We start from the raw sequence: 72,089 nt of genomic DNA on the forward strand, positions 1-72,089 counted from the left end.
ATAGCATAAACAATGATTTAATTTCTCAGTTCATATCAATTGCACTTTTTGCTTTTAATTTTGTGTACTTCTTTTGAATAATAGTTTTTAATAATACCAGTTGCATTCACTATAAAAGTGAGGTATTTGTAAAACAGTAAGTTACTAAACTAATCCCCTGCTGTGCACCATCTTTATTGCATTGGTGTCACAGTAGAGGCCAATTTCTTGTGTATTTGTTTATTGGCTCAGGGCCATTTTAGGGTTGACACTTTTCAGTAGATTATCTTCTTGTCTCACTAATACATAAACAATATGCATATCAAATGAATTGATAGCTCTATAACATATATATTTAAATCCACTTTAAATGCATGGCCACTATCTTTATTATCAAAATTAATTGTGAAGCATCATGTTTAAATCATATTAATCGGCTTTTATAAAAAACATTAATCTTATTCTTAGGCAAAGTAATAATAATATAATTATTATTTGAAAAAAACAACAACACCAACTAAAAGAGAAGTTGTATTGTCCATTTCTTTACATAAAACCTTTAGAACTGCACCTGTAGCATGATAGTATTTAGCAGATTTGAATTGACTGTGGAGAAAGGTAAACCAATTAAATTGTCTTGAAAACATTTTTCTTATCACATATTTTGTTACGCAAATGCATTACAGTATGACATGACAGTGTATAATGTCTTCGGGCTTGTCTTTTTTGTCAGACTTAAGATAAGTTGTGATGACGTTTATATAGCATTGGGCTTGTTCAAAAATTTAATGCCAAGCTGTAGTAGTAAATTCGGGCTTGTTCATTATGATGAATCCAAAAGTCTAATTTTAATGATTGTAAGGGGATGAATAATGATATATGAAACAAATCTGTTAATAAATTTAAAAAGTTAATTACGTTATCATAGCAATTAATATAATATTATGTGAATACATTTTTCGTACTTGTGTCAACAATAAAGATTTTGCCAACTTAGACCTGCTAAGAAATTCCCCCTGTATACTACCAAAACCCCTGAGTTTTCAGCCATTCTAAACAAATCCCTTAGAATGGTCTCTAGAAATATGGCATACATGTATGTTTTCAGAGCACATAAATATCAAACTACTTTCAAATGGTACTCAGCACAATTTCAATTTTCTTAGCTCATGCATATCAGAATTACTTCCAACACTTTTTGTTACTCTTAACAAATCCTTGACACCAACATGATTTCAACCAACTCGGCTGATGAAGATCAGAATACTTTTCATTTACTCTAATGCACCAGTCAATTGTAACCACCCCAGGTCCAGGGGTACACCGGGGATAGCCGGGGAAAAGGGCCGTGTTTTTATTTTCCAGGTGCCCCCGCAAGGCCGGGTAACCGCGGTGGTTTTGTCATAGCCGCAAATTTAGCGGAGAGTGGACCTTATATAGGGTCTCTGGGGTAGCGGGAGCATTTGGCCAGGGTTGAACCATCAGTTCGTCCCCGGAGGGCGGGGATTTTTACCTGGGGCTTGCTGGACCGAAAGTCAAAGTTCTGGCTATTCCCCTGACCGGCGGGGGGGGCGTGGTTACAATTGACTGGTGCATAAACAAATCATTAATACCAGCATGATTTCCAACTTCTTAGCTCATGAAGATCAGAATGACTTACCTTCTCAAATGGTTAACCCCAACATGATTTACAAGATCTACTCTGCTCATGAATATCAGAATACTTTTAATCTACTCGAAACAAACCATTAACCCGTGCATGATTTCCCTCTTATTGGCCCATAAATATCATAATACTTTCCACTCCCCTAGACAAATAATAATGACTTTTATTGAACAAAACCACCGCATTCACCCGGCACTGTGGAGCCATCTAAAAACACAGCCCATTTCCCCGGTATAACCCCGGACCTGGGGGTCGTGGTTACAATTGACTGGTGAATAATAAAAACTGTTGTTACCTGTATATTCTGATATAAGTTGTATGCTGTCTTCGTCTTGGCCTCAATTAGCCGCAATAACTTCCGGTAGGACTCGTTCACCAGTAAATGTCAACAAATAAAGTCTCACAGGTACTAACCCACATCACATTGCAGTGTTATCAATTGGAAAAGTTTTAAACTGTTCTGTATTTATGACCAAGGCACTTAATTCTTCAGCGATTATTTGTCTATGCTCTTCCCATGGATCATCTTGTCCAGAAGTGAGGAGAAGGTGTTCTTTGACCTCTTGGTGCTGTATTCCAGTTATATTGTAGAGCCTAGAGGTTAGAGAACATGTTTCCTTTTCAGCAGAGAAGAGATTGCAGTCAATCAGGTAATGAGAAATGGTCTCAGGTTCTCCACATAAACACAAGGGTGATTCTTTGACTCCAAGTCTGTGAAGGTGATCATTAAATTTGCAGTACCCCCTCTGAAGCTCTTGTAGAAGAATGCGTTGGTTTTATTTTGTCCGCCATCTTAATCTCGTGATATTTGGACATGACGTCACAAAATTACGTCACTACAATAAATAATTATACATAATATATGCATGCATATTTATAAAAAAAAAAAGATAAGATTTATTTAAAGTCGGCAAGACAGATATACAGACAACATAAGCTCTGATGAGCTTTTAAAACCGACTATGAAATTATGTTGACAATAGTCAACTGTGTTTAAGATTGCTTTTCGGGAGTATTCCCGATTAGAAAAAAAGCATTCACGGTGTTGATTCGTGTATTAATGTATAACATAGTCATATTGACTCTAAGCAAAATATCCACATTTCAATTTAAAAGAAAACAAAGTTTAACTCGTTTACTTACTAGAACGGTTCCAGTGTTGCTTGCTTCGGCTATTCTGACCTATCCAACATTTAATTGGTATCTCAATAACAAGACGGAACTTATTTCAGTGTTCAGTTTTCAGTTTTTGTAATGCACTTAATTGCGCAACCAATCTTCTTTAAATTTCCCCATTTCCTAGTCTTATTCTCTTCAATAAATACTTAAATGTATGGTACTCCATTAAAACACGTATGAAGTCAGCAATCGAAGGTTCAAAATGGAAAAGTCCATTACATCACTATTTAGGGGAGGTTAGACAACTTCTTATGAAAGCCAGGCATTTTGCAAAACGTTTTTTCCACGTTTCAAATAATTCATATATAGTCTTAAAATGACTTGATCTTCACAATAATTTGTTTTGCTACATTTTTTCAACGAGAGCAGCGTTGTCCACAGCTTTACAAAGTGGACTCGCCCAAATGTCTGGCTGTTTCAGCTGTGATTTTCAGTATCGTGAAAATGGGTCGCCAATTAGTGGAGCGCGCCTGATAACAATCTGTGATGATTTTTTTTTAAAAATCGCTCGTATTGTAAAAAGACGACCAGATTGTGACCATACTTTGGAAGATCATAGTGTACGTGTCGTGTAGAAGCAACCTGCAACGATGATACTTCTTATGCTTGCAGCCTTTTAGGTAAATTCATTGCATGCTATACGTATATGTATGCATATATTTTAATATTTTCTCTTCTTTTTGTAATACGTTGAGACTGTCACTATGACATGAAGTTGTCCGAAAATGGGAAAGTGTCGCTAAATTGAGCTCGTTTTTTTAACGTTCCGATGAAAATATGCTCAATTTAGCGATCCTTTAACATTTTTGTTAATTTTGCTTTAAAATTTGAACTGCTTATTCATATAATGGTCCATCGGATGAATGGCATAACTGCATATTTACATTTTTAATGCAAACTCGAATGCTAAGACCAAGTGTAAGTAAAACTTTTTTAAGCAAAATTGGATCAAATGTAAGACTTCCAGTTTCTTTTTCAACAGAATTTCAGAAAGAAATGAATTATTAAATTGAATAAAAAAAGGCATGAACGAAGTACATATGTCTTGTTGGGTATCATTTTTTTGCTAAAAGAATGCTCACCCCTTATTTTCAGTGTTAAAGTAAATTTATTAAATTTACACAATAATAAGCAATAAAATAGTGTTTTTCTCACAAATTTATTTGATATAAACAAGCTCCACCTTCATAATTAGTAAAGCTCCACCCTCTATCAGATTCCCTCTTCTGATTGGCTAAAGGAATCAGATGTAGAAGATGATAATGCTTAATTGACATTAGGGCTCTTTGTTAATCTGATGTTGAAGTTTTGTGGGGATGAGAAGTTTTATGACTGTAGTAAATAAATAGCAGAATACCCAGATTAGTGCTTTTAATTTGAATATTATTCAATGTCTTTTCCCTTAAATTCTTGTTTTCTTTTAATACTGAATGATAATTTCAACAAATTTAAAACATAGTACACAGTAAAATGCATTATGCCACTCCCAAGTGCAAATATTTAAAATCTATTCAGTTATGTGCTGTATTATTCCAAACTTTAAAAGCTGCACTCTGACAGTTTTACCATTTTTACAACTTTTTTTATTTTTTTGTCTTGGAAAGAGCAATTTTTTTGCGTAAATATCTGCAGACCTATTCTAATAATAGTTCCTGATTGACCAGGCACTTTTGAGGATATGAAATGTTTTAAATATTTTATATAAATATTATTTTGAAATTGGGCATACAGATGCACAAAAGTTTTTTTACCCTGGATGGGTCGAAACAACACTATAACTGGAATTAAATGGTAATTTTTGAACTGATCTGTATTATAGTTAAATTTAACCTACAGCGGAAAGGCAGAAATATGTTGCCCGCTCAATAACTGTATAGGCAAAATATCTTGGACATGTTAGATTACTAAATTACTCTAGCCACTTGCGGGTTATTGCCCTATAGAAATTACCTCAAACTGGTCTTGCATGATCAATTACTATTGCTACACTCTCACAGATATACCATTTTTACAACTTTTTTATTTTGTCTTGAAAAGAGCAAACTTTTGCGAACTTATCTTGAAACCAATAATAAAGATTGCTGAAATCAATTCAGATTGTAGATTTACATATTTTTGGTCGGAAATCAATGTTTTATGCTAAAGTGTTATTAACAGTTTAAAAAAAATGCATAAAACATCAATTTTTTAAATTAAATAATTATACAAATCTGCGATCTGATTTTTGTCAGCAGTCTTTTAATCAATATATCAGTTTCCATGGATTTTTGCAAAAATTTGCTCGTTCCAAGACAAAAAATAAAAAAGCTGTCACAACGTTCAATTTTTGGGCTTTAATTATAAAAAAAATCTTAAAAATCGGCCTTGTCAGATCAATTACTTTTCCGATTATTGAAAAAGTAAAAACAGTCCCTAACTGGGCATATGCTCTTCTGTTCGTATACCAATTTTCAGACAGTAACTCGAAAAAAATTCATAGTCGCGTTCCACCGTAAACTGTGTGCATTGTAATGACTGACGGCCCAAGCTGCAAAATTCGTTTTACGTTGAAATATCATAGAGTACATTTTTGACAGCGGCTTTCATCTTTCTGAAACTCTTTCATACGGCATAAATATATCCGCAGAAGGTCTATAGTTACATGTCCAATTGAACATATTTGTCCATTGTTTATTTCTATATTCTCTGTTCCATGTGTTCGCTACATTTGTTTGTAATGAAAAAGCTATCCATATTTAAGGATTAAAATTCGACATGTTGCATTTTATTGGGGTATGGTATGCAATGGGGCTGTTCAAAATGGGTGGAGTCCGAAGGACTCCACCAACATTTTGCATTTTGAACTGCGCCATTGCATAACATACCCCAATAAAATGCAACATGTCGAATTTTAATACTTATATTTACATTCATTTAAATCTACATTTCTGCTAAAATAAATTGATTATTCAAGAGCATTTTCTCTTTTTTCTTTCTCTCGTTGTTATCAACGGTGGGTAAATTAGAACAGCTATCGTAACCTAATTTTATACGACAATAAATGCACAGATAAAATAGTTCCTTATTTATATGTTTATTTTCTATCTTTTCAAGGTCAAGAATATTATAAATACGTATTTTTGCATAAAATGTGTGTTTTCGGTCCGTTATCGTGTTGTAATAAAACGCAAAAACCCGGGCGTTATCGGTAGAAAACGTGCATTATTCAGTAAATTCACGTGGCGTTTATGCCCTGTTTTTGTTTTACATATGCGCTATCAGGGCCCGCATCATAACAATGAAGGCTGAGCGACCTAGTTTCTGACCGAAAGTTGGTCAACGATGCAAACTTTTGCACAAAAAACATATTTTAGTATATATATAATGTAGCTGCATACAAATACCAAAACATGAAATAAACCACGTATAACTTACATATGTTCTGCTGAGTTGTCTTTTCCTGGCAAGCTGATGTGTTTACTAAATAGTTTTTTCTGCAATTGTTTTTACTAAACACTAAATTATGTCTGCAACGACTAACTCCTCCGAACTTTAGTTTTTTCTGGCGATTTTATTTAGAACATACGACTTATATGGACATGATTCCATTACGTCATATGCAATGAACAAAGACATTTCAAATATTTTTTTTCTCTGATGCTGAAGATGCTGTACATTTTATCAAGAACATGTTTACAAAATTTTCAGGCTTAAATTAGTTATCAAAAAAAAATGGTTAAGTAGGAATGTATAGGTAATTAATTGATTACCCAATAGGTATTGTGTGTAAATAATCCCAGTAATTCAGTCAAATTTCGAAAAAACAACACTTTCAAAACAAATGAACACTGCAAAAAATGTCGTCGAAACAAAATGCAGCTGCCGAGTTATGTTGCGGCCCGAATTGAGCTTAATGTAAAACTTTTTCAATGACATCACTCATGACGTCATACAAGCACCCGTTATAGAGGTTATTTTGAACTAACTGTTTTTGCATTTTTGTGACATTTAAATGCCTTTTTAAAAAAAAACACAAACGTTTCTTCAACTGTTCCATCCATCATGAAATTATCTACATAAAAATCAATCAAATCATCGTTGCTTATTTTGTTTTAACTGCTTTACTGCAGATTACAGTTGTGCATGTTGCCAATATTTTTACTACGATTTCATTGAAAAAAATAGTTTCGTAGACAGTAAATATGCCCCGCCCCTTGGTATTATTGCGCCCAATGGCAGGACAGAAGTATCGAACAAACGCACGCGATATCGATGGGAAATGCCATTGCACTTTATACAGAAATAAAGTGCAATTTATAAACAACAACCATCGTTAAGGAATGAAGTGTGAATGTAAATATTTGATTTTGATTTCTCTTTATGTTTTCTACGGGTGGTTTTGAGCCAATGTTACCATTCGCTAACGAAAACACTACAACAGAACTTTTACTGAAAACGCTTCTGTCCGTTGTCAAACTGCAGTAACCACATTTTCTTGGAAATGATTCAATCCATTTTGGCTGATTCCACCACAGAATTATATGTGTATGGTTTGTATTGTTCAATACAACGTGTACCTCTCCTATTTCAATACTGACCTGATTGGTGTTTTTGAAAATCTAGTCCATGTATGCATAGTAGCTGATACAACTTGCACAGCAGAAAAAAACACAAACTTGAACTTCTCAACATAATAGTTGTATTATCAAAAGTATATTTTACTAAGATTTCAATATACAATGATATTCGATGCTACATTTAAAGAATAAAAGAAAAACTGAATTAAAAACTAGTAATGGAGGATAGTCTATAAAACAACAACATTTCTTTCAAAGGTATCCCTTTTTGTTTGCAAAATTTTACAAAATTAATTAGTATGTGTTTATTTCATCACGTATTTTTATATTAATTGAAACTTGTTTGAATGCAACCTGGTAGTGAAAATGTGTTGTGAGTTGATAACCAATCGGAACACTTCGGTCTAAAGGTTTGTTTCATTCTAAAAAAAAATAGTTTCATTTTTTTACTACAACAAAATATATGTTATATATGAGTAAAGGAACGATTTTTCATGTTAAGCGTACTATCCAAATGTTATAATATGCTTTCCTGTGGTTTATAGAGATCAATCAGTGACAGAAAATGATATTTCATTGTAAAAGTAATTTGACATTTTTCACTGTTTTGAATTTTGAGGCCGGTCTAACTTCCAAATCAAACTCGGCGCGGACAGGGCTGGGGCACAATTTTATCGACCTAATGTCGGAAATATCGTGACGTTTGCATACAATTTGGCGCTATTTTCGGAAGATAAAAATGTGACACTATTTAAACTAATATATAAACCACAGCTTCAGGTGTAGTATGTATTATGTCAAATTTTAAACCATATTACGATTGCTATTATTGTCTTTCAAAAAATCGTTATTTGGTCCGCAAAAAAAATCATGTCAATTGTCAAAAGAGGTATTCAACACCAATCTCAAATTTTTATCAATAAGATGCTTCCATCTTTAAATGATAATCCATTATTTAAAGTTGTGTGAAATATCTTTTAAAAACTGAAAGTGTTTTAACTAAATATACCATGTTGAAAAGTGTTTTCATTGTTTTTCGTTAAAAAAATATGTTTTTCACTGTCGGGAAATAGCTAAAGAAGCTAATGTTTGTTTTGTCATCTGTTAGCCGACTTTAGGTAAAAGTATTGTATCTTGCATATTGTTTCTAAGTGGACTGACAAGTATAAATTGACAAAAATATGTTGACTGAAATATATAAATCAATAAAATCGATCTACGTTAAAAGAATGAACTGAACAAAAATATTCGATGGTTATTTAACAAATTGTCAATATTGTGTGTATTATGTTGTAAAGTTACATAAGATAACATTAGTTTAATTTAACATTTAAGGTTAAGTTCAGCTTTAACGCCTTTACAGAAAAAACAAGCAACACTAACATTTAGCGTTCATGAAGTTCTTAACAAACATGCCTTACAATATCAATAAGTAAACTGCTTTTTTCAAAAACTAGTTCAGAAATAGCAAACAATTACAAATGATATCCAGTTATAACTTTACGACATTTCTAATTTGGTTAGAATTAGGGTTTCAAATTTCAAAATACGTGGAAACGTATTTCGTACAACAATGAACGTTATTCACGAAAGTTACAAAACAAATGTATACTACATAAATCTATGTGGAAGCGTTTCTGTTCCAAGCTGTTCGCTTCAATTTTGCACCAATTTGAAATTCCAGAACACGTCTATCCGAATTTTTTCTAATTACTAACACCTTCCTACATGTTTTGAATTTCACAATTTTATGTTATGAAAATGAACAGAAATAAGCCAGTAGAACAGTTTTCTGTGCTTCAACGAAACAAAACCTTGTACTCTTGGTTTAAACATGTATGTACAGTGTATTTTTTCAAGTAAAATTAAATAGTTGTTTTTGGCGAATATTAACGCTGAATAAAAAGCCTCACTAATAGTCTTATCTTGTTATTGTTCAGTAGCATATTTTCCAAAACTGCGTTCGTCTTTTCCTTATTTTATAATCGATCTGTTCAAACATATCAATAAATTATGATCATGAAGTTTATACAAGATTTCACAGTCGACCATTTCGATTGTAAAATGAAAAAGGTGCGAATGTTCGATAGGTCTGTAATAATAATCGATTATCAGCACAAACACTAAAACTGATAATCGCCCAGCCTTGCCATTCTCATTCATTAGAGGTTTGATAATGATAAATCTTACCTCTGATTCAATCGTTGCAAAATCGAGTGCAATACAATAAATATATATTTTTCCTGATATCATCAGTGATCAATAAAAACGCTCGTAACATTAAGCATACGTAACTAACTACTGAGCACTGACAATCGATACCCTATGTTTCCGCTTATTTATTTTTCAGTAACTTTGTAAAGTTACATTCAAGTATATTTCACAATTGTATGTTTGACAACGCAAATAGTTTTAAGGAGTTAAGTTTTTTGGAGCAATACTTGGGAAGGTGGTGTTGGGGACAATATTGTGCGAGTGTTCTTCCGGGATGGAGCTGTGGCGAGTGGTTTATTGATGCTGATAAAAATATTTGTTCAAACTCACTTAGGATTATCAAATTATCAAGTTACATTTCTTGAAATACATATTTGATATCAAAAAGTAAATTACGGGATGATCGCCAAAGTATAAATAATCTAGCATATTAAGTTATGAAAATCCCTGAAATTGGTCCAAACAATAAATGTGGTAATGATAACTCATAAACGATGGACCAATATTGCATTATTTGCCCCGCAGAGATGACACATCTGGAGTGGACATCAACCATTATCGCGCATTCCATTTCAATTTAATGATAAAACGGACTAAGACTGACATAACTTATTGAACGGAAAAATGCATTTGAAAATACGTATTAATACCTTTCAGTTTCCCTGGATCTTAATTAATCAGATAATTTGAAATTCGTGTATGTTTCATATCGAACGACATATATATGGTTGTCACTTCGTATAATAATGTATCGATGGTTTTCGATTATCCTTAACAGTATCAAAATGTATGAACATTAAAACGTATCAAATGAAGTAAGACATATTTTCTTATCAGTATCACAGAAACTGGGAAGATATATGAGCCTAATTAATGGACATATACTGGTCTGGCAAAATTTCGTCATCGCCGCCATATTGCAATTTTAACGGATTGAACAGTTAGAACAAAATATGCGGTAAACGCGTAATTTAATCATCATACAAGAAGTATAATAAGCTGGACTCTTGTCTAAAGTTGGTTGTTGACAGGATAACTTATTTTATTTGTGTTTGTAAGGCTCTTTTTCTTTGGCTATGGCCAAAAGCCACGGTTTGCCGACTCAAGTCGAATCTATAAATACAAAAACGGCGAAACACGTGATTGGCTAAATGATTCGCTGTTTGCACTAAGAATCGGGGCGATTGAACCAGATAGTGGTACACATAGCATCATTACCCTGGTGTACGAGAATGGGTCATGCAAATACTCGCGAAAACCCTGCACACACTTGTTAGTATATTTATTAATTGTATATACAAGCGGGAATAAAGTATTCAGGGACTAATACGATAAATATTTTATTTTATTTTATTTGCATCATAATACAGTTACAATAAGATAACTACATGTATCCAATACAAATCAGATTGACGATACTTTATTCGTTTGTCTTATACGGTCGTCATAACAGGAGTGAAATAACCGCGAAAGTTAGCACATGTAAAGCGATTGTTAGTAAAAAGCGACCTCTTTAAAGCTATAACTAATTTACTCAGATAAACTGGACGGACAACTTACATACGTAACACATATAACCTTTACGTACCGTTCACAGAATAACGATACTAAAGCTATGATTCGTTTTAATTGATGAAAGGAAAAGGTCGTTACACAGAATACCTTTGAGGACGATGTGAACAGAGTTGTGTAACATGCGAACCAATATATAAGACTGTCAGGAGATAGACAACTCAATTGGGAACTACTGTACTTGGTTGATTACCATGATAAAGATAATTGTGGTGATGAGTGTGAAACTGATAATCTAGAATACTCTTTTATTATGTACTACAGTTTCATATTAGATGTGTTTTAGGAATTGACCATACAGACCGTTATGATACATATGGGCATTAATTATCTAAATTACAGTGAGTATAACTGGTAAAGTAAAGATGTTATCTGTAAAAGTATATTGGTGAAGAATATAGTACAATTTGGTTAACCGGTTAGCGCAGTGGTTAGTGCACTCGTTTCTCACCAAGGCTATTCTGGTTCGATTCCCGGCCGGGTCGCATGTGAGTTTAGTTGGTGGTAACAAAGCCGAACGAGTGGTTTTTCTCCGGTGTCTACGGTATCACCAACAAAACAAGACTTTCCTCTCGCGCAACATCATGCCAACGACAGTGAAGTATAAGTTAATATAACTTTAATTTACAATCGTTGTAAAAATAAATAAAGTTTAAACTAAAGAAAAATTTCCTGACATATTTCGCCTTCTTTGCGATTTATATCCAAGCATGCAGTCCAAGTAATTTCGACATGAAGTATTGAGTTTCTTGTAATTTAATCGATTTGTTGTTTGATTTTAACTTACAACACTCGTGTTAAAATTTGGTCCTGATCTAGTTACCAAATATATTTAAATATGTTTTACTTCTTTGTAATAGGTTACGGATTTTTCTACCTACAGTATCAACCTTTGTTGTTTGAGTATACTTGTATCTGGTTTTACACACATCGATTAACCATATACCTTAATGCACTCATATTAAAGTCAAGTGTTGATAACAATACAAAAAATATACAGAATTGTGACATTTGTCGGCATGTTTAATATTTCTTTAACATTTATCAATGCAAATTGTAAACTTTTTTTCAAAGGTATCAAAATTAGTGCTTATACACTACATGTGCCAATCTCACCTAATTCAAACGAGTTAAGTATTACTGACCGTTCCAATGCGGTACCTAACAATCCTTGATAAACATACCTAGTTTTTTTATATATAGTATGTATGCACTGTGCTGCTTGTGGAGTTTTTTGCTGTTCTTCCATGTTTCTTGTTTGTGATTTTATGTTCTATGTCTTTGGAGTTTACACTGTGCCATTAAACCGGGGTTATGTTTAAACATTTTGCCACTGAGCTTGTTTCTGTAGCTTTTCGCATAAATATTGGTGTTGACTTTGACATGATAAAAATGCATTATTATAACATTTTCAAGCTCAGAATTAGAAGTGATCATTATTAGACACTTCCAATTATACCGTGTTTGAAATCTGCCCTTCGATCACGGCACGAAGGGAAAGACGATAACAGAGCGATATCCATGCCAGTTGATCAATTTAGTGTGGCATGCGTTATAAGGTACTTAACAAATTCGATGTATTTTAAAAAGGATTAATAAATCCATGTAGAAAACGTAACTCGTATTAATAAACCGAAATAGCAGCGCTTCAAATATAATGATCGGATTGTCATTTAATTTCGCGACTTCCTAGACTGTTTAGTTATGAACATTGATCAAACTCAGTCCCGAACATATGATGGCAGATAATATTTTAATGTTATAATATGACATTGGTCACGTATCTTAAGATGAGAACTGTTTTTTTTGTTCTCTTTTGTGTGCAGTAAAACAGAATGTGTTGTGTTCCTAAAAGCCATTCAAATGAATATGATGAAATATTTAGCGAATGGCTGACATTTGAGTTAAAAGGATCCAAAGTATTGCAGGTCAAACAATTGATTTGGAAAAGCAATTTATAAACTTGAGGATTTTCAAATCTTTGACAATTTTTTTCATGTTCACCTTTCGGTAGCATCAATCAGATATGTTCCAATTGCACTCCATTAAATAAACTTTATTCCAGAATCTCATTATATATTGACAAGGCAATTAAAATTAGTACACCGGAGACTTGAAATGTAATGACTTTAACCTCACATGTTTAAGCGGGTCATGTAGTACATTTTACATGTAATTTGTGTATTAAACTATCAAGATACATGGGCAACATATTATATTTATTTCAAGCAATGCCTTCCTCAGCTACATATGCATTTTTAGCAACCATTGACTTCCTTAGCATCCACTTACTTCATTAGCAACCATGGACTTCCTAAGTAACCGATGACTTCTATACGTGTTTAAACGTGCTACTGAGATTGTTTCTGTAGTTTTTCGCATAAATATGAATAACTAAATATAGATAACATATAAAATGTCTTAAATGTTAAGCTGCCTGTAAAAAATAAGAATATCCCCAAAACAGAACAACTCAATGATATAAGATTTAATGTTGAAGATTTAAGTGTACTATAGTCTACTAAGGAAACGCGTCAAATTGATAGACTTTGAAAAGATAAATCCTTGAAATCGAACTTGTGACCTATTGTTTTTAGAAGTAGTTAATCATCTCATTAAATATGGATAAAGGATTTAAACACGTTAATAAGTTCAATAACCAAAACAGTTCAAGTTTTTTTGAAAATACTGCACTCAAAGTTTTACACCAAAAAGAATACTCTATAATCATACATATGTTTGTTTAGGAAGTAATGGTATGTAAAAAGAGTAAATGAGTTAGTTTGCATTTATGTTGAACACTTGTAAAAGTATATCGCGGTTCTGACAGAACATATTGTCAAGAAATAATTTAAGACCATGTAAACAAAATCATGATAATAAATAGAGGAGTTTAAAACAAGAGGCCAATAAGGGCCTATGATCTACTGGCAAGGCTCTTGCGGTCATTTTCAATCCAGAGCATGTATGTATGGGTAAAAGGCAACAAGCATATAGTTCACGTTTTGTGTTTGGGTTACGTGAAAACGTTGCACGTTCAACATCTGAGGACAGAAAGTGTTGTAAGCAGATTAGTTGCATGAACTATTGTAATATGTGCCAAGTAAAGGTCATCTGACAAAAATAAATTGCTTTCAAAACTGTACTCATGGTCAAAATTTCATATATGTAGCTTTAAAAAAAAAGTTGGTCAAAAGGTCAAAGTCTATGTCATCCGAGGACAACATTGATGCTCGTCTGCAAAACTGTACACATGGTCAAAATTTCATTGCTGTAGCTTTAAAAATTAAAAAAGTAAGTCAAAACGGGTGGGGCCAGCTTTTGCCCAAGGACATAATTTCAAATGTTTTGCTACACGGTCATCATATGATGCTCCACAACAAATATCAAAGGTATGGGCCTTCTGGTTTGAAACAAGAAGATTTTGAAAATCTGAATATGCATAGCTGTTTCAGACAAAAACTTTTTAACATTTTCCAATATAAGTATACCAAATCTGTGAACCCGTGGGCGTGGCCAGTAATGACCCCAGGGGCATAATTTGAACAAACATTCACAAGCAATTGTGACTTTATATCTACTATCAAGGCCCATAATCTAGGCATGCATGGGCGGATCTGGCTGGTTTTCGAAGGAACCGAGCTCTACTGGATATTTAGATCGAGATACAATCAAAACTGAAGACTGAATCGTGTTCACAACCAATTGTTTACAGACGCACTGATTTTTTATATTTTCAAGGCCCCTAATCTAGGCGTGCATGCGCGGATCTGGCTGGTTTTTGAAAGGAACAGAGCTCTAATTTATATCTAAATTCTGAACAAGTTTCATTGAGATACAATCAAAGACTGTATCGTGTTCACAAGCAATTGTTTACAGACGCACGGACGTACGGGCGCGCAGACGCACATACGACGTACACATTACCATCGCATAAGCTCTTCTGGCCTTTGGAAAAACCTTGTAAACACTCTAGAGTTATTTTGTTGATTTCTAGCTCAAGTTCGAATATGAATCATCTGGGGTCAAAAACTTGGTCGCAGTGCCCAAATATTGAAAAAAACCTTGTTAACACTCTAGAAGTAACATTTTCAGCCCAAATATCCTAGAAATTAGTCAAAAAAGTTGTTTTGTTGATTTCTAGCTCAAGTTCGAATATGGGTCATCTGGGGTCAAAACCTAGGTCACAAAGCCCAAATATGAAAAAAAAAGTCTTTTTAACACTCTACACGTAACATTTGAAGCCCAAATATCCTGAAAATTTGTCAGAAAAGTTGTATTGATGATTTCAAGCTCACCTTCGAATCTGGGGTCCAAAACTAGGTCACAGAGCCCAAATATGAAAAAAAAACCTTGTTAACACTCTAGAGGAAAGATTTTCAGCCCAAATATCCTAAAAATTTGTCAGAAAGGTTGTATTGATGATTTCTAGCTCAACTTCGAATATGAGTAATCTGGGTTCCAAAACTAGGTCACAGAGCCCAAATATGAAAAAAAACCTTGTTAACACTCTAGAGGAAAGATTTTCAGCCCAAATATCCTAAAAATTTGTCAGAAAGGTTGTATTGATGATTTCTAGCTCAACTTCGAATATGAGTAATCTGGGGTCAAAAACTAGATCATAGAGCCCAAATATGGAAAAACCTTGTTAACACTCTAGAGGTAACATTTGAAGCCGAAACATCCTGGAAATTTGTTAGAACGGTTGGTTCGATGATTTCTAGCGCAAGTTAGAATATGGGTCATCTGGGGTTAAAATCTAGGTCAAAGAGCCCAAATATAAAAAAACATTGTTAACACTCTATAGGTATCATTTTCAACCCAAATATCCTGGAAATTTGTTAGAAAGGTTGTTTCGATGATTTCTAGCTCAATTTCGAATATGGGTCATCTGGGGTCAAAAACTAGGTCACAGAGCCCAATTATGGAAAAACCTGATAAACACTCTAGAGGTAACATTTTCAGATCAAATATCCTGGAAATTTGTCAGAAAGGTTGTTCTGATATATTTTAAGTTCGAATATTAATCATCGGTTTTTTTATTGTTATTTTATCGTTTTAAAATCATTAAAGTTACCAATTCCAAACTTTTGAACTTATTCACTGTAAAGTGTGTGTTTTTTTGTGACGAGTTATATAAATCCAACCTAAATATTAATATAATATAAAGAGTTATTGCTCTTTGCATCTTTTTAAACAAATACATATTTGCCATGTTTTTACACGCCTGTTTAAAAACAATGAACATAAAATAGTTACATCTTTGATGTATGGAAGGGCAGACAGGCACCTTCCAGTATGTAATCCGATCAATTACTTTTTATCCCTTAGTCCAATCATGACCAAATTTGGTTAAAATGAACGTGTTTGAAAATTAGCAAAATTGCTGTAGTTACCTGAGAGATATTGCGCTTTAATTTTAGAAAAGACCTAAAATTCCTCTTGCCCTATCAATAACTATTTAGGCATTTGTGCAATCATCACATAATTTGGTGGGAATGTGAATGGACATAATACATCAGAGAAGCCAAATCCCTTTTATTGCCCTTTAATTATCAACAAGTCTGTAGCACAAAGTTTTACTGAGGTGAGCGATTAAGGTCCATCTTGGACCTCATGTTTATGCAGAGATTTGATATCCATGATCAGCTTCGAGATTATTGAAACAGACTTTGGGGGGTTAGTAAAACTCTATTTTCTTATCTATTAGTTACAATATGTTAATCATCCACGGCATTATGGCATTAAGTTCGACCACTTCCCTTTTACACCAGCTTTTACCGTATTTGGATAAAGTGTCTGTCAATTCTAATTTATATGTCTGGAAATTAATTTAAGATGCTATCCGATATTTAGGACATTTATTTAGCACCTCTCTAAGGAGATTGATTTTAATAAAATTAAAATCTCCTGTAACAATATGTCCAACAGGGTCGTAGTGGTAAATTGAGTCAATACAGTCTCAAGAAGAAGGTGTATTTGCAGAAATGTCATCGTCTGCTACTACTTTATTATAATTAAATATGAAATTTCTAATAGGCTTTCTAATAGTTTTGTGGGATACATTTTTCTACATTTTTATTCTTGAATAAACTATTTAAATTGAAAAGATATATACCCTTGTTGCTAAAAGAAAGTTTGATACGAAATCGTTTGCGTGTATCAACATCATCAATAGTGGTATGAAGATTGTGTTTCGTATAATCATTAACGATACAAGCGCATTCAACACTCGATAATCTTAAAGCATACTGTGGTAGGTGGGGGCTAAAACTGAACGTTGAAAATTGTAAGGTTATTGTATTTAGACGTCGTGGACTCGTTCGTTCTAATGAGAGCTGGAAATATTGCGATTGTTTATTAGAGATTGTTGATAATTGCAATTATCTGGGAACGATGTTTAATTGTCATGGATCTTTTTCTTCCAACATACAATTGCTACGTGAAAAGGCATTAAAAGTAATGAATGTGCTTTTTAATAAATTAAAAGAGCTTACGTTTAGTCCTATAACAAAATGTCAATTGTTTGATGCTATTGTTACGTCAATCCTAAATACCTCATCTGAAGTTTGGGTTTTTACTAAATCGAAGGACATTGAACGTTTACACTTAATTTTATGCAAACGGATTCTTGGTGTTCAACCATCAGCAAGCAATGTGGCAATATATGGGGAGTTAGGAAAATACCAGCTATTCATTAACCGTTACACACTTATCATCACGTATTGGGAAAAAAACTATTATGTACCAAAGATTGTATTGTAAAAAGTATATTTGTGAAGTCTTTGCGTGACATAGAATCAAATAAGAAAAAATGGTTATTTGATGTTAAGAACTCATTAACTCATGTTAAGGACGGCTCTGGAGACGTTTGGGAGAATGCCTCACATATAAATACGCAACTATTTATAAACGAGTTCCAGCAAAGAATTAAAAATATAAAACTATCCGTAAACGCTATTTACCGGCGCATGTTATTCAAAGACCAAATATGGTCAAATTTCTTGAACTTGTTGTATGCAAGAACTCTGAAGTATTATAAACAATGATTACTTATATACGTTGTGCTATTAAAATTAGAGATAATGTATTACACGGTTAAGATTGTCATTGTTTTAACATTTCTATGTTTTGTAATTGTTTCCCTCTCGAAGGCATATTTATTTAAATGCTCTTTCCTTGTTATATTTAGCTCTATTCGGTATACATGCTTTCTTTTGGTCTAAATATAAATAAACATACTTATACCTTTAAGTAAACATGATATTTGTTTTGAAAAATATTAATTTACTCCAGCAAAGTCTTATTTATTTAATTTTGTTTTTAACGAATTATGATGAGTTACATCATTAATCTTCATTGTTGCAATTTGTTGTTATTAAATTTGCTCATTGATTTTGAAGTGAATAACAATATTGAAAAATAACTATATGCAGTATACTGCTGTAATTTATACCATTATAGGTTTACATAATACGTTTGTTGTATTGTGTTTTGTATGTATTTGCTATTGACTTGTACATATAATTGCTACATGTTTTATGCATGATAAACTACATGTTTAAATCCAAATAAAATACATTCTGATTCTGATTCGTATTTTAGGGAAACATTTACTTCGTTAGGTGGAGGTAACCCAAATGGATCATAATAAAGTGAAAAAAATATGCACCACCAGTGTGTTTATTTCCAGTATTGTCATTTAAGATCAGACATTAGTTTTAATTTGAAATAGTTTTTAAATTATGTTTACTGCATACACCCTTAACTTTATTGATTCCTAACTGCGTTACCCATAAAATCTTGTCAAAGTTAGAGATGGGAATAGTTTTTAATATGATGAATTTTAACTGAAGGTAATTCAGTTTTTACTTATCCGGGAAATTATTAAACGGAATTTGCGAAACAATGGTAAATTTCGACCAATATGCACTTGCAATTGTCGAATACGATCCACTTGAATCCTTTACCGAATATATTGGTGCTGCTAAAGGTGCCGCTAATTTCCCAAAAGGAGAGAAAAAGACATTCCCTTTCCTGTTGAATTTGTGTTCATCTAAGTTGAATGTTACCGTTTGATTAAGTAAGAGAGCTAAGTTGTCCCTTTGTGAAATAACGAGCAGCATTTGTAAACATTGTACGGGAGTATAGCCAGAAGTTCGTTGAATTGCTTAATAAAATCAACACATTTTAACATTTTTCAACGAATGTCAGTCGCTAGAAAATATATTTCAGCTGTAAATTACATGTAAAATTTCAAACTGATACATACAAAATAAAGGAAACTACAGCTTTTTCATAAACATGAGGTCAGTATAGCCCCCGCAGTTCAATCGTCAGAATCTGACGTCAACGTCATAACTTCTCAAAGTAAGAGCCGTTCTGCGCAATACAACGTCGATGTCTCGCTACCCACTGCCGGTAAATGTCATTGAACCACTCTGACTTGTAAGAATACAGGCGTGTCTGAGCTTCACTCTGTAGTTCCTGAAATTCATTGAAGCGTTTACCTTTCAGTTCACATTTAAGTTTCGGAAATAGGGCAAAATCGCATGGTGCTAGGTCCGGCGAATAAGGGGGGTGGGAAAGGATCTCCGCTTCAAGCTGGATTGTCACGGTAGTTTGGGCCTCCTCCGATCTATGCGCTGGTGCATTACCCTGGTGAAGAATCCACCTATCATGCAACGCCTGTGGTCTCTTTAATGCTATCGCCCTGTACAAGTCACGCCTCAAAACCTTAAATGGAGAACATAACTGAGGCTTATAACATAATGCATATATATATAAAATATCATAATTAAAACTAACACTTATTCAATCCCATATTTTTAATCATAAACTTTTTTAAACATTGTTTTATACAGATTTAATCAAGAACTAAATATTGATAAAAATGAATTTTGTAATATATCACTTTACCTTAGAATAGTGAGAACCCGTCACAGATTGGACCTGCTGAACTGCATGGAGTAGAATAACACCGTACACATCAAAGAAGACAATGAACATATGCTTTCCTATCGAGCGGGATGATCGTGCCTTCTTCAGAGGCGGGGAATCGGTAGTCTTCCGTTGACTGCTTTGCTGTTTTGTCTCAGGGTCGTAATAAAACAGCCAGGTTTCATCGCAAGTGACTATCTCCTGAAGAAAACGGTTTCTTTCCTTTTCGTACCGAGCTAAGAATCGGCGTGATTCCTTTGCTCATCTCGTCTTCTGTCAGCAGCCGTGGAACCCAAAGCGCAATCACTCGACTCATTTTCAAACTGTCTTTCATTATCCTCCGTACCGACCCATAACTCATGTCCAACATCTTGCATATTTCATGAAGAGTGACTCGACGATCAGCGTCAACGATGTTTTTCACGGCTTCGACGTCACTCTCCGTAGTTTTTGAAACCGGTCGCCCAGACCTCACGTCGTCACAAATGCTGTCCCGCCCCTCACTAAACCGCTTGTGCCACTTGTACACGAGCATTCGCTTCACTGGAGTTTCACTCGATGCTTCATTCATCAGTTTAAATGTTTGCGATGGAGTTTTTCTTAGGTTCACACAGAACCCTATCACTGCCCGTGTTTTCAATCCATCTTCTAGCGTCATTTTAAACAAAACTTAACTATACCGTTCTGTCTAAAATGCTTCCTTTGAAATAAACAAACAAACGCACTGACTTAAAACTTCACGTCATCACACATTATTGACGTCACGTCAAATGTGCAAACTTTCGCGCCGTTTTATTGGTTTCAATGTGAGTGGTCAACAAAACAAGATATTGTTATGGGTTATTTTAGCAACTGCGCGAACACCTGTTTCCATAGTGGTCACTACGTTGTTGATATAACATGCTTTATAATGAAACTCGCATTCCTAATTTCAAATTACCTGATTATTATTGTATGAAAGCTTTAAAGATATGCTGCATATTGTTTTCATTTGATCAAGCTTTTCCACGAACTTTTGGCTATGCCCTCATATGCTTATTTTTTGTTTTTCTCAAAAGTAACATTGTCTTCCATACCTAAACTAAATATTTTACCACTCGTTGCTAGTGGAGCTTATATTTTTGGAGCAAACTTTGCTACCATTGGAAGTACCGATTTTGCTAGAAGTCCTGCTAAAGCTCCGAGAAATCCAACATTCTTCGATTGTGCACTAATTTGTGCATTTTATTAAATTTCAATATTCATATGAAAATCTACAGAAACAAGCTAAGTAGTCAAAAAGTTAAACATAAATCCCGTTTAATGGCACAGGGCAAACGCAAATGTAGCCGGGGTATATAAGTATAACGGGTGTCAGTCCGTTTATATACTTTATTTCGAATCACAAGAGAAAAAGACTGGAAAACATAATACAAAGTTTAAAGATATATTCCAGCCTTAATATTTAAAATACACAAATGAATAATGATCACCAAGTAATATAAATACACAGTACCTGGTAAATACAAATGAAATTAAATACAGCAAGGTAAATAAACGAAACATACCAGCGGTGTAATAAAAAGTATTGTTTTACAACAATGCAAAATGGTAAATATGAAAACGTTTCCAAGATGCGACTCCAATGAGTGTCAAGTCAGCAATGCCCGAGTGATAGAATGGCGGGAATGTTACGGGTGATTTTGTGTATAAATGAATTCTAATATTAACCAATTGAAAGTTGTTTGACCACTTTAATACGTACACACTGACCACTCTCACACACACTTTATAATATTGTACGCGCAATCTAATCGCAAGCAGGCAATGATAAATGGACATGAACGGATAAATATACTACCCTGTTACACAAAAGACATTGAACACAAAAAAATCACAAACAAGAAACACGGAAAATCAGCAAAAAACTCAACAAACAACACTATACATATATAATACATTATATATAAAAACTAGGTGTGTTTATCAAGGACTGTTAGTTACCGCCTTGAAACGGTCAGTAAAATTATTTATTTGGGGTTTAAACCAGTGTGAGTGCACAGTCTCACTCAAATCTCCTGAATTAACTTAAAGCGCGGAAGGTAAATCTCATCGAAGTATGGATAAACTTTAGAAAACTTAATAATAAAACAAACAATAATAAACTAATAGGTAAACCCCAAGTACTTGATTATGGATTCAAACTCTATATGCAGACGAAGGAATACAATTTAGAGTACCTAATGCAAACTTTTGAAAGATAGAACACAACAGATCATTTATTTACAAGAGGTTCATAAACCCATATGGCCGAATATCAAACAAAAATGGCGACAAGTACAAAACATGTGTAAATATGTATACATAAATATGCACTTTCTTGCACTACAGACAACATATAACATACCAAAACTTACAAATAATCAAACTTTCAACAAAACAAGAATGGTAAATAGGTGATTATATTTTTTATATGCTTATACATATACATAAACATAAACACATACATATACACATATAAACACACACACTTAGGTTGGATATAATGCAATATTTCTAAGTTCGAAAGCCTTGTCTATAAATATACTCAGATTTTTAAATCTGAATTAATTATTATACCGATTATTTAGATCTTTAAGTTTATAACGTTGTAACCGTTATCATTGTTAACTCAAATCTTTACTGTTCTCTATATTTCTCTGTATATTTCATGGATACAAATGCACTCTGCAGTATTTCTAACACGATTTGAGAGAACTGTTTCAGCTCTACCTGTTTCATTTTAGTATGAGAGCAACTCATGAAACAGTTTTAGATACAAACAAAGATGTCGTTAACAAAGTTCGAAACAATCTTCACACAAAATAGTATACGGCCACAAAAACGAGGAAAACAAGATAGACCGAGCACCACACATTAAATGTCTTCGTAGTATTTTGTTTAAAGTCCCAACTGGGGTATAAAAGGGAGGTAATGGAGGGTGGCTGTTTTCCCCTGTTTTTTGAAAGCATTTCAAATCAGAGAAGCATTTTTCAAAATTTTAACCTTCAAATTAATCAAATTGTTACAACCCATAAAAATTTAGGCATGTAGTTTGAAAGTGTGTCCATCAATATGTATACATATCATAGTTTTATGGTCTTGATATCATAAGAAATGAATATTGTAGGAGGGGCTAACAAACTGGCTTGATCATGTGATCTTCTGTTTGTAAACATGAGCACATGTTAGACAGGTCTATCTAAAATCAGATTTTCAATAATGTAAATGGCATGCATATAAACTTACTGAGTTCAGCTGCATTTTTTCTCGCAACAGGGACAATAAAAATCCAGTGAATATAACACAGTGATATCATTATGGTAATACCAGTTGTTTTGGGGTATTTTGATCAAACAAATTCAAGTACACATCTTGGCATTATTTATTTTTGTATTCTGAATACTGTCACATCAACATTGTCCCTTGCAGTAGTCTAGCTTTCTGTTTTAAGTACTTTTGATTGTTTCATGCACTGTGATCTAACATTGACCAGAACTTTTTATGTCACACTCTGCAAACTGTTCTATTTTGTTCATATGTTGACTCTACATCGAGCCTTGCCTGTTCATGTGTTGTCACACATGGTGAACATAAACACTCTGTACATGTTCCATCTTAAACATCATTTTGATTAGTTTCTCATTTTCCTGTATATTATAATATTATTTTCCAAATTGCTCCATCTGTGTCGAAGGCAATCTAAGCTGATGTTCATATTCTAAATTATTATGTAACACATCATGTTGTTTTGACTGTTCATTCACATCCATTTATTTATAAATTTTAACAAAATCCCAAATATTGTGATTGAATAATGCTTTAATGGTTAAATTTTGCTCCTCGTTTAATAAAATTGATATATAAAACTGCTTATTTTCATCCATATTCAATGTGATGATTTCCAAAAGAATGACTGTGAGAGCAATAAAATGGAGCTAAAATCATCCCGCCAGAAAAACTTTCCTATTGAAATAAAATAGGGTAGGTCGCTTATACACAAATTATTTTTTAGAGTAATTATGAAAAGTTGTGTCAATATAATTTAACCAATCTTTGAAAATGTTCAAGAACATAGATTGCAGATTTGAGTTTTACGTTTTAAAGCAATAAAAACACTTAATATTAAAATGCAATTTTCCTTCAAAAGAAATACCACCCGTTCATTATACGAACTGTTCCTATTGGCATGGGTCAGTTGGTCAGGGCTAAAGACTTCACATTTCGGAAATTTCTAGACCAAATTTATAAACACTTTCTTATGTTAATTGAGCCTTACAACATCTGAAAGCATTCCAACAAAGTAGCTACTCACTCAGATATGGGTTATGTTTGTTTACATTCTTGGGCTATAAATACTTCACAGGTACTGACCCTAACTGATAAGTCACTCCTCTTCTATAGCTCATTTACATCCGATAGTCTGATCGGATGTTGGGTCTTTAATGATTAATTGTAGCATATGGTGTTTATTTTATTCTGAGCGTAGGTTAGCCGGTCATGTGTAGTATTGACAGTTTCCCGGAACAGCCAGGACGTACTATTGGTTATGTTTCTATTTTAGATTTAGGGAAAACTACATATTTGGAGACGAACTTCTTCTCAGGGAGAAGGGACTACCAAATTGTACAATTACAGATATCACGAAAGCAACAAAGCACCTAAAGCTGGCATAGCAAAATCTTTGCTGTCGACCACAACAAGTAGGATCGAGGCAACAGGAAGTACAGTGACAGGTTGTTTCCACCACAAAGAGAACTTGGCTTCAGGTAAAATAATTGTTGTAAATGACAACATTCCGCCAACAAAGTGTTACTTTCACCTTTTGTTAACATGGACACAAATAAAATTGCTAGTTTGTTAGTGTATTGATATACAGAACTTTATACTACACAAAACAAAAATTAATCCAAACACAGTTTTAAGTTCGTTTGACTTCTGCTTTTTAGGTATTGATCTTTGCAATGGTATGGATATGTCACACTATGGCCATAGTAAGAATGGTGTCGTCGTTCGAACAAACGATTATGTACCAGCAGCAATAATAATAATAATAATAATAATAATAATAATAATAATAATAATAATAATAATAATAGGTATTCATTTTTGATAATCTGTTCCAACATATTCCGACGGTACTGTCCATAAAAGACGAACATACTGAGTACTGACATGGAGCCAACCGATCCTTTAATCATGTCGTGTATCCTATTGCAAGCTACGAGATATTATCAAAGAGCCATATGTGTAAAAGAGTGTGGCTCAATATCCCGAACACCTTTGTTTCTTTCTTGTTTGCTTGAAAATGTCATTTTTTCCATCCTTATGATATGATCCCTGACATTGCCCTTGAAATTGAGCTTCCGGTCCAAGTTTTTGGATATTTCTTAAGCGTAATGAGTGTTAGTAACATATTTTAATAAACCAACTGTCCGACGTAATCTTGATTTTACTAAATAAATGTCAGTCTTTGTTGTTTATCATAAAGATATTTTCCTTTATAAGTCCAAAAACTAAGAATGTAAATATTACACACATAAAACCAAACCAGACATAATACTGAGCATTATAAATGCAAGTAGTAGTTGAAAATCACCAGAAAGTTGAGTTAAAAGACCCAAAGCAAAACTTTCAAAATTTCAAGTTTATTATTTGTTTTACATTTAGTTTCATCCGGGCATAGTATAGAAAATTTTGATAGAAAAATATCAAAAAAGTATATAGGGGATATAATGATTGGATTTTTTCTGGTGATCTGTATCACGTCGAGTTCGGTGTGTAAACACGTATCCGTCAAAATGTTTATTTTTTATTTTTATGCATTATATTTACTTTTTTTGTGGTGCATTTGAAATTTCCAAAACAGTCGGCAGATGCAGATGAATTGGAAAATGATGCCTGGTAGCGTCTCGTCTGTTTGTTTTTCGTAAATCAAATATTTTTATGTGTTATTGTCTCTCAAATGTTATTACAATTAGATAACTTAGGATATGTAAATTGGGTAAGCTGTGTGCGGCAGCTTTTGCAAAATAATGGTTTTAACTTTATATGGATAAACCAAGATGTTGTAAATGAAAAGTTGTTCCTGCATCAGTTCACCGAACGATTAAAAGACACCCATCTTCAGAGATGGTTCAGTAATCTAGAAATGTCACCAAAGCTTATATTGTATAAAAACATCAAATGCAATTATGAAAGAGAGTCATATTGTGATATACTTTTGCTAAGAAAATACAGACATGCTTATGCTCAATTTCGTAGTGGTGTCCATATGTTAGAAATCGAAAGAGGACGTTACTCCGGCACCCCTCGAAACCAGAGACTATGTAAATTATGTAATAAACAGGAGGTAGAAGATGAGTACCACTTTATCTTCTTGTGTCCGGTGTATGATGATTTGCGAGTGTCACTTATACCGAGTAAATACAGAACTAACACAAATATCCATAAGATGCATATCTTACTAGCATCTAGAAATGAGAGTATTATTCAAAATATTGCTCTTCATTTATATCTGGCATTTAAGAGACGACAGTATATACTTGATGTCCTGTCTTAGTGAAAAACCTAAAAGGTGTGTCATGCATGTTCATGTACATTCATGTGTATATATGTGTTTGTGTAAATGTTCACTTAAAACACTGTACTGTGTTTATATTTGTAATATTGTGCATGACTGTGTCAGGGGCTGGAGGCCTTAATCACAAATAAATGTCTTGTCTTGTCTTGTCTGTCTGTCTCTTCAATCATAATATGGTAAGAAATTGAAAAATATCTCTAAGAGTGCATACTTTAAATAATTCATTTCACATAACGCCTAGTTTTGATTAATAATGTAACGTTTGTAGGTTCCGATTTCTCCTGCACATAAATTTATCATGTTAAGAAAAGTGTTTGATGCTTGTCAACGTTCCTCTTATCGCATTTGAGTTCAAATGCATGTTTTGAATATTATATGTTATATTTATTTCTAATTGAGAAAGGTACAATGACCGAAGGTCGTCTGTGTCCTTAAGTCGTCAATTTGTTTCTGTCTCGTTTTCTCTCGCGTAATTTCTTTGTTGATTCAAATTGTTTAACCCGCCATTTCTTTTAGAATTTGTCCACGTCATCATAATAATGTTATTAAAAATGCACAGAAGGAGACACTTGTAAATTACGATGGTGGTTTCTGTTTTTAAAATTTGCCTAGGCGACATGTAAGGCCTGTTTACTTTGTGTAAGGGCAAACGCCATGTGCATGCATGTTGCCATGTTAAAGCCTTTACAAGTAAATCTTATTGACAATGTAACATTTGTCTTACACATTGGCCTCCCTGAACACTACATCTAAGGTCATGCATTGAGGTTGATATCAGTTCAATCAATCTGGCTTTGCAATCACAGGAAAGCGGTGAAGAGGAAGTTAGTTACACATCTGATGATCGGTATGAAGTCGCAGAAGTGTCATACGCTTCATGTCTCCATGATCATGACGTTTCAGTGAACGTTTTTTCTGTTGGTACTCACACGTGAATCAACAGATGTGGCTACCAGCAATTCCCCATATATTGAAACGAACCTTGCAAACACTACGTGTCCACCCGATTTCGCGATAGCAGCTACTGAGTGCACATTTACCCCTCGGAAAAATCAATGAATGTTACACGTTCAACGTTGAATTGAAGGATAATACTAACAGGTTGGCGCCAACTTTATTCACCAAATTTTTGAATCCATGATAACATCCGTCGTCCCTTGTCAAACAATTTCAGCGTCCCTCGTCAGTCTGTCACTGACGGCTGCTGAACACCCGCCACCAATGTCAGTCCTCTGCCAACACCATTTCCAGCGTCGACCGCCGTGATTAAGTATACTTCAGTTTCATTTTCTGTATTGATCAACGCAAATTAATTTATACATACTAGGATGTTGTGTATAATACCTAGATATATATCTCATTCTTTGTTCATTAAACAATGTTCTCTCTAGAAGAAAATTGTATCCTTCTTATAATAAAGACCAATTAGGTCATTTACGATCATTAAGGAGGGTCAATTGCGGTCTATTCCATCTGCCCGTTGCAATGCTTAATCTATGTGAAGATAGCCGCAATTTGGACACCGACATTCTAAATTTAGAAATATTTATTATGTTGAGATATGGTTGAAATCTAAATCCTGACACAGTTTTGTAAAATCTGGACATATCTAATATACTTTGCCAATTTTGATTAAAACTATAGTTTCACCTTCGTTTAACAAGACATAAAAATATCTTAACACTTCTTGATAAAACCAGGCATCATATAAGCCTAAACTACAAGTTAGGTATTTTGTGAATGAACACCAATTCGGTTTGTTAGGATGCTGTTCCATATCTGTTTCAGCATGTTATAAACCTTTTTATAATATTTGATTTCATAACTATGCAACATTTTCACACAGTATTTAATTATACTCATGTATCTTATTGTCTTAAAACTAAGCCTCCCTAACTATCCATAAATATAGTCATTTTGTGTCGCCTTTTTTACACCGACAAGATTACAGAATTGTAAATGAACTCGTTCAACTTGATTCCCTTGAGCAAATCCCCAGACATCCCAAGCATAATTTAAAATAAGCGCAACAACTTTGTCAAATAAATCAAGTCTATGTTTAACTAATATGCTAGTAAGTTCATAAAGATATGTATTCATTTAAAATATAGCTTTTAGTGCTTGACCAGCTAATAACGTTTGAGCATCATACAACGATCCGCCATTGCTAAACATAATGCCGAGGTACGGAAACTTGTTTGTAATTTCTATTTCAACATTGTTGTAATAAAACTCCATATCCCTCCTTAAGTGTCCACCCTTATGAAATATCATTATTTTAGTTTTTTTAGTATTTACTACGAGTTTCATATATTACAATATTTAAACAAAGCATCTAAGCTTCATTGTAGTTCATTTTCAGAATCTGCAAATATTACTATATCATCAAAATATTTTACACATATCAACATCTATATCATATAGGCCTTTGTGTATAAAAACATCTTCTAAATCATTTTACCACATGAACATAGGAAGGGCGACAAACTTTCGCCTTGCCGTACACCTAACATACAGTCAAAGCCTTCTCCTAGTAAATTGTTATGTTTAACTTTCGATTTGACAGTATCATACATTGATTCAACTATATTTAATATCTTACCCTTTAATTCCATGTTTAATCTGTTTGTACCAATGATTATCTCTAACAATACAATCAAAAACTTTTTTGTAGTCTATAAAAGCACAATATAAACGTTTACCTTGGTTTAACATAGGATTAATACTATCATGTAAGATAAAAATGTTGTCAACAGTTCCAATACTTGACCTGAAACCGGCCTTTGCTTCAATATACACATTGTATAGTTCTGCCAAATCAGTTAACTTATTGTTTTATATTCGCGTAAATGATTTACCAATGGTACTCAACAATGTTACACACCTACAATTACTTTCATTATTAAAATTTCCCTTTTTGTGTAATGGTATAATAAAATCACCAATTCATATCTTTAGGAAAAACCCAATCTCAAACAATTTTTGATAAAGTGTAAGAAGATGAGATAAAAACACAGACATTCCATGGATGAAAAATTCATTTATATGTAGACCTGATACACCATTTTTATTTGTGTTTAATTGTGAAATAGCCTTTATCAAACAGTTAGAGGTAATCGGTGTATTTAATCCATTGAACATAACATCGAATTCATTCTTCTCATATCTATCTATGAAATCAACAACATCCTCGTCGATCGAGAAAAAAGGGACATTCGGGTTATTTACCGTTTTAAAATACCGTTCAAACGTATCTAATGATTGATGGCTTTAAAATTAGCACAGCCTTTGCGGAGTTTTCAAGTCTAAAAGTATTTAACGTGCTATAAAATAGTCTCCTATTCTCATAGCAATCTTCATCGAACCAAGGCCGGTCAATGGTAGAGCTATTTTCAAAAAGATTTGTGCCCGACTGAATAAAACAATTAAGCTTAAATGCTTGTGCCGAATAATGTATAATAGCAGAAAACTTGGAAATACAAGAGTCAAAATCTTGGGCAGTTGTAGGATTTTTTATTCTTTTATTACAAGATTGTAAATCATCAAGTGTATCTTGGCATGATAAAGTTTGAATTAAAACATCATTTATTCTACCATCCCAAACGTATTTACCTTTAACGCTACAACGACTACTCTCATTACATGTTGCATCTGCAGTATATTTACTAAAAGACAATGCAAAATAAACAGCACAATGGTCTGACAAGATGGTAGTTGAATCAACAACTTAACTAGAAACATGCTCAAATATATTATGTGTAGTTAAAACATAATCTACAACACTTGACCCTCGACTGCCAACATGTGTATAATTGCCCATTTTATCTCTATCAAAACGACCATTTAAGATACGTAATCCGGTTTGTTACCATAAATATAATAGCATTAATCCGTAAGTATTAATCCTGCTTTTATCCTTCGAACATCGCGCAATACATCATGTGTATAATTATTGAGTAAAAATAATGTCTGTCTGGTTTCATCCACAAAAATGACATAAGCCCAGTCAGCTCTAGTCAACCGTAGATTCCGTATCGCCCATGCTAGCCGTGCTGCTCTGTGTCTCGCAGTAAGGACAGGAACCTTCCGTGGTCGACGGCCCGGAGCCGGCTGCGGACGGTCTGTGGGCAAATTGCACAGTTGTGCGTGCCAACGGTCCGCCGTGCCGTTGACGTAGCCGGAGTGAAACGGTTGCGTAGGTGAGAAAGAACCATCTATCTATCTTTGTGTTGAGTTATTACTCTGCGTTTGGGCCTCCGGTGTATGTCAGAAACACTTCCGGTTCTTCTAATTTCTCCCACAGCTGACGGATACTCGAGTGTCGCCTATAAAACAGCCGCGCAACCTAATTTTCATTGATTATTATGCGTCATTGGTTTAAACAGAACATTTTTTATATTAGTTCCCACATTATATCAGAATTTATTTATTATTTTACAAAATTGATTATACCTGCCGAATCGGGGTACCTCTGCATCAATCATGCCGACGGCCCTTGCACGCTCTTCAATAGTCATTCTAGCCATTTTTTCTGTTTTTCGAGTTGAAAATTCAACATGTGGTACGTTGACATGAAAATTATTGATAACTTCATAATCCTCGTAATTCTCAAAGAAATCGCAGCTATCGTCTCGCATGGCTAACCTCGACCGTAAGGTGTGATTTTCTTTATTAAAATCAATAGAGTCGATACATGAGTAGTTTTTAATTTAATGAATTTCATGAAGTGGACGTTTAGAAATTTTGTTCAGTGTATATGCGTATAATAATCTGGGTAATCCGACGTGTGTGCATTTAAGTCTCCACAAAACACATATTAAGTTTAAATTATTTGATTCAAGATCAGTTATATGTGAATTAACCTATCAAAAGTATGTCTTTCAGTTAAATGTGTGTCTACTACTATTAGTATACTCCGGTAGAACATACGATTACCAGAAATACAAATCATTATCAAAACCAAATGTCGAACCATTAATTTCAATGTATAAAATATCGTCATTACTTATGAAAATCAAATTGTCGTTGGTTACATGGGTATCCCTCAAATAGGCAATTATAACACCAAAAAACCGTTTACTATTTGGCTTGTTTTCTTCCCTATTTAAAACAAAGCATTCAAAATTATCAATATGTAAATAAGAAAAATTCGTTGGTCCAATATTTATGCGAAAAACTAACCCTAACCGTAACCCAAGTATTTGTTAAAAGAATAATATCATTTGTCTGAAAAGTACTAAACAATTTTGAAGATTGTAATTTATTACTTTAGTCCTTGAACATTTAACACCGTACATCTCCGCGTGATCTGCTCATCAGTGTTCTATGCTGTAACGGGCTGACTCCGTTCCGCCTGATGTCCGCCGCTGTCAATATGACCTGTATCACTGTTACTATTTTGGGGAAAACCGGGCCATTTTCAGTCCGAGAAAGACTTTGTTTCCTGTACGGCTTTGTGGATTGTGGCCTTTTCTCAGATCTGGCCACTGAACGAGGTCTACCACGAGAAGTTACGTTTGAACGAAATTTTAACAGTGTCTCATCAGTGTCTGACGTCTGTAAATCCGGACACGTGACGGTGGCACCTGTTCTCTGTAAAAGTGTTTGCATCGGCGAAGTTAACACCACTGTTACCATATATAGCACCCGGCATGCTATTCGTGCTGTCAGTATTAAGCAACTGCGCTGACCGATTCATGTTTGTATTGCTAATGTGCCCTAGAACGTTGAGTGACGTAATCTGATTCGCCCCTACGAAACGATTCCATTCGGGAAGCTCATCAACTACCACCCTTCCGTCATGGATAAGTTTTGCCGGGTAGAGAGAGTGATGTCCCCTGTGTGGCAATGTTAACTTTTTTTGAACTCGAGAAATTGTGAAATAAAATGTATTTAAATGCATAAAAATGCATACAAATATCAATTGAAAAGTGGAATAAGGATATAAACTGTAAGTAAAAGAGAAAATATCATTATAAATCATGAGTTTATAAACTTTTTCTAATGGCAAATGTAGTGTATTAACATAGTAAGGGGGACTACTTATGTTATCCTATATTTAGTTAGACAAGCAATATGAGTTACGTCCCTTGCATGGGATGAGGAATTCTGGGAATTAAAATGGTAACCTTGAATGGTGCATGTTATGATTTACTCCTGCAAATTATCAATTAACATCGGCCTAGAGCCGGACGAACATTACATAATTTGGCGACGAGGATAAACTTTAGACATTTATCTGAGTTTTGATCAAGATGACAACCCCGATTTTCCAAGACATCGGAGGTATTTCGCCATTTGAAATCGGCGAACGAACAACGCTAGGAATCAGGTGGACAAGATGGCTTCGCAGCTTCGAGCTATTTTCTGATGGAAAAGGGGTAAAAGACGACAAACAGAAAAAGCACTGCTTTTGCACAGTGCTGGTATCGATGTGCAAGACATTTTCTACACGTTAACGATTCCGGATCCAGGTGAGGGAGAAACTGAGTACGGGATCGCAAAAGGTTTGTTGGACATTTATTTCAAACCGAAAGCAAATGTTGCATTTGAAAGATCGCAATTTAGAAGTATTGCACAACAATCCAATGAATCCATGGATCAGTATATCACTCGTTTGAGACAAAAAGCCGTGTACTGTAATTTTACAAATGTAGAAGAGAATATTAGGGACCAGGTCATCGAGAAATGTTATTCGCAAAGACTGAGAAGAAAATTGTTGGAAAAAAGTGATGTTTCTTTAGATGATTTACGAGGGATAGCAAGGTCACTTGAAGCATCGGAATTGCAGGCTTCCACAATGGAATCAAAAGAAAGTGTAAACAAAATACGACACAAATTTATGCCAAAACCACAGGCATCTGGTGCATACAGACCACAGGCACATGGTGCATACAAAAACAGAAATGGGACAGAATCTGGGAAATGTCAGAAATGCTATGCATGTGGAAAGACAGATCCTAAGTGTCCAGCTAGAGGAAAGAAGTGCAGAAAATGTAAAAAAGAAAATCATTTTGAGAAATGTTGCAAATCTAAGCCTTTTGGTAAACCAAATCAGAGCCGTAGAGAAAAGATCAGAGCAGTTGATGTCGATGAAAATGATTCATCTGATAATTACGTATTCACTGTATCAAGCCAGTACATGAAAGGAGACATACATGTTGACATAGGGGGAATAACCATTCCCGTGATTATAGATTCTGGTGCAACCGTGGATATCATTGACAGAAACATGTGGGAATACATGAAAGAAATAAAAGTGAAATGTAACAGTAAACTGACAAATAAAAAAGTGTATGCATATGGTAATGATAAACCTTTAACTGTAGCTGGGAGTTTCACTGCTGATGTAACAGTGTCAAATAAAACTGTAAATGCTGAATTCATTGTGGTAGAAGAAAATGGACAGGCATTGTTAGGTAAAACGACTGCTGTAGAGCTAGGCATTTTACACATTGGTATGCCGAGTATGGTGAACAACGTTATGACTGATGCTGAAAGGAAACAAGACCTGTGCAAGAAATTTCCCAAGTGTTTTGATGGTATTGGCAAGTTAAAAGATTATCAGCTTCACATTCCAGTTGATAATGACATTGAACCAGTTGTACAGCCATTGAGAAGAGTACCGTATGAGTTACGAGAGAAGCTTGAGAAGAAAATAGACGAGTTAGAAGAGTTGGACATTATTGAAAAAGTAAACTCAACAAGTAAGTGGGTAAATCCAATTGTTGTCGTGCCAAAGAAAGATGATATAAGACTTTGTATTGATATGAGAAGAGCCAACGAAGCAGTTAAAAGGGAGAGATACCCTATTCCAACAACATAAGAAGTTTTGCAAGATATGAACAACTCGACTGTATTTTCAAAGCTAGACATCAAAATGGCCTACCATCAAATTGAATTGGACCAAGAATCTCGAGAAATTACTACATTCATGACTCATAAAGGAATGTATCGGTACAAACGACTGAGATGTACAATAAAGTGATTGCAAACATTGAGTGGTCTAGACGGTGTGACATTATTGTACATGGACGAAGTGATGATGAGCATAATGCAAGACTTGAAGCATTGTTAGAACGTCTTGAACAGAAAGGACTTACGTTGAATCTGGAGAAATGCCAATTCCAAATGACCCATGCAGATTTTATGGGCATGGTTTTGTCAGACCATGGAGTAGGTCTTCACGAAAGTAAGGTGAAAGCTGTTCTTGAATTTAGGCAACCAAAAACTGTATCAGAAGTAAAGAGTTTCCTAGGTCTCGTCAATTTTAGTGGACGGTTTATTCCAAATCTCGCAACTATTGCTGAACCTTTGCGAAAGGTTACCAGAAATAGATTTCCATTCACATGGGATGCTGAACAAGAGGAAAGTTTCAAAGAACTAAAAAAACAGTTGTCAAATGCGAAGAACCTTGGGTATTTCGACAAGAAAGATAAGACTCAAGTAATTTGTGATGCAGGGCCAGTCTGAATAGGTTGTGTTCTGGTGCAAGAAAATGGGCAAGGTGAATCCAGAGTGATTCTATATGTGAGCAGAACTTTGACGAGTATAGAACGGAAGAATTCGCAAACGGAGAAAGAAGCACTATCCATTGTTTGGGCGTGTGAGAGACTACATATGTATTTGATCGGAATCGAATTTAAACTGCTGACAGATCACAAGCCGTTGCAGTTCATATTTTATCCAAATTCCAAACCATGTGCTAGAGTAGGAAGGTGGATGTTGCGATTACAACCATACACATATAAAGTCAGACATATTCCAGGGCATACAAACATTGCAGATGCACTATCGCATCTAGTGCCTGACACAAGCGTTCCAAAAGGAAAATGTGATTTTCTTAACACGGAGGAGTACATTAAATTTGTAGCAACCGAGGCGACACCAATTGCCATGTCAACAAAGACAATTGAACAAGAATCAAAGGATGATAAAGAACTGAAAGAGATTCAAAATTTGTTAAGAACAGGTCGATGGCATGAACTGTCAAACAAGAGCTATTTGCCGATAAACATTAGAGCCGGACGAACATTACAGCAAACCATTGGATCGTAAATGTATGCATTAGTGCTAAAACCATGTAAACTTTATATGAGCGGTTATGTAGATAACTTTGTTTCGGCTCGAACGCTATACCCCATTCCCACGCTGACTGATTTTTAGAATACACTGCGCAAAAAAAATAAGGCATGGAAAATGTTGATACACGTAAACGGGAAAAGGAGAGTAAAAGAAGTGTTATTAGCTTTGGGGAATTTGATGCGACTGTTGAAGTGGCAAAATGTAGCACTAGTAAAAAAAGAAAAAAAGGGCATAAGATATAACCAGGCCATAAACAATTTTTTTTCGTTACAGTGGAAGAAGAAACCACCCTCCAACCGGAATCGGAAGACGATATCGCTTTTTTAGAATCTTCGCACAGCAATGATTAAAATCCAAAAAGCACTAAAAGAAATAAACACGAAATTAAATCAAGCAGAACATTAAAAAGAAGAATACCACAAAACAATTGTTCCTGAAATTGTCAAATTAGTAAAAGAGGGAATGACAAAAGCGTTTGACATCAAAATTGTCAAGCTAGAATCTAGAACTTTTGTGATAGAAAAAAATAAACGATGTACGAAAAGATTCCCGAAATGACGAAAATAATCCGTGCTAAATAAAACTATTAAGGATCAAGAAGAAATGACGAAATGGGAAGCAGACAAAACGAAGCAGGTGTCTGTTGATCTGGAAGGAATAGTTGTCTCACAAGCAGGTTATATTAAAGAATTAGATCAATATGGGAGAAGAAGCAATTTAATAAGATCTGGGATAAAGGAAGGGTTAGGATCAAATGCTGAAACACCATAGGAAACAGCACAAACCGTAAATGAAACATTGAACGACAATATCAAGGGCCTAGATATGGCAATGAAGGATATAGACATGTGCCTCGGTCGCCCTCGTGATAGACCAATTATCGTTTATTATTTATTTATTTCCAGGATGGACAGAAGTACCTAAATTAAAGCGGAGGAAGGAACTCAAAGGAACAAATATTTATGTAAATGAGGACGTATCAAAGCTGACTGGTGTTAAGTAACGAGAAGGTAACTTTCCGAAAATGAAAGCGTGTGGGCAAAAGAAGGGAAATTATACTACAAAAACAATGCAGACAAAATTTGCAACATCCGCTTCTGAGAATATAGAGACTGGACCGGAATCCCATGGCCCCGACTTCTGCACACATCGGCGAGAAACTTGTACCGCTACCTTTAGACAGCACTATACCATACAGCAAGTTCTACTTCGTGAACCGTGATGTTTCATAACAATTAGTAGCCCAATAATAATCTGCTCTCTTTAGTATCAATAGCAAACACTCATTATGTCAACATTGAACCTGAACAAAGATGTTTGATTTTATTTGTTTATATCATGAAAAATCGCAACAGGCTGTCAATATGTGACTAAATTACTCCTTTTTAAAAAGTGCAAATGTAATGCATATCTGAAATTGTACGCTCGTGTGTACTACAGCCTGTCATGATTGTTCGTGAAGACACTTTACATAGTATAATATTTAAAATGACGTCTGTACATATATAGAGTGGAATAGCTGTTAAGCTTGTAATGTGCCTTTTATTATCTCCCTTTGATATTGTTGAAATGTTTTTTTTCTTTGCGATTTTTGTCTATGTTTTTTTGCTTTGATTTATCGTCTGAAATTATATTTTTGCGATTTGTAATTCGATTTAAGATATTTTAAAAATAGTTATACTCAACATTGCAAACACCGAATGGTATAATATATCGTACGACAACATATTGACACAAATCTATCAAAATACATGGCGAGGAGTATAGACTGTGAACCACGTGTTTCAGCATGGCAGCTGTTGTAGGGCCTTTCCCACCTCTCGTGGGAAAGGCAGTTGTTGACACAATCTCAGAAAGATCGGTTAAGATTGAATGTGCGACAGAATATTTGTGTTTAACGGATATAATGAATCTTCTGCAGAAGTATAACATTGGGGCCGAGGATGTAGAGACTGTTGCGAAGGGACCGCCGACATCAAAGTATTTTTAAGTTTCGTTTGTTTCGAGAGATGTTGTTGAAAAGCTGCTATCTACGCCCGAACTTACATATAGATGGAAGTTTTTTTCAGTTATAAATTATCACTCTCAGATTGTTGAGTGTAAGTTGCACTGGCTTCCTGTCCATATAGGGGACTTTGTAGTGAAAAGCATTTTTCAACCTTATGGTAAGGTTTTCAGCATTGAGGACATGGTAGTGAAATATGGAGAGGCCAAGATCAAGAATGGTGTTAGGATTGTGAAACTAGAGGTGACAGAAAAGTAAAGGGGGTTATTCCCCATTTGCTTTACTTTTCCTGTGGAAGTCAGGCGTTAGTGATAATGCGGGGGCGTGCGCCTTTGTGCCTGAGGTGTTAACGTGTTGGACACGTGAGGAGCTCCTGTCCGGGCATGGCAACTAAGGCTAGAACAGAGTTCGCAGGTGCGGCTTTAGACATTATGCTTGAGGCCGACGAGACCAGACAGGAAGATGCTGTGGAGGCGGGTGAAGACCAGGAGGGCAGAGAGGTTACACGAGAAGGACAGAAGGGCACTGGATGTCAGAAGACGCAGGACCGTGACGAGGAGAGTGGACAGAGTGAGGAGGAGAACGAGGTGATGGAAATTGAGAAGCGAGGGGCGAAACGGTCCGCCTCTGATGAGCCGGAGTCCGGGCCCCGGCACCCCGTCAGAGACGGAAGTCCCGGGGCTTAAGATTGGCCGGGTCTGGTGGCCCAACGGTGGTAAGTCAGATTCTTATTGAAAATCCGCTGACCCCCACGGAGTCCAGGATTCGGTCATGGAAGAGCCCCTGGCTTTACAGAGCCCGACTATGTAATTTTGATTTATTTACCCTTTAAACTCATACTGATTTAGATTTTGGATTGTATAATGTTAATACGAAAAATGATTTGGATCGTAAAATGGACTTTGATATTGAACTATGATTTAATAATACGGTTTTGCCGGGTTTATTTATGCTTTATTAGAAATAATCATTATTTATTTTCAATAACACTGTTTCATTATCCTATAGAAAATACAATCTCACATAACCTATGCCCTTTTCTTAAAATGTTAATATACATGTAATTTTCCTATAGTCAAGTGATGTTTTATCATAACAATCGTGTACACTTTATTTTTTCCAACACACTGTGTTTTTTGCACTCTCTTAAACTTCATACACATTTAACGCACACGTTAAACACTGTAGCTTAGATTGATTGTCAGTGAATTTTTTTTTATCGTGTGCTCTTCTACATCGTTATAGATTTAAACTCTGTTTATCTTGCGCTAGATTTAATAGGAAATATAGGGAAAATGCATCGACTATCACGACGTTTCTTTTCTTTAAAATATTTTACATATGTGAAATTTACTCGCCGGTCAGTTTCAACTATAAATAAATGTCTGTAAACATATATAGTTTAAATATAAACGAACTTCGGTCAAAATTAAAGCAAGCCTTTTTGAAGAGTTACATTCATGATAATGATACTGATAGACTTTGTATTCAGGAAACACACATTGATAGGGTTTTTTTGGGTAATAAATATTGAACAAATGATATCCAATAAATATAGGTTTATATAGAGTTACGGACACGGTAAGTCCTGTGGTGTATGTGTCATTATTAATGATAAAATTAATCTCGACAATTTTCAGACTGATTTCGATGGACGGTTCATTTACCTAGATTTAAGTGTTTTTGATTTTAAGGCTAGATTGTGTAATGTGTACGCGCCTAATGTTCCAAGAGACCGAAATGAATATTTTTCTAACATTAAACGATTTTTTGTAACATTTCGGAATTTAATCTTATCTGGAGATTTAATTTCATTTTAAACACCAAACTAGATAAAATGGGTGGTAACCCAGATAAAGGTTGTTTTGGGTCTAAGTGTTTTTCTTCAATTATCAAAACATATGGTATGACTGATTTTTATAGATATAAATACCAAACAAAGAATGCTATTGCCTTTAGTAGAAAAAATATTGGTTGTAGATCAGACAGATTTTATATACCTTTAAATTTGGAAGAAGATGTGTTTGATACTGGAATTTTACCATGTTCTATGTCTGATCATGATTTTATTTATGTTAAATTTAAAATAAATAATAATATTAGTATTGGGAAATCTTATTGGAAATTGAATAATTCAATATTATTGGATGAAGATTTTGAAGTTTTATTGGAAAATTATTAGTAGAATTGACAAAATTACCCTTGAGTGGTGGGATAACATGAAACTATTAATTAAAGAGTTTTGCATAGATTATAGTAAATGCAAAAGTACTGAGTATCATAAAGAACTTAGGAGCTTAATAAAACAATATCAAGACACACCTTCTGTTGCCGAGAAGATTTGTATTAGAACTAAAATAAATGAGCTTTATAAAGAGAAGGAAAAGGGTGCCTTTATTCGTAGTAAAGCTAATCTAATTAACCAGAATGAAAAAAAAATCAAGTTTTTTTCATGATGTTGAGTTTTCTAAAGGTAAAGATAGAATTGTATATGAAATAGATGATAATAATAAAGTGAAGAAATCATCTTTAGAAATATTGGACTCCTTTAGGAGTTTTTATAAAACTTTGTACACAGCTGAAAATGTTAATAGCTCTTTAAGCGATATGTTTTTAAATGATCTTCCTAAGATTTCTACGGATGATAATGATGATTTGACAAAGCCAATCACAATTGATGAAATTGAATACGCTCTCAAACAAATGGATCATAAAAAATACCGATGGTTTAACGTCTTTATGTTAAACCAAATTTATTGATATATTTGGTCCAATTTTCGAGAAACTTTTTACCGTAAGTTACGAACTTGGTTCTATGTCAGAATCTCAAAAGTTGTCGTATATAACATTATTATGTAAGGATAAAAGTAAGGCATCAGAAATGTTAAATTATATACCTATTTCTTTATTGAATATAGACAGGAAACTATTGTCCAAAATTATTACAAACAGATATTAATGTCTAGCCAAATGTAATTGGAATAAACCAGACATGTTCGATAAAAGGTCGCTCTATTTTCGATAATGTGCATTTAATGAAAAAAAAATGGTTGATTATATCGAACAAAAAGACATTTCTGCTTGTTGTATTAATTTAGATCAAGAAACGGCTTTTTTTATATGGCCATATATGTTTTCAGTTTTAGACTCCTTCGGATTTGATAAAAAATTCATCAAGTGGGCGAAAGTTTTATATAACGATGTCACATCTTCAATTTTTGTAAATGGACATATTTCAGAGTCTTTTTATTTAGAGCGTTCAGTTCGTCAAGGATGTTCACTTTCTCCGTTACTTTATATTCTATGTTTAGAACCTTTGTCTAAGAAAGTAGAAAATGATAATGATATACATGGCATTGTAGCCCCAGGCGGTAAATTTCATGTTAAAATGTCATTGTATGCTGATGATAACCAAAGATAGATCTGTTACCTTATTTTTTGAGCATGTTCATAACTTTTAAAGACTATCGGGATCCAAAATTAATTACAATAAATCTCCAGGAATGTTTTTAGGGAAATGGAAAAATAGAAGTGATAATCCCTTTGGAATTTTATGGGTAGAGAATTGTAAAATACTCGGGTATAAATTTGGATCAATTTGACTTATGATGACACCTGGAGTAAACTATTAAATAATTTTAGAACTTGTGGTCTTCTCGTCGTATGTCTTTTAAAAGAAAAAAATACCATTCTAAACAGTTATGTAGTTTCTAAAATACTTTACTATATTTTTGCTCAAGATATGCCTCCATATTATCGAAATATGTTTCAAAGATAGTGTTTTAAATATATATGGAACAACACTTTTGAACCCATTTCAAGGAAAACCCTATATTTACGCTTAAGTCAGGGTGGTTTAAACGTTCCTTGTATTTCGTCAAAAATTAAAGCATTTTATTTGTCCTATATTTGCAGATATTTAAATTATGACGATTTTCCTTGGAAGTATTTTACAACGTTTGGATTGGTATACCGATGCGTAACTATAAACTTTCACTTGCTTCAAATTTAATTCCACATAGTGAGTTTGTCCCGTCCTTTTATAAGGATTGTCTTACATATTTAAAAGTTAAAATAATTATTACCTTTTTCTGCCTAATATCTTAACGGCAAAACAGTTATACAGTTCCTTTATTACTAGACAAATTGAACCAAAATGACTTAAGGATAGTCCATATATAAACTTTAAAAACTCATTCCATAACATTTTTTCTAAAACAATTGGTCCGACATGCAGAAATACTTGTTTTAAACTCATTTACAACGTCATATATGTTAATTCATTCTTATCAAGGTTCAACCGTTCCCATCCAACTAAGTTTACTTTCTGTAATAAACCTGAAACCTTTGATCATCTTTTTATAGAATGTTGTTTTGTTCTACCAATGAATAAAACATGCTTGTATTTATTTAATTTAGTTAGAAATGAAAATTATTCCTTTACTAAAAAATGGTTTCACTATTTTGACATTAAATATGATGAACACGTGAAATATGTTCTTCTAATTAATTTATCTGAATCAAGATATATCATTTGGTGTTTCAGAAATGATGTTAAAAAATAAAATAAAAGTGTTGTTTCAAATAATCTTATTCATAGGTTATTAAATAGAATAAAACATAGAATAATGATATATTTTAAAAGGTTACATATTTATAAATTTAAATCATATTGGTCGACTTTCTGTTTAATAGAAAGCGATAAAGTTCAATATTTTTCCATTTTAGATGCAAAACAGTATATTCGATAGAATATAATGTAATCATTTTATACCGTGGTTGTTCGTGTGCTTTGTGTGTGTTTTTGTTCTGCGTTCAGGTTGATGGTTGTATGAGAACGGCCAGACAGCTTGGACCGTCGGCCATCTTCCTGCGAGCTGATGATATTCATCGTTTTTTGTACATACTTGTAAATAACTGTTTGTTTTGTTACTTTCTTCATTGCAATTTGTGACCAAGATTCATATTTTTCAAACAAACCGACATTCCACTCATCCTTCATATGAAATAGTTAAGCATATGAACATTTTTCAATTACTTAAGTGACTCATCGTGAACTCTCCAGTGACCTATCGTGACATTGTTTTAAATATGACTTTCATCTTCCATATTTTCTAAGACATATTTTGTACCTGTATATATATGTTACAGTTAGTTTTGTTAATGTGTTTTCTTGATGCATGTTTGTTTTATATGAATAAATTTTATGAAAAAATAACGATAGAAAAAAAGACAGGGATCTACAATACGAAAAAGTTAAAACATATGAACATTTTTCAATTACTATAAAAACCCAAAGGCGACTCATTGTGAATGAATTTTCCAGTGACTTATCGTGACATCATTTTAAATATGTGACTTTCATCTTTCATTTTTTCTCAGACATATTTTGTACCTATATATATATATGTTACAGTTATTTTTGTTAATGTGTTTTCTTGATGCATGTTTGGTGGAGCGCTCTACACCCCACCCTCATGTTTGTTTTATATGAATAAACTTTATGAAAAAAATAAAATCTGTCAAGATACGATAAGGGGTTGTTAGTGTGAACTAACATCATTTATTAATATATGTCATATTTTTCGCAAAGAAATAACAACATTATATCGTTGAATTATTAAAAACTTTTTTAACAGCTAAAACGTCGCTAGGGTTAGGGTTAGGGTTAGGGTTAACCTAAATGTTTCTATACGTAGCTTTTCGCATAAATATTGTAATAAATACATGTCTTAAGTTAAGTAGCAAATATTTAACACAACCGTATATAACATCCCTTTGCAATTGTTTCGGATGATATCTGCGTTAAGACTGAACACTTTGAATAATTAAGTTGTTTTCTTATCCAACAATAAATATCATTATTCCTGAAAAAAAACACAAAAAAAACAGTACAGTAAATTTATTAACGCGACAACAGATTAACAAGAAAAAGCAACTAATTGACTGTTTGATTTATCACAATGTATCAAAATTATGCATTATCTGCCTGCATGATAAAGGTCTATCGGTCATCGAATACGCTCACGACTAGTATTGTCAATAAAACAAGCATATTAATTATCTCACAGCCTTATACAGATTCTTCATACCATGACTCAAGGGTTTGAAAATCTTTATTTGGAAATTACTAGAAAGGATCGGCACTGACAGGGCCTCGATAGCTCAAATAAGTATTACATCTTTATACATTGACAATCTAAAATAGAGTCTATCTTCTATTATAGACATCGACAATACCACATCCATCAGTTATATAATATTACTTACTGAATACGTGGTAATTAATTAAAACAGTCCAATTGACGTTGTCATGTAGTTTTGATGAGTTATCATCAGTATTATATCACAACCTTGTTGTTGATGCCAAAAATCATACTTAAATGTCAAGACAATATTACCACTGTCACTTTATAAAATGCATACAAATTGACGTTACCTTGAAATATTGATGTTTTATTAGTTGATAGTCGACAATGCTTTTTTTTTGCTTTATAAACATATTGTTACTACCCTATGGGTTTCTTACTTACAATAATTATAATGTCTGTAACTATTTATTGGATTGGATTAAAGCATACGATGACTTTCCGTTCTCGCACACCGCCGAACCTAAACGCAGGATGGAAACCCGGAACGGCGAGAGACGGTCAGTAAAGCTAGCTAACGATATATATGCGCTGGTGTCCGTGCTGGAAGGTGAGGATTTCTCACAGATCAAGGACATGATAAGCACTGCCAAACGCACGATATCACAGACCCCGGCTCGTAAGACACAAGATGATAGAAGTCAACATCACCCGGCAGAAGTGCAACTACTCAAGGACACTACTGCAGCCCTCCAGGCTGACGTTTTAAACATAAAGCAGACGATCTTTGCGAACGAAAAGTTACGAGGTGAACAAAGTAAACACTTGTTAAAAACTGTAAATGATGTAAAGGTGGACCTATTTAACTGTGGCAAAACTATTAAAGATTGTGCTTTAAAGATGTCAGTGTACATGAATGATGTGGGGTGCATTATTAAACCAATTGAAAATGCGCTTGGATCTCTGGATTCTCGTATTGGGCACCTTGAACGTTTTATCGATGGGGCTCAGATGTTCGCAGTCTCTAGCCTCAGGCACATGTTTTATTCAAATAATGCGTGCGCATCAGAACAACTTGAAGTTAGATCGCCAGCATCTAGATGTGAAACAGATGTAGAACGTGACGTCACTACGGATACGAATGACGTCACCACAGATACTAATGACGTCACCACGGAAAACAGTGACGTCACCACGGAGAATAGTGACGTCACTGCGCCACCGACCGTCAATGAAAGGGCATCCAGAAATGACATAGATGATGATGAGTGGCCCACGTTACGCGCCTCCACTGAAGTAACGCGTAAAAAGATACCAGTGATTGTAACTCATAACGGTGAGGAACAATTTACTAACTTGTCACGACGATCTACTAGGCGTTTTTATGTTGGTGTTTATCATAAATCGGCGACTGTTCAGAACATATACTCATATGTGAATGCACGGGGCCCAACTGTAACGAACGTGCGGATTTTCCCAGAACGTAGGTCACCGAGCAGGGTTGTTATTCGCGTCAATGTCGAGGCTAATGACGCAAGTGACTTACTTCTATGTGATGGGTTTTGGCCGGACTTTGTCAAGTGTGCGCCGTGGTTAACGCGCAATGAGCTACTGGAACAATACCAGAAAGGTGGGAGTCGGCCCCTTCCTGATCGCCGCGGCCATATGGAGAAAACCCGTGGTCGCAGCAGGGACGGTCATCGGAACGACTACGAGGGTAGGCGTTACCATTCCGGACGTACGGGGGAGCGTGGGGATGTAGGGGGCCGCCGCTACCCTCCTCGTGCAGGCGGGGCTGCATCCTTTCGAGGGAGGAGAGGACATCAACGTCGGTTCACTGCGCCAAGGTTCGAGGCGCGTGATGGTCAACCCGGAAATGGATACTCACGATACGACAGCGACATAAACTGTGAGAATAGGTTTGAGTGTCTCGGACAGATTGATACATCATAAAGCTATAATGTTGACTAATTCCATGTTTATGCGCATATTAATCATAATCTTTGTTCTGTGTTTAATGAATTTAAATATCATTGCATGGAATGTGACTGGTATTTTCTCGAGTGCAACATACCTTACTGACACCCTTGTGAAACATAGCGTTGATATATGTGGAATTGCTGAACACTGGTTAAGTCCACAGAACATACACTTGTTTGATAATTTGTCTTCAGATTACTGTTACCATGCTGTTTGCGATAGTGATTTATATGACATATCGAACACCAGAAAGGTAGGAAAAGGTGGTGTTGCTATCTTATGGCAAAAAGTACAATGATAAAATTGTACCTCTTAACATTGATAGTGACCGTTTAGTTGGTATTCAGCTACAGTTATCACCGAATGAGTATATGTTCTTTTTTCAGTTATATCTACCATGTAGTAATCACTCTATTTCATTGTATAGAGATCATATTGATAAACTGTATGATGTATGGTACCAATACTCAAATAGTGGAGTTTGTGTGTTTCTGGGTGATTTTAATGCCAAGTACATACCAAATTTTAGTATTAGTAACCGTGACAAATTGTTAAGTCGATTTCTCGATGATTGTAATACTGTACCTGTTAACTGTTTAGACATGTGTACGGGTTCACCATATTCTTTTGTGTCATATGATGAGAAATATCGAACACTGATCGACTTCATATGCATTCCAAGGGAGCTCATTGACTGTATATCAAAATGTTTCGTTTTTGATGATAGTTGTCTTAATGTGTCAAGGCATGTGCCTGTCTTTTTACAATTGCATGTTCCGAATATTGTTTTCACTGATAACGAAGCCCATGTACCAAATGTATGTCCTAACTGGCGTAAAGCAAACAATTGTGACATTGATATGTACAATAATTGCATTGAAAGAGACAGAGATATTTTGCATATAGGAGCTTGTGATCTTGATATTGACGGTATTGATAATGCATGTAATATGTTAGCTGTTAAACTGTCATATTATGCTGATACTTGTATCCCAAAGAAACGATTCATGAAATTCCTTAAACCGTACTGGAACACTAATTTGAAAAATGCTCATAAACATATGCGTGCGCTGAAGATCGTTTGGTGTGCTGACGGACGCCCACGCGGTGGCACCAACAAAAGTTATACTGACTATAAAACGGCAAAGACCGACTTTCGTCGTCTGTGTGACGCAATATTTACAGAAACTCGATCATGATATTGACAAAATGGCTGAAGTAGATGCCAACGGTTTCTGGAAACTTGTGAATAAAAGGCGACATTGTGGTAAAAGTAAACTGTGTTCCGGTATAAACTTTAAAGGGACAGTGGTACGAGATCCCAAAGTGATAACGGATGGTTGGGCTGACTATTTCCGGGATCGATACACGCCGTCGGACATAGCAGACGACTACATCGACTGAGAACGGTCGGTGATGGCTGAGGTTCAGGATACTATCGCTTTACTGGAACCAGATCGTAACGCTACAGTACTTCCGGGTACGGTTTATGACGCCATTTCCGTTCTTCCGCGTGGTAAAGCTGCTGGGATGGATGGCATACAATACGAACATCTTATTCATGCGACGAAACCGTTATCCCACGCTATTGCTAGCGTTTTTACGTGGATGCTTAGAAACGGGCACATTCCCAATTCACTGAAAAGAGGGGTCATCATAACACTACATAAAGGTGGGAAGAAACCGAAGGATAATCCTGACAATTATCGAGCAATTACCCTTTTTCCGGTTCTATTTAAGTTGTATGAACAGATACTCTTAGTGCGAAGTAAAGAGTGTATTATGGAAAACATCAATAAACAACAAGGTGGTTTTCAGGAAGGTCTTGGGTGTTCCATGACGTCATTTGTCCTTCGTGAAAGCGTACATTTCGCACGTGAACATGGGTCTAGGGTGTACGCAGCGTTTATGGACTGTAGGAAAGCATTCGATACCGTGTGGCACACCGGAATCCTTTACAAACTATTAAAGGAGTGTAAGATGGACCCCACTTCCATATTAAGTTATGCAGCGATGTACCGAGATATGACTAGCTGTGTTCGCTACCTGGGCAATATTTCCGAGTGGTTTCCGGTCCGGCAGGGTACCAGGCAGGGGGGCAAGGCCTCGCCGTTGATCTACCTCCTATACATCAACGAACTAATTAACACTCTACAAAATAGCGGTCATGGTTTTTGTATGTTTGACATGAAACTCGGATCACCACCATGACATGGTGCTTATCTCTTTTTCTGTCAGTGGACTTAATTGCATGTTAAACATTTGCGAGTTGTATTCAAAACAGTGGAGATATACATATAATGCTAACAAATGTTCAATATTGGTATTTAATGAATGTAAGAACATACAGAGTAGACGAACATTCAAACTTGGTGATAAACTTCTAAATGAAGCAAAGGACTATACTCATTTGGGAATTAAATGTGACGCGCATTTAAATACTTCGGATATTATTCGTGACGCATGTACCAAACTGAAGGGAACGTTCATCAGCATTTGTAATAGTGGTTTACATCCTGAAACTCTTAACCCGCTGACGTCAAAGACAATATATACATCTATTGTCATACCGAAGACTTTATATGGGTGTGAATTATGGTCATTCATATCGCCATCGGACTTACTGAAACTAGAAAGAGCGCACCGATTTTGCATTAAATATATGCAATCACTCCATAAGAGCAGCAATACAGACTGGTCACTCTGTGCTTTAGCTATTCCACCCATTGAAACATATGTGGATTTGCGAAAACTTCAATTTTTCGGGCAATTATGTCGGCTCCGAAATACATATATCGCTAAACAGGTGTTCAACATACGACTGTGTACGTACCTTGGATATGAAAACCAATCTCGTGGCTGTATACCAGATTTTTACAGACTGTTATCGAAATACGGACTTCTAGATATATTGCTAAACTACATGCATAGCGGGACCTTTCCGTCACAATATACGTGGAAAGCAATCATTGATACTTACGTCAAAAATCCAATTCTCGTAAGTCAGTATAGAAGACTAAATCGGTCCAGTTTCAGCCCATTCGTTTGCACTGTACTAAGGGAGAAGACTGGAGCAACCGTATGGGAAGTGTCAAGAAATAGTCCTAGATTATCTCCCCTGTGTTGCACAATACTTTGCACAATGTGTCAACTCGTTTCGAACAACTTTACGAGACGTTGCGTCAAATGTGATATGCTGACAGATAATATGGTTGTTCACAGAATTTGCTTTTGTCTCAAGTTGCAAAATTGTAGACTGAAAATGTGGGATTATTTAATGCTCAACTTTATGAACTTCAATAACTTGCGCACGATGAGCCCATTGATACAATCTGTTCATATTCTATCTCAGGCAGGAACAGTGGATAGTACAATGTCAATGAGTGATTTGTACCTTGCTAAAATCATATGTAGCTTGTGTCAATAACTTGTTGAATTAAGTTGATCCAGAATTAGGTATATTGTAAAATCACACTTTGCTTTCCTAGTTATTTCGTTTTTCGTACTAGCTTTGCATTTATGTGTGTAATTATACCTAGAAATAGAGGGCTGCTCTAAATCTAAATATTTCTTACCAATGCTTAATTTTGTTATCTTTCGAGAGTACTTGATATTTTATTCTGTTTGTCTACTTGTGTACATAATATGCATGTTTGGTTTACTCGTATTGTTTGAATATTATTGTGTTAAATGTAATTCATATTATGTGTCATTATTTGTATATATATCAATGTTTTGCTCTTCATTTCATGGAGGAATAAAAAGTATCTATCTATCTATCTATCCATCCATCCATCCATCCATCCATCCATCCATCCATCCATCCATCCATCCATCCATCCATCCATCCATCCATCCATCCATCCATCCATCCATCCATCCATCCATCCATCCATCCATCCATCCATCCATCCATCCATCCATCCATCCATCCATCCATCCATCCATCCATCCATCCATCCATCCATCCATCCATCCATCCATCCATCCATCCATCCATCCATCCATCCATCCATCCATCCATCCATCAATCAAACATACTGCAAAAGTAACAAAATATATGTATAGCACATGTTAACATATCAACACAACAATCGATCTAATTAGTTTGCCACTACATTTATGTTTTTACAAATGTCATTCATATCTGTTTTATACATTTTAAGCTGTTCTCTGTTATGGCTAGATTGTATCGTAGGACTAAGATTTATAAATTTGTAAAATTAAAACACAAACAGTATCGTTAAACGCTCGAGGTTTAGGTAACATAGAAAAACGGAAACAAATATTTGAATGGACTATTAGTAATAACTATGATATCATATTATTGCAAGAATTACATTCTTCAATATTATCTTATTTAAAATGGAAACATGATAAGAATGGACCCTGCTTTTTCAGTGGAAATAGTACAAACAGTAAAAGAGTTTCAATTCTTATAAATCCAAAAGCTAATATAGACATACACACATACACAGAAATTACAGAAGGGAGAATCATAACTTTAGATAATATTAAATGAAAAGGAATACACCATAATAAATGTATATGGACCTAATGACGACGAACCCTCCCCTTTTGAAACTTTACAAAAATTCTGCTAGTTAATGTTGAAAAACATTTACTCTCATCGATTTTATTTATCATCTACCTACACATACTTTCTAGCTATATAAAACAAAATACCAATATTAAGGGAGTTAAGGTTGGTAATACGGAAATCAAAAAATGGCTTTTTGCTGTTGATGCAACTTACTTTATTGATGGTTCTAAGAAGTCTTTTAAATCATTAGAGTATTTTTTTTAATTCTCTGGGATAAACCTCAACATTAATAAATGTATAATCAATCCTAAGAGTGAAAACCTTAAAGAATACTACAATACAATTCTGTCAAGGTAAATCCTTTATATGGACTTCAGAATGTGCGACAGCATTAGGCATCACATTCTAAAATAACAAGCAACAAACAATCGACACAAATATCAACAAAAAGCTAGACGAACTACATAAAACATTAAAACAATGGAAACATAGAAAACTAACTTTAATGGGTAAAGTAACAGTTGTAAAAAAGTATGCGCTACCAAAGATAATATATCCAATTACTGTGCTGGCGAATCCAAGCAAACCCGTTATTGAAAATGTCAAAAGGGCTATCTTCAAATTTATCTGGGATGGAAAGCCAGACAAAATAAAAAGACAAATACTGTTTCAAAATTACGAATATAAAACTAACTAACATTGAACATTTCCTTGACTCAATAAAAGCCTTATGGGTTAATTAAATGATACTTGGATGATAAAAATAAAAGCAAATGGAAAATCTTCTTTAAAAATAAACTGAAAGCACATGGCAACCAACTAATATTTGAATGTGAAATGGATAAATATATCATTGATAAAGTGTCAGGACAATATGAATTTCTGAACAATGTGCTTGAAACAAAATAAAACAAGTATATCTGAATAAAATAAAAATAGCCAAAACAGTTATATGGAATAACAAAAATGTTCAAAATCTAGGACACTTTTCTATAAACATTGGTATGGAAAAGGCATAACACATTTTGAACACATTTTCGATTATAGAACCATTACTTTTTATGTGTTTAATCAAATTGAATATCTATACGGCATAGTGAACACCGATTTTATAAGATATCAGACCCTCATTAAATCTATTTCTACCGAAACGAAACTGCAGCTGATTAAAGACGGAGTTAATCACATAAACGGCACGTCGCTTCGAGAAAAAATGGTAGAATCTAGGCAAATAAATAATATCCTGTACTTAATATTTAACAAAGCAACAATATCATCGCCAGCTTCAGAATTAAAATGGACTGAAGCCCTGGAAGAAAATGTTGAGTGGAAAAAAATACTGTACTATATACACATCCAGAATAGATACTACGTTACGTAGCTTTTACTACAAATTTCTTTTAAGAACAATACCAACCAACAAACTGCTTTTTAAATTGAAACTTGTCGATTGTAGCGTAGTTACATTCTTTAACTCAGGTATTGAATCTATTGAACATTTATACTAGGAGTGTTACGAGACACAACAATTATGGGATAAATTAAACAGTTTCATAACTTCAACAACAATTAATATAATTATAGGTTAACGTGAACTTTATTGGGAACAGTGACAAAAACAAACGCAGCAACATATGCAACTTTCTTATTATTCTAATGAAATTCTATATACATTCAACCAAGTATAATAATAGAACACTATCCTTTGATGCATACTTGACGTATTTGAAATTAGGAAAAAAAAAATAAAAAAATGTGTTGAACAATGATAAACTTGACACCCACACCAAAAAAAATGAAGCATACAAATAATCTAAGACTTAAAAAATATAAAAACATTAATATAATATATAAGCTAATACAGGGGACATCGATCGTATAAACAACATACAATCGGGTGTGTATGCAATGTGTGTGCGTGCGTGCGTGCGTGCGTGCGTTTGTGCGTTTGTGCGTTTGTGCGTGTGTGCGTGTGTGCGTGTTTGTGTGTGTGGGACCTGGAAAAGCTTCTTCAAACGCGGCCAAAAACGACCGCGTGCCTCCTGAATTTCTGACGGGGGAAGTCCATGTCAGTTGAAAAGGGGCTCCCTTTAAGAGAAAGAACGTTTGCCATAACTAGGTATATAACCCGCATTCTCGGCATACCCACGGAAAATTACGATGCAGTTATTGTTTGAAACTATGAGCATCACATACACTCTGCCTTAGTAAATAAAAATTGAAACTGTGTGATCATAGAGTTTCATAATAAAAAGGATCATTGTAACAAACACAGAAGAAATCATTATAAATAATAATAAAAATAAAGTGTATTTGCTATACAGTTCTTCAAAATGATTACCGTAGTAAATATAGCAGAAAGAGACGTCACACGCTGGAGCTTCCCTAGCCAGCAGAAAAAAGCAGTTTTACAGATAAAAGGAATCTGCAAAGTTTTAATAAAATCAAAGCACTGAAAGTTTAGTTTATTTAAGGACGCCTTATATTGTGTATGAGGAATTCATCTTCAAAAACAAGTAATCTTCAAAGTATTGCCTTTATATCCACGGTTTAAATTTAAAAAAGCAATTCATTGAGTCTATCTTCCCAACTAGCTGCTAAAAACATTTTAATTTTACAAATCTTCTTCAAAACATCTTTCCGTAATTTCACGTATATTGTCTGTAGTGTTTATTTCATTTACTATTATTTGTCAAATATTAATAGAGTCGTCACAATTCTTTACTTTTATTTACTGTATGAATGAATGACGACATATCTACCTGTGAAAGGCTAAATATATTTGACACGTCATTTACTTCAGTAGCAATTGCATTAACATGTTTTCTCAAGCTGCCCTTCAGTAGCAATACTGCATATATGTGTACCTAAATCTCCTACGTATGATAATGTTCTTTTCTTGGGAATTTCATAGTTTACGTTTGGCAGAATGCCATAAGCGGTTTCAAATAGTGCCATTAAATATTGCTGTTTGTGTATCATGTGTGAGTTAATTTCGATTTGTCAATGGACAACCTTTTCTCAATAAACCGTAGAATTACAAAGAAAAAATAAGACTTGAAATGTAGCGTCCTGTGGTAAATCAAATCTGACTGTATGGTGCCGATATATAAATATAAAATTGAATTCGATGATTCATCCTGATGAGGTTTTATTCTCCCTCTAAAAAGCAGTATGCCATATGGTAGGGAGAACCACTAGCACCAAAAGTCGTCATACAATAGAAAATGCCCTACTAATGACGAATTAATTTGTGTATATGTGATGTGTTATGGTTGTCGTTTCCTCTTTATTTTAGTGTATTTTATTTGTTGATTAGTATGTGATTTTTTATAAATATAGTATTGTCTAATCAAAGCATCACTTACATCAGTATGCTTAGTCAAACTATCCTTGCATTTCTTCTTAGACCATCTAACTAGAAAATGTCTTTCGTTACTAATTAATTTAGTTTTCAACAATCTTTTCGCTTTGAACCACTATTTAGGTTTATCACCTTTAGTGGCAAACGAAATGCACTATGATAACAATAACTGGCATTTATTGGTATTATCACTTGATTAAGCTACATATTGCTGTATATGTTTGTCATTATTATGTAATGTTTACATTTCTTAAAACAAATGTGTTTTGGAGTAAGTCTTAAGTTATGTAAAATGTATCTTTAGAAAAATAAAATGTATAATTTTCGAGATGCATCTGCAGAAATTTGATTTTTGCTTTCGTAAGACAGTATCCTTAATTTGAAATTTCGTTGTTTAGCTTTTTTATCGTAGGATTGTTTCATTTTAGTTCTTTTTACAATTGGTAAATTTTAATTACATAATATCCAGATTACTTGTAATCTGTCGGTCAATTCATTAACAAAGTGTTGTATTTTTTTGGTTTTGGCTTTATTTCGTAAAGCATTAATTTAAAAGTTGAAACTGGCGAATGCATATGTCTACCGAACATTACATGATATGGTAAGTGATTTGTCGTGTCGCGACATATTTTGAATTATACGCAATTTGAACAAATGAAAGTTTGATAGGCCATTCTGTTTTCATCAGTAATTGTTGTCCATAACATACTTTTTAAAGTTCTTTTCCACTTGTCAATAAGTCATAGGATGAAATGAACTAGTGTTATTTTCTGCTAGTCAAATAAAATGTTGTCCCCCTTCACTAGTTAAAATTCTGGGTGGACCTAAAATAGCGAAAACGTGACAGAACCATTCTTCTTCAATTTCCTTTGCATTATGTGTGTTTAATAGAAGGAAAATGCACAAATTACATATTTATAAGCTTTACTCTCATTAGCAATATAATATCAACATGAGTTACTTCCTATGGTTCTGATGAAATAGGCATATCAGAAAGTGGTGCTGGCTTATGAGTAAAATATATTTTATTTATTTGACAGAAAGTTCATGAAATCATATAATCTTTAATGTCTTGAGACATTTAAGTCCAGTAATAAAATTACCTGATTGTATAAAAGGTTCGATCCAGTCCGAAATGCGAATTGTCATGCATTGCTAGAATATCATTTCTTAAAACTTAAGGAAAAGCTAGTTGTTTGAAGGATTTGTATGTACAGAATTCTTTGAACGCCATGGCTCATAAAAATGCCTGAGAATTCCGTAAAACATTTGACGTTTTTTGCTTTCATATAGTATTTCCTTTGCTTATTTTGAATCATTAGGTGGTGTCCATATACATACGGATTTCTGTAAAATATGGACAGTATGTATGCACTGTGGAGTTTTGTGCTGTTCTTCCATGATTCTTGTTTGTGATTTTTGGTTTTTGTGTTCTATGTCTTTGGCGTTTCCCCAGTGCCATTAAACCGGGTTTGTGTTTAAAATTCTGCTACTCTGCTTGTTTCTGTAGTTTTTCACATAAGTTACAATTTTGTAATTGTGCTAAATTGATACTTTCATGATATTTGAGAGTATTATTTTGTGTCAATATTGGAGTTAGTTTTTATTGGCAGTTAAATTTTTATAAGTGTTATTTTTATTTTTTTATGCATTTTTGTGTTTGAAGATTTATGCTGTCTAATTCGAAAATATATGTTAGGCACACACGATGTTCAATATATTATTATATTCCCATAGTATATAAAAAATGTAAACTAACTACCGTTCTTAGTAAAATTGTCTAAATTATAACATATAATAATTAATTTAATTGTGCAAACACAATCGAATAAAAAAGCAAAACATCCGTAAAAACTTCAGAAAAAAATCGAAATATTTTAAAACATATCAGATAAAAAATTGTTGTTGTTTTTCTTTCTAAAAACAAATTTAACACTAGTGCTGAACATACAATTGGTCCCTTTGTTGGCTCTGTAAATAATTTACATTCGATATTTATAAAGAAAATTACAGAAACAAGGCAAATGTTTAAAGCAAGTAACACACGTATAAAAGAAAGTCACAAGTTTATTTATATTTAACACGTATGTAATAGGTTTAAATACAGGCCTAGTATATTAAACCCTTTTTTCAACTTCTAATCAACAAAAGTCATCCTTGTGCTGGAAAAGATCACAAACAAGCGGAAAATGTCATAAAATTTGTAAGTTTTTGCGTCTTCTTGAAAAACAAAATAAAACTCATAAGATATGCCTTGAATCTTAACTGAACACTTATTTATTAGTTATCCAACTAGGTAGTTTCTAAGAGGGCAAGTTACTCAAATTCGGAAATTACTTCTCAGTGTCACATGCCTTTAAATTCCTGTTTTAGCACATTGCAGTGTTTCAATATATGGTTATCCCATCTCAGACTATTGACTGCTTTACATTTCTATGAGTTTTGAAGGAGAATGGATTGTGATTTATTTAACTTGCCGAACATGCTAGACCTACTGGATATACGTTTTTGTTTTACATTTTACCGTATTCCTTTTTACTCATATACCGGATGTGGTTATTTTAACCAATATATAGTGATAACGATCAAGCCATTTTTTTCCTTCAAGAAACATATTCTTGAAATAAAAATGATAGTATTGATTAAGGTACTACCAATATCCATTTTTTCTGAAAATGTTCGATTGATATTGAGCAGTGGAATAGTATTCTGTTATTTAACGGCAAACATCGAATTCTTTCTACTTTATGTTCCCTTTCAGTTACTTCTTAACGCTTACTTGATAGGGAAGCTGAAAATATTAGTTTGAGAACAGATCCAAAGTATGAATGCGCTTTTTATGTTAATGGTTGTTAAACGGGATTTATGTTTAAAATTTTGGCTACTGAGCTTGTTTCTTGTTTTCACATAAGTATTCTACGAAACATTTCCTTCATCCTACTATTGAGAATGTTGATACACGCATAAATTATCGTATAAAACTTTCTTTAAGCCAAAAGGGTATAGATCTTCTTAAGTTATATGTTTTTTTTCAAGAATAAAAATGTATAAAAATGTAATCCGCAATACTTTAAGAATAAAGAAGTGACAATAACATGTTATAAATATAAAAAGCCTTCTCGAAATTTCAAATTTCACTTCAATAAAGCAGTAGCAGAAGATGACATTCCCGCAAATACACCTTCTTCTTAATTGTATTGACTTAATGTGCCGCTACGCCGCTGTTGGGCATATTGTTACAGGCGATTTTAATTTTATTAAAAACAATCTTCTTGGAAAACTGTTAAATAAAGGTCCTAAATACCGGATAGCCTCTGAAATAAATGTCCATACATGTAAATAGGAAGTGACAGAAACTTTATCTTGATATTGTAAAAGCTGGTGTAAAAGAGAAGGGGTTGAACGTAATGCCTTAATACCATGGATGAATACAATACAGTACCTTATAGATAAGAAAATAGAGTTTTTTAAAAAAAAATAATCAATTGGCTCTCCCCCCCCCCTAAATAAAAAACACAAATAAAACAACAACAAAAAAACCCAATCTATTTCGATAACTCCAAAGCTGACCATGGTTATCAAATCTCTACATAAAAACTGGTATTTGTACCAGCTGACAAAGCAGCTAATAATGTTATCATGGGTTGAAGTTTATATTATGTTAATACTATCAATTAAGAGTGTAATTCAAAACAAATCGTATAAATTACGATTTATGGTGAATTCAATTTATTGTTCAACTAAACAGGTTTCAATTTTACTAACATCCTGCTTAACTGCTATTAAGTTTCATGTGAAAAAACAATACTGTAGCAAAGTTTATGAGAATTTGGAAAATAATCTCATTTGGTCTATCAATAATTCTTTAGATTTAGGTAATGATTTTGGATGAAGACGATAGTCTTAGTGCTAAATACTTATGACTTTTCAACGCTTTTTACTTATATTTAACACGTATGTAATAGGTTTAAATACAGGCCTAGTATATTAAACCCTTTTTTTTTCATTTTCTAATCAACAAGTCATCCTTGTGCGGGAAAAGATCACAAACAAGCGGAAAATTACTTGGTGAATTATATTACGATCTTACACTGAAGAAAACACTTGTCCTCTATGTTTTATGTGTATATACATTTATACAGAAATATCAAATTAATATAAGACATATAGTGACTAGATAAACTTTCCATATACCCTTTAATTTGTAATGATATAGTGGAACACATCTGTGTAAGTATACTAACTCATGTCCAACCACACATAAGACAAAATAAGCCGTATCACATTCCAATGATTTATTAAACATGCACAGAACACAGTGATATTAAAGGGCTAATATTTCATTAATTTAACACTAAAATGTACTACTAAATGTCATCTGTATGAGTTTTACCGAATTTGCAATCAAAATTGTTAAATGGTGAATCAAGATGGATGGGTCGATTACGTTTAAGAATGGAATACCATTTTAAAACTGTCTATGAGTCCTTCACGTACGACTCAATTGATAGAAAACAATGCAACAAACATTGAAAATAACTCGTTTTTTGTCTGGACATAAGTTTTTCCAATTATAATATTACACCCCTTCCACCTCGCCGACTTTTTAAAAGAAATACGCACAAGTGGGTAAAATTACCGATACGGTTTTGTTCTTTTGAGTAATCGACAAGCTATTATTATGTTCTTTCTATGGGATTCAGCTGCGTAGATGTATTTAGTTTATGAGCTAATAAATGTGAAGTACTTCCTGTTCACAAAAGAAAATCAGTTGGTACATTACACTTATTACATTATGGAGGTATTACAGAATAGGATGTCGTAGGTGCTCTTTTCAACGGTCCATTGATAATATTAAACATTTTGTTATCATAGTGGCAACAAGGAAATCAAACTTCACGTCTGGTTGAATAGATATAATTTAATAGCCTTTAATGTATTGCTATTATATCCCCTTCCACTTATATTTATAATGCTAATTTCTTTTGAACAACCATTTTGCATGGTTATGACCGAATAAATATTGCATTCGTTTAAAATGAACTAAACCAATGTTTGGGAACTTATATAATTAATTAAACAATTAGGTAATGAGCATGATATTTACATTGATCCGAAGGAAAACATATAGCATAACAAGAATGAAACATTCATTGAAATGAAAAATAGCCAAATTCTGAGTATTTATCCTTAAATGTTTCGTGTTGTTAGATAACGATTTTGAGACATATACTCATCAAAACTAATTAAATGAGTGCACTTGCAGTTATCCTCTCATTCCAAACTGTCGAAATTAAAATGATGCTATATAATACACTTTATCGATTATCACCATTGGAGTAACACGTAAAAAAATATGGAGGATATTATTGTTTTGACTATTTGAAGTTAAACAATATAGTAAACTAAACATTTACACTTTAACAGAGACTAGCTAAATAGTGATAGATGCTACCCAAGAATTCGACGAAAGGAAAGGGGTAAAACAAGAGAAGGGCGAACTCACCACTAAAATGCTGTGTCTACCAAACTGAAAAACTGGATGAGAAGGACAAAATTGAAAACAATACGTAGATTGACAATATAACAAAGACATATACTGGGAGTACGAACATAGACATGAACAACAGGACTGCGAATACAAACACGAGTTATGCTGCCAAGCCCGCCGCCGAGCCCGTGTACGGCATACAGACCCCTCAGAATCCCAAGCATTATTCGCCCATGTCACAATACACCCAATAACCCCTTCCTACCACCCGTTATATACCCGTATACCACCATTGGCCTCCGAACTTTTAGAAAATATTAAAGAACTCAAATCCGTCCTTCAAAGTATAAATACCATAAAACAGAAACTTTCTTTAATGAATTCAAAAATGTCAAATGTACAAGGAAATGTAAAAATATAAAGCAAGGCTACGAAAACAATCAAAGGAACTGAAAACAGCCAGAGAAAAAGTAAAGAAAGTTGAAAAACAATGTATTTCCCCTTATGCCACAGTAAGAAAAGTAAAAAAAGAAAATGAGACACTAAAAAGGAAAGTGCTTGACCTAGAAAACCGTTCAATGAGAAATAATTCTATGTTTTTGGGAATCCCTGAGCAACCACACCATGGAAGCCAGGAGAACTGTGACATTTAAGTAAAGAAGTTCATATCCGATGAGTTTGAAGTCGATGCAACAGCAATGGCATTTGGACGGGCTCATAGAATCCCGGCGACTATATGTCCAAACACCATAAACTCCAGGCCAATGGTTGTGAACTTCCACTACTTCCAGGGAAGAGAAAAGGTCATGGCAGAGTCTGCAAAGCGTTCACAAGCCCTGAGAAGAAAGGGCTATAGTGTCGGGCGCCAACGTCCGAAGGAAAAACGTGAAGCACGGAGAGTACTTCGTGTCCTCATGGATAACGCTCACGCCCGTGGACAGCACGACAGAATGTATTGCGACACGCTATACATTAACAACAAGTTTTATCGCCCACAACCACCAATCGAAGGAGAGATCGCGGCAGCCACTAGCGACGTCAAGACGCGACTCAAGATTGGACTGTTGACTGGAATGAGACTGATTTAGTGCGCAAATTAGCAGATCCTGACTTCTATTAAAAGAAAATATTATATGTTGCCTTTTTGGACTGGGAGAATATGTTCAAAATTGATAGAACCTTCCTATGGCAAAAATTACTGAAAGAGAATGTTAGTTCAAAATTACATAAAGCACTTAAATCAATGTATTCATCCATAAAATCCTGCATCAAAATAAACCAAAACGAACGTACAACATATATAACTTCAAATATAGGGGGTTACCAAGGGGATCCTGTAAGTAGCATTTTGTGTTTATTTTTCCTCAATGATATAATAGACAGCATAAATGTGGAAAATGAAAATAGCATAACATTAGACAAAACAAAATTATTTACGTTACTTTTTGCAGACGATGCAGTGGTATTCGCTTACTATCATCAATCGTTACAGAACATACTTCCACAAATACAGGATAACTGTAATATGTGGGGATTTAAACTGAATGCAAGCGAAACTTAAGTAATGATTTTTGAAAAAGGACGACACAGCACATAATTGCATAATCACATAACTTTGTCATAAACAACCACCTATAGAAGTCGTATTGTCCTTAAAATATATCGGGGTTCACCTTTTTAATAATAATAATTCGTTTAGAACACAGAAAATAATAGCACAACACTCATTGGACTCTTTGCACAATTAGACCATAAGGGGAAAGGGTTTTGCTCAATCAGCCCCCCCCCCCTCCAGGCGAATTTTGTAGAACATGATTTTATGAAAGTGTATCATCTTACAAGCATTTAAAGACATTTACGCCTTGGCCGTAGGGGCGTTTGGAAACGACAGCATTTTGAGGTTCGTTACCAAAAAAAATAAAATTTCGAACATAGCTTTCACCTGTAAAATGATTTTGTTTTATAAAAGAAAAAGTATAGAAAACTGTTTTAATCCAATGAGATATAAAATGATTTTACACACAAATAGTTTTTCAACTAAAACCTAAGATGTTTCATGGCACACTATACTGTAATTTACGTTACTTCAAATTACCAAACTTTATGACGAATAACAAGCTTTCAAATAATATGCATCGATTTGATGAGAAACCTTTAATAATACATTAAACTTCAGACAGTACTGATGAATAAGACATAATGTCAAGTTAAACTTTCACATTTATTTTACGTGACATCATCAGAAAAGTTGTTAAAAAGAAGCAAATGTTGGCTTTTTATACATATTAAACAAATTTTGCCTACAATGAGCATTTATCGTCAATTTTGCAATCCTATCTATACAGTGATCCTTGTTTATGGCACATCAGCGAATGACAAATATCATTCAGAAAAACAATCACATTTTTTGATGAATGCGCATGAAGAATACGTTACTTTGTTAAAAAAGACGTTACAAACAATTTCTAAAGTAAACAGGACTAGATTTATTAACATCACACTTTTCACATCACAATACTAATCTGTTATTCAATATTTAATTACAAAACAAAATGAACGACCTTTACGTTTAAATTAAAGAAATATGAAATAATTTACTTAAAATTTCAAATACATGAGTTGACATTTTGACTCGATAAGTCATAGCATACCACTCCTAAATATTTTATGTTAATGGACTCGAAATATTAATTACATTCTTAAATGGGAATACTATTGCATCAGTCATTTGTAGTTAACGTTACCAGTGTTAACAAGAATATCATTAACCATGCAACGGGACTATATAATTACAATTGTACACAATATGTTAGTCTAAAAAGTTATTGTACAACCTCGTGTGTTCCTTTACGTGTAGTTCTCTTACATTACATTAAAATAACTTGACAGTTATTAACATTATGTGTCATATAAGTAACGAATTGTAATGCTCATACATCTGACCAATTTTGCATGATGTCTACAAGTTTTTAAAATCATACATTATAGTTAAATTTTGAAAAACATTCTGCAATCAATGAAGTCAAGAAACCTCATTTAATGTTCGTAATACTTTTGACTATGTAATCTTACTCCCATTTTGATTTACCACAAATAATACAAATGTTGTAATAATATATATGCAAAAAGCTACAAAAACATGCTCAGTAGGATAAATAAATGTCGAAAACAATTTTCTTATGAAGTTTACCGAGTGCAATTTGAAATTAAGGTGCAGACACAACGATATTTTACGGTATTAGACGAAAATGGATCGCAGTAGGTCTTTAGTACTCAACAATCTCAGAAAACTGCTTGTTAAGGTAATAAATACACTGTTATAATCATATTTTCAGAAAATAATATTTTCAAAAAATGCAGTATTGTGTAAGATAAAAAAGTAAAAGGTTAATCACTCAAATTCTATGTTTGTTATACATGTGTGTGCATTGATTTTGAATAAGATGCTTGTCACTATATGATCGTAATATATCAACATCCTGCTCTAGTCTGTATCAGATTCATCTTCAAATACATAAGGGATAGTATGATAGGACGCTTTTCCGGTGACCTGTATCACGTCGAGTTCGATGTGTAAACACGTACATATGTTTACTCACCGAACGAAACGTGATGCAGGTCACCAGAAAATCGTTTTATCGTAATATTCCATTTATTATATACCTTCATCTTATATTATTTATTTTTATTTTTCGGTTTCAATTTGATTTCAATTTACCACCATCTGTCAAATGCGCGTATGAATTCGAATGTGTTACGTAGTTTTGTCTAATGAAGTCAAGGTAGGCTATTACAGTGTCACAAAGTCAGAAGTTATATAATTTACTTTATTGAGCAGAATAGAACAAAAATGTTTATGTTTTAGCAAAATTAATAAATTGCTAATACGAAACCATTACAAGCACAAAGAACAACAACCAAAAACCGGTACTTATTTTACATGTATTCACTAATCGTCATTTCCTGTAGACGTAACGCGGCTATTTTTAACAAAGTAAATATTCGTAGGATTTTTTTTGCGATCATACTATGCAAAATTGAGGGAAGTTCGTGAGTCAATCGCTATTTCTATCGATGACGTGAATTCGCCCCCTTCTTTGTATTGGCGAGCTGCTAATATTTATGATAATACACATGGATAATGCAACACTTTATGAACTTTGAAATGACAAACAACTAGTTCACTGAAGTGTTCTCTGCTTCGTGCTTATCCTCATGGTTCTTTGAAGAAAGTGCGAAACATGTTCCTGAATATTAACATGCTTCTGGCGCGTGAGTAAAGTTGACAGGTTTTACCAGGGTATTTTTGTCACGCTATTTTTAGCAACGCGAAAGTAGTTCTAAGATTACACACGGTACTCGCATGATACGGAATCAGAATACGACAGTATCATGATACGGAGTTTTCAATACGGCGTACTGTATTTTCACTGTTGGATATGGAAAGGGAATTTGATAGACATATAATAAAGTAATTTTCTTCTTCCCTATAGGAAACAAACTTTTAATAATTTCTTGTGAAACAATCTTACCACATGTCCACACGTTTTCGATACTACCTGGCACTTTTATCCTACCATTTCATTCTAAATCTCAAAGTCGTAGTGGGTAATTTTCATGTAAGTATTGCCAGACGTACATTTGCTAGTTGACCTAATGATCATGCATTTTAAGGGGTGCTCTACAACTCATGTTGATACTGTTATACGAGTCTAGAGAAAAACCTTTTTGCAGAATGTGTCATATCTCAATTTGTCCACCTGCGTATATTATGGTTTGCCATTCAGCAGACAAAGCATTCGATTCATTCCTTCAAGAAGGTGACCAAGTTTAGACAGTGAAGCCATATGGTATTGGTATTAATACCAATGTTACTATATATAGTAACAGAATATATAGTAACAAAAATGGCACGTTTTTTAGGTCGATATGTGGCTTTTTGCGGCATTACGCGATACCGGCCGGCGCGTGCTAGGCATTATTTTTCAAATAATTGGCGAGCGAATAAACGCACGTGCAAAAACACGTTAACAGCTGTCAGTATCACCAAACTTGGTGTCAGAGCGGCTGCTCGAGTCCTTATCTAACAGACTTTTAGACCTTGATGGAAGGATTAAAGCGAACATCATAACATTTGAAGAACGTTGAAATTCGTGGAATCTAAGAAAAATACGACGACGGTTTCGAAAACAATACGCGACGTAAAATAATCAAAGAATGGCTGCAAACGGATGGGGAAGACAGGGAGTTGGAGAACATCCCGGCAATTGAACTTGATGTTTATTGTCCATTTTCCTTTGGGTTTAAAAAATACAAAAACTGGCGAAGAACTGGAGCCTACAATCATACAAGGAGTAATATCATCGATCCGAAGACATCTATTTGAAAAGGGTTATTCTGAAGATCTGACAACCTCATCAATGTTTCTCCACGAGCGAAATACGCTGAAGGCCAAGGCCAAAGATTTGAAAGATTCACGGACGAGGAAATAAAGACACTCTATTCTCAGCAACCTCTTCGACCCGGAGAGTAAAAAACTGCATTGTGTTACCCCGTACGACCTAATTAATAATAAACGTGTGAATTATCAAAATATGCAGTAAATAACAACAAGAAAACTATATCATTATATATGTTTATTAAAATAAAGACAACATTCTGTTGAAAAGTTTGTTTTACAGTTTCAAATAAATAAACTGTTTGACGGCTATTTGTTTACATGACACCATTAGGTTTCTACATGACAATGCCTTTGGAGATAAGTGTAAAAGCTTTTTTATTTTTCTATAACGTCCATAAAGCAACCGGTATTGCAAGATATTTTTACTTGTCTGAACTTCACTCCCCCAGACAATATTTTTACAATGTGGCTTTGTTTTTTAATTGTTCTTATTGATTTTATTATTCATTTTCAGAAAGTCCAAAGGCTTTCATTATAGTCGGGAGTCCATAAGGGGAAAAGTCGCTTATTTTTGACGGTCCATGGCATCGGAGAGTAGAATTTGGCATGCATGCTATATCTTAACTTTGATATGTTAGTAATCTGAAACTGCCCCATGCCATCCGAGATTTGGCCCTATATGCTCAGAATTAGGTCAAAGGTCAACTGAGTGCACTTTATGTACATGGTAATTGAAAAAACATCATATCTTTGTCAGTTTTAGGTTTACAATAACCCAACTGGTATCAAAATGAAGCTTAGGCTTTGGCCTTTATTTGCCACTTACTAAATTTTATATACCTAATTTGTATACTCATGAATATTAATGAGAATGTCCAAAAAAGGGTGATTTTTTAAAAAATATAATAATTTATGGACAATAGTTTTGCAATATCTTCGTTATTTATGTTATTTATGCAGCGTGACTTTACCAAAATAAGGATGAGATATTCCTCTATCAGTAAATATATACTTTTTAATATTTTGATGCATCATTTACATGCACAATTACTGCTTAAAGTGGGTGGGGTAACTTGACACCAAAATCTTGAAAAATCCAAATGTTGTAAAATTAAAAAATCCGATGTTGTTTTCTTTTACATATGGTTTATGTATATAATGTGTATTAATTACCAGTATTTGTACATGGATCAATAACAATTATATAGGTCAAAGGTCATTCAAGTGCAATAATAAGTCAATTCAAGTCAATGTGTTACGTCGGGAGACCATAAGCGGAAAGGTCGCTCATTTTTGACGGCCCATGGCATCATAGAGTATAACTGATTCAATTCCATAATCGTATTGCCCAATATCAGCTGTGTGTGACTCCACACAATGCCACTGACAAAATCGAATGTGAAGGTGAGAAACTAGGTCAAGGGTCAAGTAAGTGCAAAATTTATTGAAACTCTACCTGTCTTACTCGATGTCGTTTAACTTTAAAACGCTTATATTTATCAACTTATATTTTGTTCTATATTATCATTGTATATATAGCTTTCTAGTAAATTCTCCAACAATGTTTCCAAAAGGTAGGGTTAAGGTCATTTAAAGGTCAACAAGCGAAACATACTCGAAAATTTTAGTATACATAATATGTTTTCTTTTTATTTAGCTTTATGCATCTTTATATTGGTGTTTAAAGGTAATACAAAACAGCCCATTGTATAATCTTTGGTTTCAGCAAAATTGGGCACTAGAATGATGTCGGTTACTATGGTTACCAACAAAGCACAAAACATTGCCCAGGTTTGCTGATTCAATGACTTATGTTTTGCATATCTTATATCTGTTTTATTTAATAAAATATGTTTTTTTATTAAAAATATATATCAGTTCTATGAACATATAGCTTTTGTGAGGCCAACTTTTAAAGTCAAATAAGGTCAAGGTCAATGTACTTTCGAGGTCAAACACGGAAATTAGCAAATAAAACAACATCTATGTGTTATCAAGAATTATTTGCCTTTGTTATGCTGTTTGGTACACACAAGTGTATTAGTGAGGATGGAAAAATCTGCAACTGTGAACGTTGCCATGGCAATAAAATAAACCAGAATAGAGATTACGCACATGCATAACTCATTGACGTCTCCTGGTATTATAAATGTTCACTATTTTATGTTGACAACAGCCTTATATTTTAAGTATATGTGTTTTTGCGAAAGGTTCATTCAAACAAGTATGAACATTTTTTTTGGAGTTATCCCACCTTGTTATAATTCGCCTAGTTAAAACAAAGTTACTTCCCTTGTATAGAAGTTTGCCATTTAGCCTACATAAACATTGCAGTGACCTGATAGTCCCTTTCACTGTAAGTTACAGTCCTGGTTGATTATATACTTTATCCCTGGGTGTATTGCCTAATACACTATGTATTTATTAAGTTCTCTATATAATTGAGCAACAGAAAAACTAATTTCAAGGGGGAATCGCTGCTCAATTTTTTCGCAATTTGTGCGATTCGCACCATTAGTATTTCGCTCTTAATTACGATTACTATTTATTGTGATTCGCACCATTAGTATTTCGTTCTTTAATACGATTTATAAACACAATCACAATGGAGTTGTTTTGGTATCAGTTTCTCATTGGACAGGTGTTTGTTGTGATAAGTAGTCAACTATAGTCTTTACATCTTGGTAATTACCTTTTTGTATATTTTCAGCTGTGAAGAGATCAGAAAACATGTCCAGTTACAGAACGCAAGTACGTTTATACAACTATTGAGGACTGCAGGTAAATAGTATACACAATAGCACTAGTTGAATGTTTATGATAATTAAAATATTAAAGTGTCAATCAAAAGCAAATAATTTATAAAAGGGAGAATTTGATATTGTATAGCTTTTAAAGGGTTTAAGAATGAATTTAATTTAAGGACGAAAATTGCATGCTATATTTACTGGCGAAATCTTTAATTGTTTGTGTCATAGTTTGTCTGTATGTGAACTTTAATATCCTGTATTTTATCATTTCAGAAAAATGGAGGTCAATCCAGTTGTGTCTATCAAGCGACGTTCATCGGGAACATCATTTGACCGTTGCATAATTTGCCAAGAGAAAGGGGGAGTGTTGCGTATCGGAACAGTGGATGGCAAAAAGCGGATCAGAGAAGTGTCCGAAATCAGAAAAAGCTTGCAGGACACTGACAACATAGAGGTAATAGACAGAACCACTGAACTTGACACAGACACATGGGCAGACCAAAATAAAATTAAGTGGCATAATAGTTGTTATAGCTCATATACCTCAAAGCAAAGGCTTAGTCGTTTGCAAAATAAGTTCAAACAGCCTGAAAGTAAGCAACCGGATGAACAATGTCATAGTACCCCTGAAACATGTACCCCTTCTACTTCTACAACCAGAGCCAAAGTACATGCTGTTGACTTTAATCGCTGTATGTTTTGTCAATCTGACAATGTTAAACAGTTAAACAGTGTTACTACATTCAAATTATCTGAAAATGTCCTTAAACTTTCGAAGAATGACAATGTTATGAGAGTTCGTCTTGCAGGTGTTAACGATTTAATAGCGTCTGAGGGCAAATATCGCTTGAAATGTTTATCAAAATTCAGACGCAAATCTATAACGATAGACACTCTAGATGAACCTGAAGATGAAGTGATGAAAGAGCTCAAACATGTCCTGGAAGAAGGGTTTTCTCGTGGTCATGTTTATGATATGAATACAGTGTGGAGTAGTTATTGCCGAAGAAAACAGGAATCAGGCAAGAGTGTACCAAGTAAATATCAGACACGAAAACAGTCATTCTATGAGGACGTGAAACGGACGATTGGTGAGAAGGGACAGTTGGTAAGACCGTTAGATAAACAATCTTCGCTGCTATTGTACCCTGCATGTGAAACGAACAAAGTCATTTCTCAGACACTGACAAAAGAATCAAGAAAACAGTTTGAAACATTTTTGTCTGATTCAGGCTCAGAGACAGACACCTCAGGTGATGATTCAGTCGTGCTTGAACTACCTTGCGAAAATACGATTCTGCAAGAAATAGTCCATGCGGCCCTGAAGATAAGAACCGACTTAAATGAAATGCCTGGACACGACTCAATTTGTTCAGGCTTTGATGATGAACACATTGAAAAGATCATTCCAGATAGTCTGTACATATTTCTTAGGTTGCTTTTTGGTGGTATGGCCCTGTTAGATGGAGATGATGATGCCATTAATGCATCTGCAAATCGAAAAGTTTGCAGTATTGCACAGGATATTATTTTTGGTGTTTCTAATGGAACCAAGCTTACACCAAAACATGTAGGCTTAGGTCTTGCCCTGCATCAAGCAACACGCTCAAAGGCGTTAGTTGAACTATTTCATGCTGCTAATCATACAGTTGGTATCACTACAATCAGACGGATTGATAATGCCATAGCTAACAATATTCTGGAAAAGTATATTCAAAATGGAGGAGTTTATATTCCAAGTAATATCGAGCGTGGGGTTTTTGTACATTGTTCATGTGACAATATAGATGTGTTGGAGTCTACATTGGATGGGCGAAACACGTTCCATAGTACGCAGATGGTTGTGTGGCAGCGACAAACCGCAGCAGAATTAGATCCATTACAAATCGCGGATGATGACAGCACACCTAGCTTAGAGAGAAGTTGTAACACAGACGCTTTGAAGAGTCTCCACGAGTTACACAGAGCAAAGATGCCGCATGGCAGTAGACCTCAACCAGTGCAAACCGCTGACGAAATAAATACGGACAGATGGTTCACTGAGATAGATGTCAAATGTGAACAGGCCCGTATAGAGGACACTGTGTGGCTTCTAACAAGACAGACTGACACAGAAGAGCAGAAAGTTCCAGCATGGCGAGCATTTAATGAATCGACCAGTCAAGCAAGTCCACCGATGACTACCATTGGAATGCTTCCAATCCTGCAGGCCCCTGCAGATGACTTTGATACGCTGACTACGGTTATCGATAGATTTATAGCAATATCAAATCATGTAGGACAAACACATACTGTTATCACTGGTGACCAGCCTCTCTATGCCAAAGGAATAGAGCTAACATGGGCGAACCAAGAGAAGTATAAAAACGTCATATTCCGACTTGGTGGCCTCCATGTCTGCTTCAACTTTTTGAAAGCAATTGGACAACACATGGAATCAGCTGGTCTTGATGGTGTGTGGGTTGATGCTGGGGTGTATCCTCCAAACGTAACTTCAAACATGATGGAAGGAAAGGCGTACTACAGAGCAGTACGTGCACATATCCTAACGTATGAGGCTTTGTGGCGGTTAAGGTGGACGATGTTTCGATCCTGGCTACATCAAAAGGCCGGTGGCACAAGTACAGATGTTGGAGAAATGGAAGCATCATCTACGGATCTGGTTAATATCTTCAAAACTTCAAAGATAACTGGATATGACCAAAACGTAATGGACCAGGCTGCGAAGTTACATGAAGTTATTCTGGATGTCAACTTGATCGGCCAGATGCAGGAGTTTGACTCTTTGTTCTTTGGCAACAAGCAGTATGTGTTCTGGAAGACCTATATGGATATGATTGAGATTTTGCTTCTTTTTATTCGTGCGGAAAGAGAAGGAAACTGGAAGTTGCACCTTGAAGCATTCGCCGCAATGTTACCGTGGCTGACAGCGTATGACCACCTAAACTATGCTCGATGGGGACCTGTGTATTTGGCCGAGATGAAAGACCTGGAGAACAGAGCACCAGAAGTTTACACTGAGTTCATGAATGGGAATTTCGTCGTCAAGAGAAGTAACAACCACTTCAGCCAGATTCCAACAGACCAAGCAACCGAGTGGATAAATAAACTCTGCAAGCTTAACAATGGAATCATAGGAATAACACGAAATGACTCAGCACGGGACAAGTTCTGTATAGCTTGGGCATTTCGCTCAAACATCTCACAAAAGATGAGAGCTCTCTACACAGACACTAGTGGAGATGATGAAGATGAGTTCACATCTACAAGGGCCGACTTCCAGCGATCACGGGTAGATCTTGATGAAAGCCATGTTCAAGCGCTGCTTCAATACCTCGACATACGGGACGTGTTTTGTTGCAAAGGACTAGACTTACTGACAGAAGTAGACATTGAAACCGATAATGCTGATAATAACCTGGTGTTACCAGTAAGGGAGTGCTCAAAGTTAGTCTCAATTGCAACAAAAGATGTAGCCACTACCGAAATAACCAAGGACCTAGTTGAAGCAAGGGATCAAGGTGCAGCACGTGTACTACAAAATGCTCACGAGAGACTAGTTTCAAAGAAAAAACAATTCTTTGACCCAATGAAAAAAATGAAATTGAAAACCTTTGCCACGCTTTACCAAGTGCCAGTGAAAGCAAAGCAAACCACACAGATAATAAAAGCTGACAGAAGATTGATGCAACGACTCTTCAACGCGGCTAATGCTGGCAGAACTGTCGAAATAGCATCTGTATTAAAACATGAGTTGTCTCCAGTACCACTGTCACTTGCAAAAGTTGGCGGAATTATGAACCCAACAGCCAAATCTGATCTGCTTGCGGTCCTTACTACAGATAGTGCAGTCTTTGTCCAGGAAGAGCTTCCAGTGGCTACTTTGAAAACAGCTATAGTGATTGATGGACATGCAATGATTCAGGCATTAGGTAAACCAGATGGCTGTGTTACATTTGGAGAGTATGCTGACGTGTTTGTGCAGTGTGTAATGAGGTATTTTAACACAACTACACACAGAATAGACGTGGCATTCGACAGATATATCGAAAAATCATCAATAAAGGCAAGTGCTAGGAGCAAGCGATCCGGCAACCGACGCCCAATTCGTAGAATGATTACTGGTCCAGATGTACCACTGCCGCAGTCATGGGATACCTTCCTAGCAATGGATGAGAACAAAGCAGATATTGCGAGGTTTCTTTCCGAGAATTTGGCAACAAGGGCAGACTCGTTACCGAGAGATCAAGAGCTTGTAACAGGAGGAGGTTACCAAAATGTACTCAAAGCTACATCCAACAGACGTGAAGTACCACAACTGTCATCGAACCAGGAAGAGGCAGACACGAGGATCATTATACATGCCTTAGATGCTGTAAGAGAAGGTTATGAGAGAATAGTGGTCAAATGTCAAGATACAGATGTACTGCTCCTACTGATATACCATCTTGGGTATCTAAACACCGAAATATGGATGATGGCTGGGACTTCAAAGAAAACCAAACAATACCCCGTGCATAGTATCGCTCAGAAAATACCCAGAGATGTGCACCTTAACATTTTGGGATTTCATGCGTTGACTGGATGCGACACAACTTCGGCCTTTAGTGGCATTAGTAAGAAGACCTGTTGGAAGACTTATGTTACTTGTCCTGACCTACTTTCGGATGTTGGA

General features: G+C 34.5%; 1 protein-coding gene across 1 annotated transcript; it reads left to right on the top strand.

The window, feature by feature from the left end:
* The first annotated feature begins 33,302 nt into the window (after nt 1–33,302).
* LOC128216193 (uncharacterized protein K02A2.6-like) lies at nt 33,303–34,532 on the top strand. Its single transcript, XM_052922766.1, has one exon. It carries the CDS (start codon nt 33,303–33,305, stop codon nt 34,530–34,532), a length of 1,230 nt encoding a protein of 409 aa, XP_052778726.1.
* Nucleotides 34,533–72,089: the final 37,557 nt, after the last annotated feature.

The sequence above is a fragment of the Mya arenaria genome, chromosome 14 (assembly GCF_026914265.1).
Source record: "Mya arenaria isolate MELC-2E11 chromosome 14, ASM2691426v1".
Lineage (NCBI taxonomy): Eukaryota > Metazoa > Mollusca > Bivalvia > Myida > Myidae > Mya > Mya arenaria.

Coding starts and splice junctions, on each gene's coding strand:
- LOC128216193 (XM_052922766.1), top strand. CDS start 33,303: ATGGATCAGTATATCACTCGTTTGAGACAAAAAGCCGTGTACTGTAAT.